The 60948-nt window shown below is 39.8% G+C and overlaps 4 protein-coding genes across 4 annotated transcripts; 3 read left to right on the top strand and 1 right to left on the bottom strand.

Annotated features, from left to right (window-relative positions):
• Positions 1 to 1146: 1146 nt before the first annotated feature.
• On the bottom strand, positions 1147 to 3497 carry LOC135599186 (protein SPA1-RELATED 2-like). The gene is made up of 2 exons (XM_065094032.1): positions 3220 to 3497; positions 1147 to 2849 (listed from the first exon to the last, which is right to left on the bottom strand). The coding sequence occupies exon 2, from the start codon at positions 2728 to 2730 to the stop codon at positions 1162 to 1164; it is 1569 nt and encodes a 522-aa protein (XP_064950104.1). The 5' UTR covers positions 2731 to 2849; positions 3220 to 3497; the 3' UTR covers positions 1147 to 1161.
• A 6239-nt stretch (positions 3498 to 9736) lies between these two features.
• LOC135599185 (protein trichome birefringence-like 26) lies at positions 9737 to 12440 on the top strand. Its single transcript, XM_065094031.1, has 3 exons — positions 9737 to 9968; positions 10731 to 11008; positions 11437 to 12440. The coding sequence occupies exons 1-3, from the start codon at positions 9803 to 9805 to the stop codon at positions 12193 to 12195; spliced, it is 1203 nt and encodes a 400-aa protein (XP_064950103.1). The 5' UTR covers positions 9737 to 9802; the 3' UTR covers positions 12196 to 12440.
• Positions 12441 to 34834: 22394 nt separating this feature from the next.
• Positions 34835 to 36763, top strand: LOC104000717 (uncharacterized). Its single transcript, XM_009422831.2, has 3 exons — positions 34835 to 35089; positions 35192 to 36266; positions 36354 to 36763. Exons 1-3 carry the CDS (start codon positions 34835 to 34837, stop codon positions 36761 to 36763), a joined length of 1740 nt encoding a protein of 579 aa, XP_009421106.2.
• Positions 36764 to 40981: 4218 nt separating this feature from the next.
• Positions 40982 to 42755, top strand: LOC104000707 (protein trichome birefringence-like 26). The gene is made up of 3 exons (XM_009422820.3): positions 40982 to 41325; positions 41418 to 41695; positions 41761 to 42755. The coding sequence occupies exons 1-3, from the start codon at positions 41133 to 41135 to the stop codon at positions 42517 to 42519; spliced, it is 1230 nt and encodes a 409-aa protein (XP_009421095.2). The 5' UTR covers positions 40982 to 41132; the 3' UTR covers positions 42520 to 42755.
• Positions 42756 to 60948: the final 18193 nt, after the last annotated feature.

The raw sequence follows: 60948 nt of genomic DNA, 5'->3' as shown, positions 1-60948 counted from the left end.
CTCCAATGCAGGGTGCGGAAAGGTTAATGTATGCAGACTTACCTCTAAATATAGGGAGGGCTATTTTCAGGACTCGAACCATGATCTCCTATGTGATTTAGAGGCTGTTTTCATGACTTGAACTTTGGTCTCCTAGGTTGCAAAGGCTCACCCTCCATGAATATACTTAAGTTGCTTTAAAGAAAATGAATAACGATCTCATCAAATCATTGTACTCGTGCCTGAAAAAGCTTCACAGCCTTCCAAATAGCACCCATGTATATGGCCTTCCTTCGATGACATTAAGGTATCATGCTCCAAACTACTTGGAAATAACTGATAGGTAAAATAATAAACTAGGTACCAAAGAATGCAAATAACAATCATCATTTTACCAAAATCATCATTTACAGAATCACAAATCTTTTTCAAGTCTTTGGAAGGATTGAACTTGACCTGAACCAGACCAAAGCTTATTGAGAATACATTCAGCATCAGAGAGCTCATTTTCTTTAAACAGGCTGTTGATTTCTGGTCCATGGTTTCTGAAACAAAATTAGTTTTTGACAGGTCGGCTAAAACACTACCACGATGGAAGGGGCCCATTGGAAAAGGTGACAACTTCTTTATGAGAAATGGCATACGTTCTTCGAGAGAAGCCTCTTGCTCTTTTTTTTTTTCTAGATTGCCACCACCCCACCACAAGGAAAAAAGAAAGAGAAAATTTTGTTATTGTGATTGAAATTTTGTGAATGATAAACTCAGGATTAATTACCTCTAAAAATTTTCTTTTGTAAAGCTTCCTAAACTTTGATATTCTTATGTATCTCAAAACTTTTGGCTTCTCACTTACTGTATGCGGCTCAATATACTTCTATGAATGCCAATGATTGAGACTTGAAATCTGTGAGCCAAAAAATGCAAAAAAATGCTAAGGGCTTTTTCTCTAACATTATGGCGTATGAAGCAAACTTGTCAAAAGAAGCAGATAATCAAACAAGAGAAATATTTGAAGACAAGAAAACCAAAGGTACCAAAGAGTGGTAATCATATGTTGCATAGAAAACAACTATGTACATCTCAGGTAGTAAATTGCAGATCACAGTGGAAGCAACATAATAATATAAGGAACAAAGAGCCACCACATAGGTAAAAAGCCTGATTCAGTAGCAAAGTCTCATACTAGATAAAAATGATTACTAAATACTTTTTAACATAGTCTCCTCTCACCTCAAAAAGAAAAACCCCAAGACTGTAGATATTTGATGCAGAGGAGCACACATAATCATTTATCTCCTCAGGGCTAGCATACCACTTCTCCTCCAATTTCACCAGCTCAGATATGGATTGCTGGCTGATAGAACTAGATATACCTGGACTGCAATTCACGTTATGACCTTTATGCCATTTCTCCAATTTCACTGCCCTGAAAGCACTGCCAGTAGTTCCTGCTCTAAAACTATCAGCTTCCTTTTCTTCACCTTGATCATCTCCTACAGAACCACCCGTAAAAGGATATGTGTGATGCTCATTACTGTCACTATTATGATCACGAAATTTCTGAAGCTTCAGCACCGAAACTTCATGAGTCTCCTTGTCCTGGTCTGTACACCTCTTTCTTTTTGACTGATGATCCAGATGGTGAATATCTTGCATTACTAAATCTGGTAACTCCATCTGGCTCTGAGGAACAAAGGACCCAATGTACTTAACCTGATTGGAGGGATATTTGATAAAGTATGATGGTCGTAAATACTGCAAAACAAGAAGTTGGGAGTGACAGATGTCAACAAAATCCAGGATCTGCTCAAATATATGCATGCGCTCAGCCTTATTTATCTTGTGGCGCTTAGGTTTAAGCCATTCCCTCAAGGTAATTCCTTCGCTATAGGGATTTGAAGTTCCTAAATGTTTGAAAGATATAGAATCCACTTTACAACTAGGACTATGTGAAGATTTAAAAGTCACGTTCAGATTGGCATTAGGCTTTTCAATATTTTGACGAGAGATCACAACACCAGGCTCATCACGATTTTCTTGATGGTTATATACAACTCCCTTACCCTTCAATGTAGTCTTGACCAAATATTGTTGAAATCCAGATGCGGAGAGAACCTTAGTCCGGATTGCAGCAGGAGATTTTGTTGTAGTAGTACTTGGGATGATATGCTTGTCAATCTTAGACACATGCTCAGGGAACCTAGAATCTTTTGGCTCTGACTGTGTGGCTAGACTAGGCCTCTGTGTGCCCGACGGAGGCAGAAACCTGTTATCCACATCATCATTATGACCCATTGACAAGGACTTCCTGGTTGCTGTGTCCCTCGATTTTCCTGCATGTCTTGTGAAATTCTGCCATAGGCCCATCCGGACTGATGTTTTCTCCCCACTACTTGTGCTACTGCCCAGAGACAAATTAGGATTCTTATAGTTATTCAGAGTCAGCTCTTCCACCATTTCTCCTTGGTTGCTCAAAGAGTGAGCGTCTGAGCTATGTGGTTCAGGCCCAGAATGTGCATGTGGATCGCAATTTAAGCTCCCTCCAGCCATACGTTCAAGAAACATCTCTGGTGTCTGCAGCCAGGTGAAGTGCTCGGCCCATTCTGCATCCTGTGAGACAAGTGGGGCGTGTGTTTCTGCGGCATTGTCGGGGCTTGGCTGCTCCGGTGGTTGATCATTCTCTGTTTTTTTAATATGAGGAGCATCGACCGAGCTCTCAAATGTCTCATTTACTTCAGCTGGCCCTTCCATGACTAGCGAAAGCGTTCCTCAACATCAGGGACGAGGCAAATTTTGTGAACCGATCAATCTGATAACTACCGCCAAAAGATCCACATCTGTATCAAAAACTCAGAGCTCCACTGAAATCCCTGCATCAATTTTTGTAATGCAGGTAGATCGTAAGTCTAACGGTGCTAACTCCATCAAAACGGAATCGAAAAGAAATCGCAAATCCCTTCAAACCATTAGGTAAGGTAGAGACTATTGACACAAAAAGGCGACTCTAGGGCTCAATCAGGAGCGAAAAATTCCAATTTTCCCCTATAAGAAGAGAAAAAAATCCCATTCTGTAGAAGATCCAACGGAAACCAATGGGATAAAAACGATTGAGTACCGAAAGTTCCACGTAATAACCAATTACGCAAGCAAAGATTGGTCTTGACGGAGCCAATCGCGAGGAAACTCGATTAGAATAAGAGTAAAAGGGGATCACAGAGGGAAAGGTAAAAACAAACAAACCAAAGAGAAAGCAGGTGCGGCGCGCCGGCTACGAGTCGATCGAGGGCGGAAATCCACGGAGAGGACCGGGTAGCAGGAGATGGGCAAGTGGTTGGTCGTGAGAACCGAGGGAAAGGAAGGAATCAGAGCGGAGCAAGTGGCCGATGGGAGAACCCTAAAACTTCCGAAAGCGGAAAGAAGCAGAGGTAGGCATCATTGTCGAGAAGCCACTTGGAACGGGATCTGCGGCTCTCCCTGGCTTCCGACGAAAGGCTTTTGTGGGTAGGAATGGGAGGAGTCAATGTTGTCGTCCTCTACCCACTCGAATACTTTAATATCTCCAAAATTAATGAGATCGACCCATCCGAACGCATTAATTTGAGGTTAATTTTCGAAAAAAAATATATTTTTTTGTTTTATAATTTCTCATTTAGCATCCTAACAAATTTTTCCTTAATTTTTAATAAATTTAAAAATTATATATATATATATATATATATATATATATATATATATATATATATATATATATTTGGACCTATCTTCGTCTCGCACACAACCTTCGCACGAAGGTTTGTCATCACCTCAACCTTACACCATCGTATATAGGCGGCCTATTTCGCTTCATGACTTGTCACCCTTTCTCGCTTACAACTCTCGTGCTAGGGTCTGTTATCGTCACTTGTTATAAATGATGTTAGTTTGAGAATATACTTTTCTTTTGGTTCAGTTTATAAGTTGGAAAACTAATAGTTTTTTAAATTCATAAGTTTATCTTTCTAATTGTGTTGTTAAGATATCTAAACATCTATGTTGATTGGGGCATCCAGATCAATAAGCTGGGTTCACCATGTACCATTGCTTTTATTCTTATTGAAGCTTGATGACGCTGACAGCAAATTGTAATAGACTAATATGTTAAAATGGAAGAAGAGCTTCCAGCTGCTGTACTCTAAACTTTCTTGAAGGTTGTTGTTGGGAGGCCTTTTTGTAAGACAATGATTATGTTGAACCATCTAAAGTGATCGAAATTTAGCTCAAACTCAGTGTCACTCGGAAAACTCTTGGCATGCTCTTTCTTGAAGGTTGTTGTTGGGAGGCCTTTTTGTAAGACAGTGATTATGTTGGACCATCTCAAGTAGTCAAAATTTGGCTCAAACTCAGTGTCACTTAAAAAACTCTTGGCATGCTCTTTCTTGAAGGTTGTTGTTGGGAGGCCTTTTTGTAAGACAGTGATTATGTTGGACCATCTTAAGTAGTCGAAATTTGGCTCAAACTTAGTGTCACTCGGAAAACTCTTGGCATGCTCTTTCTTGAAGGTTGTTGTTGGGAGGCTTTTTTTAAGACAGTGATTATGTTGGACCATCTCAACTGATCGAAATTTAGCTCAAACTCAGTATCACTCAAAAACTCTTGACATGCTCTTTCTTGAAGGTTGTTGTTGGGAGGCCTTTTTGTAAGACAATGATTATGTTGGACCATATCAAGTAGTCGAAATTTGGCTCAAACTCAGTGTCACTCAAAAAACTCTTGGCATGCTCTTTCTTGAAGGTTGCTGTTGGGAGGTTTTTTTTAAGAGAGTAATTATGTTGGACCATCTCAAGTGATCGAAATTTAGCTCAAACTCAATATCACTCGGAAAACTCTTGGCATGCTCTTTATTGAAGGTTGTTGTTGGGAGGTCTTTTTGTAAGACAATGATTATGTTGGACCATTTCAAGTGATCGAAATTTAGCTCAAACTCAGTGTCACTTGGAAAACTCTTGGCATGCTCTTTCTTGAAGGTTGTTGTTGGGAGGCCTTTTTTAAGACAATGATTATGTTGGACCATCTCAAGTGATCGAAATTTAGCTCAAACTCAGTGTCACTCGGAAAACTCTTGACATGCTCTTTCTTGAAGGTTGTTGTTGGGAGGCCTTTTTTGTAAGACAATGATTATGTTGGACCATCTCAAGTAGTCAAAATTTGGCTCAAACTTAGTGTCACTCGAAAAACTCTTGGCATTCTCTTTCTTGAAGGTTGTTGTTGGGAGGCCTTTTTTTGTAAGACAATGATTATGTTGGACCATCTCAAGTAGTCGAAATTTGGCTCAAACTCAGTGTCACTCGAAAAACTCTTGGCATGCTCTTGCTTACTCTAGTAAAACTAATACTTAACACTAATCTACTCTAACAAATTAATCACATTGGTGCTCACCAAATTAATTGGTGGGCGGTTCCTCATGTATAGGGATCACAATTACAATAAAAAATCTTGACTCATCCACTCGATCCGACTCAACCTGATCTCCACACATGCGCTTGAGACTAACATCTTCTTTGCTCATTTCGACCCCTAAGAAAATGGCTATGATAATTTCTTATAAATATATATCCGATATTAGTAATATTATATACTTTTATAAGATCAACTAATCCAGATCAGAGTTGAGATGTTTTAGTAGGAGATGAGGACGATGGATGGGATAGAATCCATTTCGTGGGCTTTAGAGTGGGCCTTCCAGTTTGGGCTGTGCCCAATTAGCTTTATAAAGCACCGGATTCCAAGTTTGTATATTCTTCTGCATGTTACAGTCTAAAATTTGAATTCATATAAGAATTTCTTACAAACAATCATATAATGCAAGGAAAAGGAATTGTTATCTAACTATATATTTAGTTCCAGAAATTTATCTTCGTCATCGTCAAGAACAGCTCATGACTATGTTGGGCAAACAACCCATTCATTCAGCTCATAGTGGAGTTTAATAACTCACAGTCCACTTAATCATAACCCTCTTTTCTTATTTAACTCAAACCCTGACTCAAGAGGGCAGTAGTGGCTGTGAATAGGGCTAGAAACTTATAGCAACATGACTTAGAAAAAAAGAAGAAGGAAATAGCAGAAAAATAAAAAAAAAGGAAAGAGAAGAAGACAAGGACAACGCAGAGATTGTTCTCAATCATCTAGGCAATGTTATCATCTCAGGTTAGATCAGATTTACAGTGAACTCTTGCTATAATTACTTGAGGAAATTTTGGATATTGTGCACAATGATGTAATCTTTATATTCCAATTATTCTCTTGCGATTGTTGCTTGGATTTTTGGGCAAGAAACTGAGATTTATATATTCATTATTCTTATAGTGGATTTTCTCTAGTTTATCCCATGACTTTTGCCTTTTACGTTGAAGGGGTCTTTCGCATAAATCTTGATATTTTATTTGATTATAATTTCATTTAATTTTACTGTGTGTTATGACATACTTATATTTATTCATATACAAAGTTCTCTTTTTATTCCGTATTGTACTTATCTCACCCATTCATTCTTGTCGATCTATATCGAAATTAATCATATGTAGATTTCAATCGGCCATGGGGATGCCCTAATCAACTTATCCTTGAAAAGTAAATTTAGGTAGGCACAACTCAAATCAGCACAATCGACATCTGATAACTTTCATTCTAACTAGAAGATAAGTTAGAGCAGTAGTTTGAGCTTGGTGAATACCGTTTGAAGAGACTTGTCTCATCATTATTATAGAATCACTCTACAAACACATCATCATTAAATTAAAAATAGTATTAGTCCTTATCAAGACGAATTGAACATTTTATCAGTGACAGAAGGATCCTTTGGTTATTCTGAGACATGGAAATAAAAGAGGTTTAATGATCTCTCTAAGCTTACAAGTCTTCATTTTCCTTTCACCGAAGCTTTAGAGGAGTTTGTGTTAGGCACACCCCTACTGCTCTTTGATATGCAGATTCATCTTCGACGATATAACATAATCTATGGTACTAACAAATGATTTTGAATATAAACTCACTAATAAATAAATATAATATATTATAATGTTGAAGAACTTGGGATGCTACTGGTCTTTTCCTGTGTCACCTTGAGGAGGACAAGAAGAAGAAGAAGACGGATCTGAATCATAATGCATGTTTTCTTTGGCTGCGTATCCGAGTTGTCATCACATGTATCATGCACAAGCATTCGATGGATCCGAAGCTTGTCCATCGATGGAAGCTGATGCTGCAAATTAATTCATTTGTCCCATTCAATAATGTTGCGACCCTTATGGAATCATTATGCTCCAATAATTGCAGTAAAATAATATATAAAATCAGTCTTAATAAAAAAAAAAAAGGTTATACGAGAGGACTCGAACAGCGTCGAGTCTTACTCAACCAAAAAACAGCTAATAAAACTCTATGAAATTGTAATAAATCTTACCTAGCCACCTCTATCCTATAAAGAAGAGTAATATTTGGATCTTTGAGCTTCCTAATCGTCGCTCCTTTTTTATTGGGTTGGTTGATTAGGGTTGAAGGTAAAATGGATAACTCACTTAGGAAGCAGCTCGTAGGGCTAGGGTTTGGAGCCCTATATAAGCATATAGCTTTCATCTCTTTCGGAATAAGATCTATCTACAATTATAGTTATTTGACCGACTTCTAAGAGGGTGGAACCCCTAAAGCATTTCAAGAAATGATCTCTCTTAAAGATCAATCTACATAGAATTTCTTTAGGATTCTATCATTATATTAAGTAAAACAAGTTAACTATCGGAATATTTAATTGAATCAAAACGAGACTAAATCAATAACCAATGACATGTTAGAATTAAGAGGTGACATTGTGAGGTTTTACTCTTGTAGTTTTTCTAACAATAAGCACTCACATTTGATGTTCCTTTGCCTACTAGGCAGAGTTCATGCTCATCCTTTACATGAGATGATTTGAGAAACGATTAGATTTGTGGCAGAATCACACTCGAACTTTGGAACTTGAGAAACTGGAAGAGGCACCAAAAGTATTCATTTCCACAACAACATGAAACGTGTGGAAACTGTTCCTGTCAGATGAGTCTCATAAATAAATACAATCAGTAGATCATATGGAATGCAGATTAAGATTAGAAGCGTCAATCGCCTGTGAGATGATATAAGTGTGTCAATCAATAGATCAACTTGCTCATCTTTTGCTTTGCATAGGACAAAACACTTTACGGTGTCCAACTCAAAGAATAAATAATACAATAACAACAAGAAGAAAGACATCAAACATTAAAATTGATGTGCCAAAACAAAAGGCAAAAGCCAGAAACCACTGGGCATTAAGATTCCATGTCACGGTCATCAACATTGATGATCGATAGAGCACGGCAGCATCCAACTCTATCTTGTTTATTTTCTTTCATGACTTCTACGACACCTCTCTGACACTGAGGACTCTACTTAAGAAGTAGATCATGTATTCGGCTTGCTATGATGATTGATAGAACACCAGCAGTGATAACAGGATTAATGAAAGCATCCATATGGTTTGAGGAGTGATTAGATTAATAGGAAAGAGGAGTGGTGTCAATCCAAAGAGACATAAGTGAAATGTACAGCACTCAAATTTTTTGAACATGAATAAATTAATAATTGCAAACCATGTGAGGAAATATTAGAAAAAAAAGATTTTTATTTTTTTTTTATTTTTTGGTAAATAAAAGCATTATTAAAAACTAATTTGATCACAATTTTTCACAACGACAATGAAATTCTTTCCCGATTAAATTTTCTAACACCTTTCAAAAATTGTTAGGGTGAAAATTTAAATCTACAATATTAAGTAAGCGAGTCCGATGCACTATTTATTTTATATTTAAAATAATAAAATTTATGATAAAATAATAACATAGATAAAAATTAAAATTATGAATTCTAGAAAAAAAAAACTTAGGTTTCTTTTTGTAGAGCATCCTGACCGTATAAAAAGATTATTTTACCCCATAATTTTTTAAAAAATTATTGTTGTCTTAGCCTTAAACGTGTCTCCACTCGCACTTCGCTCCTCGGCTCGTTGGCCTTCATTATGGTTGGCCACGACCCTTGTACAGAGGCACAGACAGCTAGGGGAGGCGAGAGGGTGGTCAACATTGCCATCCTACGTGCGGACGTGCAGGCGCCTAAAGGAGGGGTCGGTCGGCATTGCTTGCTAGCGAGGCTAGCCCATGCAAGGAGGTGCAACTAATGAGGGGAGGGGAGGTGGGCGGTCGATATTGCTAGCTTGCACATAGAGGAGTAGGTGGTTAGGGGGGCAACTAACGTTGCTTACTAGCTCGTGCGTAGAACGACAAACAATTAGGAGAGAGGAGACGCGATTGATGTTGTCTGCCAGCCTACGTGCAAAGGCACAATGATGGGTGAGAGTTACGATCGACCACGACGGGTGAGCGATGGGTGATGGGGTAGAGGCAGACGAAGGGTAGTGATCGATAAGGGCAAAATGATCATTTCTGAAAAAAAAAATATTCTATAAAAATTTTTCGGACTTGCTGTGGTCTGTGCAAAAACCCCAAACTTACATAATTTTGTTTTAGAATTTACCCAAAATAAAATAATTAATTCGTATTTCAGTCATTTTAGTCTTCACTTATGACAAAAAAAAAAAAAGAAAAAAAGAAAAAAAAAAGACACGAGCTGACAAGTGAAAGGAAGTCTTTTGGCTTCTTTCCCTCGCGCGTCCTTTTTAGGCATCAGCCCACCGACCCTCCTCCACAAGTCCCTCCTCTCTCTCTCTCTCTCTCTCTCTCTCTCTCTTCATCTGTCATCAGACCAGAGCGCCATGGCCAAGGCGAAGGAGCCGGAGACAGAAGAAGAACCAGGCGTTCCCACCAATAAGAGGCTGTACAACTTCCTCCTCGTTCTCTTGGGGTCGTCCCTCCTCTTCGCTTTCTGCTATGAGCTCCTCTTCCCCTATGGCTCCTCTGACAGCTCCCCTTCTAAGAAAGGTGTGAGTTCGAAATGAAATTTTGGGAACTCGAAGAAAGATATGGTGGTTTCTTAGCCATTCCTTTACTTCTCACTGATGCGTTATGTTCAATTGCAAAGAAAGTTATTTTCTTGCTACGTAATTGCTTATTTCCTATGTCTTTATTTCTGGTTGTGCTTTTTGCAAACTTTGTAATTCCCAGAATACATATTTATTTCTGTATTTCTGATTGTACTCCAAGATTTTGGTATACTGTTTGCTTGCTACCCTTTTCACATCTTGGGATTCTTAATAATTAAGTAAATTGTTGCCCTTTTTAGTATTTAATGCAGCACTTCTTTGTATCTTGAATTCATAAACTTAAGCATATCCTTTTTTTTTTGAGGAAAACTTAGTATCTTCTTGAGCATCTTGCTTGGTTGCAAACGAAAGTGATAAATTTAAATTTAACTATGTTCTCTGATAAAAGGAAATATTGCTTCCTTATCCAAAGGTTTGAATTCAATTTTCTAACTAGTTTCAGTCACTCAGCCGCTAATAACTTTATCCACTATTTGAACTTGATTGTTCTGTTCCCTTCCCTTCTTTTGTCCCTTTCCATAATTTTGTGTTTTGGTAGCTCTTCTGAACTAATTTTATATTAAATGAATGGTGATGGTGATGCAGAAGCACGTGATCTTTTTTCTGGGAATTGGATCCCCCCTTATTTTATCTCTTTCCATAGTTTTGTATTTTGATAGCACACATGAACTAATCTTATATTAAATGAATGGTGATGCAGAAGCATGTGATATTTTTTCTGGGAAATGGATCCAGGATAGTTCTGATCCACCATACACTAATTCAAGCTGCAGTTTCATATCTAATCCTCAAAATTGCTTAACGAATGGTCGGCCTGATACTGGCTACCTTCACTGGAGATGGAAACCATACGATTGTGAAGTGCCTCCGATGGATACAAACAAGTTCTTGAATAAAATGAGAAGCAAATCTTTAGCATTTATCGGTGACTCAATCTTCCGCAACCAGATGGAGTCATTGCTTTGTCTTCTCTCAAAGGTGCTTTTCTTGCTTAGTGCCAAACATTACTGTTTTCAACATTTGTGTCTAACAATCTTATCATAATATAGCATAGTGGCTAAATTTTTTTGAGGCCTCTCATGGTAATACTTAGTTTATAACAAGTAATGCCAAATATCACTGCTTTCAATTTCTAATGAAAGAAAAGGCATAAACATCATTCAGCATGCTTCTTTATGCATGTACTTTAAACAAGCCTCCATCTCATAAAGCAATAAATGCCGATTTTACTGAAATATGAAAACTTAATTATTTGTGCGTAAAATGATGTCTTAGTCGGTGTCCTGTGAACCTAATATCAAAATTTCACTTTGGATCCTTTTTTTCTTCATAATAATGCCTTTTGTGCATACTCTTATTCAACTTCATGGAATCTATCTCTTATGAATCTGATTTCTGATCATCAGGTCGAAGAAGCTATTTTGGTCTATCATGACGAAAAATTTCAATCCAAAACATGGTACCTTCCTTCGCACAACATCACACTTGGACTAATTTGGGCTCCTTTCCTAATCAAATCTACTGAAGCAAGGTCCAAGAACAATATTCAGCTTTATCTTGATGTGCTCGATTATGCTTGGACAAGCCAATATCACAAATACGACTATGTAATGTTGTCTGGTGGGCAATGGTTCCTCAAAGAAACCATATTTTGGGAGAACAACACAGTCATTGGCTGCCACGACTGCATGGGGAAGAAGCTAACGGAACTCGGAATGGACTACTCTTACCATAAAGCACTTCGATTAGTCTTCCAATTCATGAGCACCTCAGAACACAAGCCACTTGTGGTTTTGAAAACCTGGACTCCGAGCCACTTTGAGCATGGGAAGTGGAACACCGGGGGGATTTGCAACAGAACAGAACCTTTCAAAGAAGGGGAATATACTGCTGATCCAGTGGATGCGACAATGAGAAATGTGGAGCTAGAGACTTTCCAGGAAGGATCGAACAATGGGTTGCGTGTGAAACTCCTCGATACGTATCATCTTTCACTGCTGAGACCTGATGGTCATCCAGGACCCTACAGAAGATTCCACCCCGATATCAGTAAGAAACTACAGAATGACTGTCTTCATTGGTGCTTGCCTGGGCCAATCGATACCTGGAATGAGATGCTCATGGAGATTCTGATGAATGAGGCGGAACTGAGATCTGCTTTCTAAAAATAACCTAATGTGCCTCTTCCAAGAGCCCAAGGCATCCATGAACTAGTTTGCTGGATCAGGGGAGAGCTCATGATCCCATGTGTTGTGGTTTATTGGTGGATTACAATGATGCCAATAGAAAAGCTTCTGTGCTCATGCTTTTAAGATTAATTCTTTTTTGGATATTGGACAAAGTCATTGTGTTGAATTGCCTATTGTCATCTAATTAATGGAATAAAATAGATCAATGTCCTGCGTTGTCATTATTGGCTTCAAACAAATAAAGGTCTTCATCACCTTATCTTTCTCATGCTCCACTTGGTGTCTGTCTGAAAATTAGCAATCTGAGCCCTCATCAAGAAAGTTGCATGTGAATTTGGATGTTGTTGTTTAAGCTACCTCAGGTTAATCTCCTTTTATGTATCAGAATGTTCTAGGGAATTAAATCTTTCCCGAGCCATCCCTCATCTAAATATTTGAAATAGCTTCCACAGATATTATTTTCATGCCCCCTCATCTAAGGATCAATGTTGAAGATATCAACATTTTCATGCCCCCTCATGCTCTATGTGATGCTTTCTTTGTGTTAGGTCTTATTAATGCTGTAGTGGTAACAGGATCAACCAACTAATGGTCTTTGCCAAAGCAATCATGCAACATATAAGAAATGTGATCATGTAAATAATTACTTTGATAATCATGCAAGCAATCCATTTTATGATGCATCAAAATAAGAAAGGCAATCATTCAAATATAAGTGAAAAATATAATCATGCATCAAATTTTGTTCTTTAAATTTGATGCATCAAATAGCAATGAATAAATCCCTAAATAGTTCTTTAAATCATATAATTATCCTACAATATATTAGACACTTTGTACATCCACATCAATGATTCTGAAAAATCAGGAGCTTCCACTCTAATATTTATCTAAATTCTCTGTCTTGAAGTCATGGTAAGTGCTACGATTAATCTGAGAAGTCATTTAAAATAGACATATGCAACTTCGAGTTCGGAAAAAAAAAGAAAAAAAGAAGGGAGGATGTTAAGGATGCAAAAATATCCTTTTTTACTTGATGTCTCAAAGTGATATATCATATGGATATGTTTGTTTCTTTCACAATTAGTTGGATGTTTGAATAATTTTAATGTCAAAAAATTATCATAAAATATTTTGGTTAGTATGTCTTGTAATCATTTTAGTATATTTTTGAATCAAATAGATTAGGAGGCACATATTGCTACTGCATTATTTTGATAAGAAACTATAGAAACAAGATAATATTTCATTAAACCTAAGTTAATCATGTCAAATTCCTTTTTCATAAAGGATTGAAACTCTTGAATCATGTCAGAATCATTACTAGTGTAAATTATGTCATCAACATATAATCAAATAATTAATATCCTTCCTTCCTCCTCTTCATATTTTGAAAATAAATTATGTCCATAAGGATATTTTTTAAATTTATGTATCTCAAAATATGCATCTATATGATTATACCATGTTCTATATGTTTGCTTTAAATCATATGGTGCCATTTTTAATTTATAGACTTTATTTTCAAATCCATTTAGTATAAATCCAAGAGGTTGGGAAACATAAATTTTTTTCTTGTAACTCAATATAAAAAAAAACTGATTTAAGATCTAACTGGTCTACCAATTAATTATTTTGAGCCATAATATTGTCTAACCTTTTGCAACTAACTTGACTTTATACTTTTCAATAGTATCATCATTTTGTCTCATTTTTGTTATGTAGATCTACTTTATGCTAATAGAATTTTGTTCAAGGGGATAAATCAATCAACTCCTAAGTTTCATTCTTTTTTAATCAAAGATAAAAAATACTATATTAATTCAGAAAATGGATAGAGCTTGTGCTTTAGAGATCACAACACAAAAAATGAGAGAGATCCAAAGGCTAGTCCATAATATAAACAAAATGCACCCTATTTTTAGCTTCTTCTGAACATGCAAAATCGATATGCAAAATCATAAAAATTAGTAATATAAAATTTCATCCAACTTGGTCTCCTAATTTTTTTTTTAAATTTATAGGAGTTTCTGTAGATGATGATATTGAAAATTCTTCTAAAATTGATGGACTTGGAAAATCTTTAGCTAGGGAAGAGGATCCTCTTGATGTAGTTGATTCCTGGGTGGTTGTTCATTTGCAACTTCACTTTGAATAAATTTATTTGTATCCATGGTTCACTTAATATTTTTTTAAACAAAAATAACATCTCTAATGATTATAATTTTTTCAGTCATGGGATTATAAATCTTGTATGTGTTTGAATTATATATATATATATATTTTATATATATATATATATATATATATATATATATATATATATATATATATATATATATATATATATATTATCATTAGTTTCTTTCTTTTTGTCATCTGAAACATGAGCATAAGGACCATAGAAAAAACTTTGAGATGACACAACTAGGGGCATATAACCTCTCTATACTTCAGATATCATATTTATGTTGGTTCTTTAATATGGATCAAAAATATTTTATAGAAGTAAAACCGAATTTTAGAATGTTTCCATAAAAACTTATTAGATCCACAATAATATATATGAAATTCTACAATAATTACGAAATATATTAACACGGAAGCATACCCGATGAATTCATCTGAGTATTTTAGTTTAATTGGTGAATTAGCCTTCCAATAACAGAGTATCTCTAAGAACCTTTTATTTCTCTTTTGATGGGTGAAGAGAAATATGATAAATTGATACTACAATCGGGGACCATAACCTTATTTATAGAAATGCTCTAGGAGTTTTATATTCCCAACTTATCTCATCATTAAGTCAGGATGTTTCATATTCCTAACTTATCTTGTCATTAAGTCAGGAATATAACTGATGGTATTCGCATAATTAATTTTCATAATAATTATATCCCTTAGCCAAATAACTTTACTTTAATTAGATCATTTTAATTTTGACTAATCAAAATAATGGCTTAACACATTTAACTATACATGTGTGACCCTTAAAATTCTAACAATCTCTCACTGAATCACATATGTATCCTTATAAATGTGCTATACTTTGTGAGCTCAAAATTGTTGTCATTATTAAACAGGATATATAAAACAATCTTGTCCATTGGCCATATTAGTATAGGACCAAAGCGGTCTTTGCTATATCAATCATAGTTAAACCCATCAATGATCACTAATATTAACATAACCAAATGACATAGATTAATTATGAAATATGTAGCGTAAAAATTACATGAATGTGATCTATACATGTCAATTTTTAACTAGTCCAACTTTATCTTTATGAGATCATTAATAACTTTAATAGCCGTAATGTACAAAGTATAACAAACTGAAGTTTTATTTCTGATCAGAAAATATCTATACAAATATAGAATTTGATATAGAACATACAACAAACATATGACAAGCTCCAATTAAACTGACGTTTCCTCAAATTTTAATATACCCATATGAGTAGTATGCTCATGAAAGGCCTTGGGTGACACACCTTTTGTGAGAGGATAAAGTTTGTTCCTAAATGTTTTATAGAAATTTATTTACTTTGTACCTTTTCTTTCATGACTAGGAACTTGATGTCAATGTGCTTTGACTTAGTTGAGCTCCCATTGTTGTTGGAGTATAAAATAGTTGATTTATTGTCACAGTATATCTTTAGTGGTTTTTCAATCCCTTGTACTATTTGTAGCTCTGTGACAAAATTCCTTAGCTAAATTTCATGATTGGATGCCTCAAAACATGCTACAAATTTTGCTTCCATGGTGGAAGAAATAATAAGAGATTGCTTGGCACTACGCCAAGAAATTGCCCTACTAGCCAACATATAAATGTAGTCCGAAGTGGATTTCCTACTGCCTTGGCATCTTGCAAAATCGAAGTCAGAATACCTAATGATTTCCAAATGATCTGATCTCCTATATGTGAACATATGATCTTTTATCCTCTTTAGATATCTCATGACTCTTTTAGCTACATTCCAATGATCCATTCTAGGATTACTTAAGTATCTACCTAACACTCTAACAATGTACACTATATCCGGATGTATACAAACCTGTGCATATATTAGACTCCCTATAGTTGATGTATAGGGAGTCTTCTACATTTCTTGACTTTCCAGATTTCCTTTAGGGCAGTGATTGAGACTGAACTTATCTCCCTTTACGACAGGGGTGTCTCCTGATTTGCAATCCTGCATGTCAAACTTTTTGAGTACCTTATCGATATAGCTCCTTTGTGATAATCCTAAAATACCACGAGATCTATCTCGGTGTATCTAGATTCCTAATACAAAAGAGGCATCACCAAGATCTTTCATCTCAAAATTTTTGGATAGAAATCTCTTGGTTTCGTATAATATGCCTATATCATTTGTGGCAAGTAGAATATCATCCATATACAATATCAAGAAAATAAATTTGCTTCCACTAAATTTGTGATATATGTAATCATCAATAGCATTCACCTTAAAACCTAATGAGATAATTACTTGATGAAATTTGTGATACCATTGACAGGATGCCTGTTTTAGCCCATAGAGAGATTTTATCAATTTACAAACCATTTTCTTTGGGTCTCCTGACATAAAGTATTTTGGTTGTACCATATAAATTATTTCCTCAATGTTTCTATTGAGAAACACTGTTTTAACATCTATCTGATGAAGCTCTAAATAAAAATGTATGGCTAGAGCCATAATTGTCCTAAAAGAGTCATTCGTTGAAACATGATAGGTCTCTTTAAAGTTAATTCCTTCCTTTTGAGTATAGCCCTTTGCCACAAGACGTGCTTTATACATCTCCACATTACCATTAGAATCCCTTTTGGTTTAAAAATCCATTTACAACCAATAGGTTTCACACCTTCTAGTAACGGGACAAGTTCCTAAACTTTATTGTCTTGCATGGATTTATACTCCTGATTTATTGCTTCAATCTACTTATCCGAATTAGAATCCTCCATGGCTTGATGGAAGTTGATTGGATCATCTTCCATTATACCACTACTTACTTTATATTCTTGGTGAAATACCATATAATCATTCGAAATGACACCCTTTTCCTTAGTGGATCATCGCAAAGGTGCTGGCTCTAGTGGCATGGGTTCTTGAGGATATTGAGTTTATTCCTCATGAATAATTTTCTCATATTGTATGAGAGTTGAAATGACTATATCCTTTTGAGGTATTGAATTTGCCATATTAGTGGCAACTGTATGAATTGAATCAAACTGAACCAATTCTTCCTCAAAGGTAAAGTCTTTAACCTTATTTCTCCCTCCAAACTCAATATCCTCAAAGAATGTAGCAATACCCATCTTAAAAATATTTCTTGATTTGGGATCATAAAATTTATACCCCTTAGATCGCTCAGAATAACTAATAAAGTAACTACTCATTGTTCGGGGTTCCAATTTCTTTTCATTAGGCCTGTAAGGCCTTACCTCAATTGGACAATCCCATATACGAAAGTGTTTTAGACTAGGTTTTCTTCTAGTCCAAAGCTCATAAGGTATTTTTGTAGTTGCTTTAGTTGGTATTCTATTAAGAATGTAAGCTATACTCTTTATTGCTTCTCCCCAGAGTGACTCTAGCAAAGTAGATTAAAGAATCATACTTCTTACCATATATTTAAGTGTGCAGTTTCGTCTTTCGGCTACACCATTCATACTAGGTGACCATGACATTGTATATTGAGGGATAATTCCATACTCTAGGTATAAAGCAAACGGTTCTAGACGTTGTTCACTTGAGTTGTCATTTCTGTCATAATATTCCCCTCCAAGGTCAAATCCGACGCTTTTTATCCTTTTGCTAAGTTGATTTTCAACTTCAGCTTTAAATGATTTGAACATATCCAAAGATTAAATTTTTTTATATATTAGATATAGGTATCCATATCTAGAGTAATCGTCTATGAATGATATAAAGTATTGTTGACCATTTCACAAAGGTGTAGGAAATTACCCAAATATCCGTATGTATCAATTCTAAGACGTCCGTAGCTCTATATGTACATGATCTCTTAGGTTTAGTTTGTTTACCTTTAATGCATTCAACACAAACGTCTAAACTTTAAGTCAATGGGATCAAGAATATATTTTAACATAAGTCTTTCAACTATATTTCTAAAGATATGACCCCAACGTTTGTGCTAGAATACACTCGAATTTTTAATTTTATGTTTAGTACCTCATAATTCTACATTCAGGGATTCATGATAGGATGCTATAGTATTAAACAAATATAGATTGTCATAAGCCATAAGTGAACCAGTTCCAATCATATTTGAATTTAAAGACAAAGTAAACTGATTATTTTTAAATGAACAAGAATAACTAGATTTGTCCAAATAAGAAACAAAAATTAAATTTTATCTAAATAATAGTACAACAAAAGTATATTTCAAATCCAAATAATATCTAATACACAATAATAATCATATGTGCTTATAGCTTCCATATATACCGATTTTTTGTCCCCCACATAAATGCATCTCTCAATATCATTGGGCCTTTGGTAGCTTAGACAACCCTGCATTGAAACACTGATATTAGTAGTTGCATCGGAGTCTAACTACCAAGTGTTTCTTGATACTATAGTTAAATTGACTTCAAAATAAACCAAAGTAAGGAACGTACCCTTTTTAGCACGCTAAGCATGATATTTGACACAATCCTTCTTCAAATGCCTAGATTTCTTGCAAAAGAAACAAGTAAGTCTAAGATAAATGAGTTCACTTATTTGAAGAATTAGAAGGACATCTAAGTTGGCAAACCATTGAATTGGTTCTAAATTACTCATTTCTTTTAGATCTACATATTTTTCTTTATGAACACTTCTAGACTCAAAGGTTGGGAATTTAAGGGCATGTTGAGGGGAATCAAATAGTATGATATCATATATTTCATCTAATCTCCTCTTTCCTTTGACCCTTTAGGATCTTCTAGATGTCATGGAGACTACATATATCACAAAGAATAATAACAAGTAATCAATGGAGAATGAGAGAACCAATTGGGTTTAGGAATTACCTTTGTAGTTTAATCTTCTTGTGATCATCAAAGGGGTGGTTTGAGATTGATCATTAATTTTGCAAAGGATAAGGGTTTTCTAAAAGGAATGAGGGGTGTGGAGAGGTTTAGAGGGGTGTAGAGAGAGTTGGGGGTGATTCTATTGTCGACCCTAACTTGAGTTTTTATAGGGTAGGGTTGCGGGTGGTGGTACCGCTAGTTAAGCCCATGCTACTGCCTACAACTAGTGCATACTGGTGGTGCTACCGCCAGCCTAGCGGTGCCACCGTCAGTGCGTTGTTTTGCTCAAGTTATCGTTGTTTGTTTTCTTTGTTTAACATTATTACTTTTATTTTGAGATGCAGCAAGCAAGTACTCTTGCCTCCTTTTCTTTTGAGATAAGCAAGATCACAATCATTATATGGTACAAGCACTCATTTGCATAAATATTCATTTCCTCGAACGAAGTTCTACTTTCATGAATAGGAGGAAGGATTCTTATAGAAATGATCAGTTCATAAAAGATCAAACATACCAATTATCTATGATTCAGATCTCTTCTTTTGTGAATTGTAAAGAGAAGGAATAAAAGTGAACGATATAAAAAAAGAAGACTCAATTTTAAAAGTCAAGAAATTCAAAAAATATAAAAAAGGAACTCATGTATAAGAATTCTCAAGTTTTAAATATTATGAAAGCAAGATCATGATTAGGATAAAAACTTATTTAAATTTAAATTATCAAATCATCAAAATAGATTCAAAGTGACATAGTTAGATTCATTAATTTATTATTGAAATCTTGATAAGATTTTAGGGATAGAGACATTTTCTAGAATAATGCAGTCCCCTTTTTTTTATGAGTTTGTGATTCATTTAATACAAGCATGCCTTTATCTTTTATGTCAAATAAAAACATGCATCATCGTTTAAAACCGAAAAATAAGATTTATCAATATAAAATGTGTAACACATAATTCCAAAACATAAGACTTCAAATAATCATTACATCATTAAATCATCAAGCATGATTTCATTGAATATAAAACATCTTCAATTAAAATCATTTTGTTACCGATAGTTCTAATTCTAATGATATTTTCTTTGTTATTTTGGCTAGAGAGCTTTATGAAGCATCCACTATCAAAATATCATTTTTGCTCCTAGCTTATGATTGTAAATATATCTACAAAAAAGGGGGTTTTCTTTTAGGTACCTATTTAACTTTGGGTATCTTATCATTTTGCATTGAATTATTTAAGGTTCCTTTAGGGATCCAAATGATCTTAAGTGAACTATACCTTTTAAATGGACATTTATAAGCATAATATCCAAATTTACAATAAAAATTACATTTGTTTTGGGGTGAAACATGCAAAGTTGGGCCTTTGACAAAGATGGTTGGCTTTTGGTGAATGTTACTCACAAAGTCGATTCCATCTCTTCTACGAACATGATCCCTTTTTGTAAGGATCATGTTTAAGGATTTGCTCTCTATTTCAAAATTTTTTAAGGTTTCATGTAATAGCAAAATTTCCTTTTTAAGCATATCTAATTCTTCACATTTTGTATAAGGAGGCAATATTTTATTATCATGCTTAATATTTAATCTATTGAATTCACTAATAAGAGAAGTAAGCTTCTTTTTTTAATAATTTATACTTTTTATTAACTATTTTACATTAATCAAATAAATCATGAAAAGCATTGAACAATTCATCAAAGCATAAGTGGGCTTCGATTGAGTTACTTGCCTCATCGCCAAGTGCTATTAAAGCGTAGTTAGCAACTTCTTTGTTGGTTGGCTCATCATCTTGCTCGAATCGTCTCAAGTAGCTTTTAGCGCTTTCTTTTTCTTCGGTTGCTTCTTCTTCACTTAGGGATATTCACTTATGAAGTGCCCCGGCTTCTTGCATTTATAGCAAATCATTTGGTCATTTTTATGTTTATTTTTGTATTTAATGTCATGTTTAGTTTTGTTCCTTTTTATGAATTTTTTAAATTTTCTTGTTAGAAGTGCCAAATCATCATCATCATCATCATCACTTTAGTTTTCTCTCAAGTTGTCTTCTTGAGTTCTAAGTGCCAAATCCATCCTATTCTTTAGAAGGTTATTCTTAAGTTCTTCATGTACATTGTATGTCATTTCGTAGGTCATCAAAGACCCGATAAGTTCTTGGAGTGGAAAGTTATTTAAGTCCTTAGCTTCTTGAATTGCGGTTACTTTAGGATCTCAACTCTTTGGAAGGGATCTTAATATTTTGTTAACAAGTTTAAAATTTTAAAAAACTTTTATCAAGTGCTTTCAAACCATTGATGATATTCATAAACCGGGTGTACATGTCTCCAATGATCTCGTTTGGTTTCATGCAAAATAATTCATAACCACGAACTAAAAGATTGATTTTTGACTCCTTTACTCTACTCGTGCTTTCGTGTGTGATTTCAAGTGTATGCCAAATGTCATAAGCCATTTCACAAATAGAAACTCAATTAAATTCATTTTTATCCAAAGCATAAAATAAAGCATTCATAGCTTTGGTGTTTAAAGAGAAAGTTTTCTTCTCCAAATCATTCCAATCGTTCATTAGAAGAGAAGACTTTTGAAATCCGTTTTCAACAATATTCCATAACTCGAAATCCATATAAATAAAAAAATCCTCATTCTAGTTTTCCAATAAGTATAGTCCGTTTCATTGAACATGAGAGGACGTGTGATAGAATGACCCTCATGATTGCTAGCACAAGCCATATGTCTTAGGTTTTAAAACAAATCGAAAGTAACCTTGCTCTGATACCAATTGTTAGGATCAAGGCATTAACTAAGCAATCTTTGTCCGGTATGTCAATCGTTCTTCTAGCGAATTCTCGACGAACTTCCGGTTAACTTTTAGCATGCTTTTGGTGAACTCCCGATGAACTCTTAGTGAACTCTCAGCGAGCTCCCGATGAAATCTCGGCAAGCCTTTGGCGAACTCCTAACAAATTCTTGGTGAACTCCCGATGACTTCTCAGTGAGCTCTCGACGAACTCTCGGCGTGCTCTCGACGAACCCTCGATGAGCTTCCGACACATCATCCGAATCTTTGTCATATCATTCGGTCTTTAACTCCGGCTCAACATCTGCTTTATATCTTATTCATTATCGAAGTTAAACATATAATACTTATCTCAATATATGGATTATATCAGTAATTTATCAATTAATTTCATCATCAAAATCCAAGATTCAATAGTGATTTCAAATTGACAAAACCAATAAATATATGATATAATGGTTATAAAATATGATTATGGCAAACCGATTATGAAATAAAAAGAAAAAAATTTCAAGAGCATACCGAGTAGAATAAAATTCATGATCGTATCAAATAAATCGATTCCATCAAAGGAATCTTTTAGATTTGGACTTTATAATATGAACAATATGGATAAAGCATGGCTTTGATATAACTAATGTTAGCAAAAATAATCTATAAATTAAATATATGATAAAAAATTAAAATTAGCTCCTGCCATAGAACAAGTTTGTAGCCATATTACTCAAGAACAATTCGTGTTTTCTAGTCTATGCCTTATCAAGGATGTATAAATCTTGATGGTAGCCATGGGCCTACATATAGGCTAGATAAGAGATCGTAATTTATCGTAATTCATGAAATACTTAATGTATTATCCTTAATGCTTTCATTATTTATGAAAGTAATTTAAAATATTTTGACATAATCTCTCCTTTATAACTAATAAAGTTATTTTATTTAGCTTACATCATTATGATAACAATGATAATAATATAATTGAAATCATAATGTAATATGTGGATCATCTATCTTGAGAGATTCTAATGAAATTTGAAATTCTCAACATCCTATGCATTTATTCTTTGCCCATATTTTTATACAAGGGATTGATGTCTTTTTCTTTTCTATTGTTTGATATTTATCTGTTTCGAAAAAGAAAAGTAATTATAAGTATGCTATACTCCAAACCCTTTTAATCAACTTGATTTATATGATTCGGTTGAGTTACCTACATACGTTGGAACTTTCTTCATCTTGTCATTGTTGGGGATGGAGGAGCAAGGAAAAAACAGAATACTATGATACGAGTAAAAAGAATCCTTTCGATTTAAGAAAACTAATATAGTATTTAAAACAAGAGGATTGTCAAGAACACTTACAAGATATTCTCAAGTGTACACACTCTCTATATTCCTTGCTTCATGAACTATGGTCCTATTTATAGGACCTAGTTGTAACCACCCTATAACTACTAGATCATGATTGTCGTAGTTATTGAAATTACCCTATAACTACTAGATCATGATTGAAGTAATTATTGAAACCACTCTATAACTACCTAGATAACTATGAATCAAATCTCAACACTCCCCCTTGATTCATAGTTGCATACATCGATTTGCGACATGAAATAAACATGCTTTTGAACTGGAAGCGATTTGGTGAGGATATCCGCAACTTGTTCATTTGTTCTGCAATAATGGCTCCACTTGCTATAAGATCTCGGATGAAATGATAGCATATCTCTATATGCTTTGTTCTTCTATGAAATGTTAGATTTTTCGTCATTCCAATTGTGGCTTTTTTGTCACAAAATATTTTCGTTACTTCTTTTTGTTCTTGATGAAGATCTTCAAGAAGTCTTCTAAGCCATATTGCTTGACAAGCTGCTAATGTTGCGGCTACATATTCTGCTTCAGATGTCGACAATGCAGTTGTTGCTTGCTTTTTAGAACCCCAAGATATAACTCCCGATCCGAGGCAAGTACTCTTTCTATCATCTAAAGCTCCTTGTTGCTGTGAATATCCTTTTGCTACAAGCCGAGACTTATGCTTTTGGATAATTCTATCTGCATTAAACTTTGTTTTGAACACCCATTTTAATCCAATAGCTTTCTTTTCTTTCGGTAGATCCATTAACTCCCAAGTTTTATTCTTCTCAATTGACTTGATTGACTTGATTTCCTCTTTCATTACTTTTCTCCATTCCTCTTTTTCAACTGCTTCCTTAAAAGTTGTTGGATCTGAAATAAACAAAGCAAATTTCGAGTCATCAATTTTTGTTAGTGATCTGAAATTTCTTGGAGGGGTTTCATTTGAGGAATCAAAATTTGAAGTGCTATTGGGTGAGGTTGACGATGAACTTGTTGGAGTAGGATCTGTCACTTGATTCTACCGAGTGTCTAGTTCTATTGGAATCTGCATTTGTGTTTCACTTTTATTGGTCTCCCAATTCTAACTTGCCCTTTCATCAAACATAACATTTCTGTTAATAATAACTTTGTCACTAACAGGGTTATATAATCGATATGCTTTCGATTGTAAGGAATAACCAATTAAGATGCATTTTTCAGATTTTTCATCAAGCTTATGATGATTTTGTGAATTCACCAAAGCATAAACAATACAACAAAAAATTCTTAGATGTCTAACACTTGGTTTCATACCATACCAAGCCTCAAAAGGAGTTCGATTCATAACAGCTTTTGTTGGTGAAATATTCAACAAATAAACCGTTGTTGCAACTGCTTCTACCCAAAACTAATTTGGAATTTGGTTTCCTTTAAGCAAACTTCTTGCTATTTCAACGACAGTTCAATTTTTACGTTCAACTACATCATTTTGCTCCGGTGTGTATGGTGCTATCAATTCTCTATGAATATCATTTTCTTCACAAAAAGAATTAAACTCATTAGATAAAAATTCACCACCTCTATCTGTCCGAAGTATCTTTATGTGTCTACCATTTTGCCTTTCTACAAGTGTCTTGAATTTCGAAAATTATCAAATGTTTCATATTTCAGTTTCAAAAAATATACCCAACTCATGCGATTATAATCATCCGTAAACAATAAAAAATATTGACTTCCACCAAATGATTTTATATTCATAGGTCCACATAAGTCAGCATGAATTAATTCAAGACAATTAGATGCTCTCCATGCTTTTCCAATAGGAAATGATTTTTTCCTTTGTTTGCCATAAATGCATCCTTCACATACATCAAGTGTATTAATCTTGGGTAATCCGAAAACCATTCCTTTTTTATTTAACAACCTTAAACCCTTAATGTTAAGGTATCCATATCTTAAATGCCATAAACTAGACTCATTCTTTTGAGTTGCGACAAGCACATGCCTTTCAATATTTGACACATCAAGTGGAAACATCTTGTTTTACGTCATGCAAACATTTATTATAATCAAACTAGATTTTTGATTTTTAATAGTGCATGAACCATTATCAAATATTACTGAATATCCATCTATCAATTGTCCAACACTCAACAAATTATGTGATAAAGTAGGAACAAAAAAAATATTATCAAGGTATTTTACCTTTCTTTGATTTGTCTTCACATCAATTGTTCCTTTCCCTTCCACTTGGATTTGCTTGCTAAGTCTAACTAACTTTTAACTTGTGAGTTTCATCAATATATCTAAATATTAATTTTATGCTTGACATATGATTAGAACACCCACTATCCAGAAACCAAATATCATTTGAGATATCATGAACTTGTGAATGAGTCATAAACAACTTACTATTTTCTTCATTTTCCTCCACATAGCTTGCTTGCTTTTCTCTTTTCTAGCAATCTGTCTTCCTGTGACTAAACTTTTTATAATAGTGACATTGAATTCCACTCTTGTAATTTTTTTGATCATAATTTGATTGCCCTTGTTCATATGCTCATCAAAGTGTCCTCTTCCTCTTCCATTTCCTCTACTACGAAATCCTCCTCTACCACGTCCTCTTCCTGCTGATCTTTTGTCTTCTTTTGAAGTAGAAGACTCCCCCTTAACCTGAAATGCTTTTTCTTCACTTTTTTCAAATGACCTATTCAACCTTGCTTCATGTGCTTGCAAGGAACCCATTAGTTCATCAAATGAATATGTAGATAAATCTTTTGACTCCTCAATTACGGCAACAACATGATCAAATTTTGAAGTTAAACTTCTCAAAACTTTTGCAACAATTATATGATCAGAAAGATGTTCACCATAAGATTTCATTTGACTAACAATTTCAGTCACTCGAGAAAGAAAATCTTACACCGATTCATTGTTTTTCATGAACAAAATTTCAAACTCACGACGGAGGGTTTAAAGTTTTACCGTAATCACCCTTGATGAGCCTTTAAATTCATTTTGAAGTATTAACCAAGCTTGCTTTGAGGTTGTCGCTACTACAATTCTTGAGAAGATTGTCTCATGTACAGCTTGTTGAATGAAGAACAATGCCTTTGAGTCCTTCTTTCTATTCTCCCTCAGCCTGATTTCCTCATCCGGATCTGCATATCCATTCTCTATTAACTCCCAAAGATCTTGAGACTTGAACAGAGTCTTCATCTTGATACTCCAAAATTCATAATTTTTTCCCAAGAAGATAGGAATAAGGGGTTGAGACATGGAATTGCCATTAAAAGCTATAATGCCCAGTTCAGATTGAAATTAGGCTCTGATACCACTAATGTTGGGAATGGAGGAGCAAGGAAAAAACAGAATACTATGATACGAGTAAAAAGAATCCCTTCGATTCAAGAAAACTAATGTAGTATTTAAAACACAAGGATTGTCAAGAACACTTACAAGATATTCTCAAGTGCACACTCTCTATATTCCTTGCTTTATGAACTATGATCCTATTTATAAGACCTAGTTGTAACCACCCTATAACTACTAGATCATGATTGTGGTAGTTATTGAAATCACCATATAACTACTAGATCATGATTGAGGTAGTTATTGAAATCACTCTGTAACTACCTAGATAACTATGAATCAAATCTCAACAGTCATCCTTTGTAGCATGCATACACTATTAGATTCATGGAAGCTGAGATTGCTAGCTCCAAATTATCTATATGTACTTCGTTCCTCACTAGTTAGCTGGCTCATGTGTCCATCATCACTTTTATTTGTTGCGGAACGTGGAAAGAAAAAATAATGTTGCACTCGATGCAAGAACATCGCAGATGCATTGGCCATTTTGATGGCTTGCATGGGACAACGATGTTTCAGATATTGGAGACCCTAAATAAAAGAAAAGGATTAAGAAAACACTCACAGGTAAGGTGAGGTCTTATGATAATTCAAAAATTCATTTCTTATTCTATCGGACGCTATTATATCACCCAGAGTTGGTTCTACTGCTGCTATGACTGACATAAACTAGAGATATCTAAAGGACTAACAACTTTAATGGGTATATCTCATTGTTTTACATTATTTGTTGATTGTTATATCTCCCAAACTTCACGTAGGTGATCTTATGTTGGTGTTTTCATTAAGTCAGATACACAAAACTTAATTTCTATGATAGTCTTTTAAGAACAAATGACAATTAAAAGCTTCATAATAGGAAGCAAAAACCAAGGTGCATTCATTTAAATGATGTCTATATTAAGCACAATTTTTGACCTTATGGGGTATATATGTATATATGTGTATATATATATATATATATTTATTTATATGCTAGTAGTATAAAATTGGGAGTGCATTCCATTATTTTTAGTCAATTCCAAGCATGATTACTGTCTCTTCTTTTGCAAAGACATTTTAATATGATTGCAAAGACAAAGAAAAGAGCAGAAAATGTAATCCCAGTGCATTGGACATTTATTTATACCTTTAAGCTTCTTATCGTGGAAGCAACTTAAAATGTATAATTAGTATACTGTGTGCCTTTTATAATCTTAGAAATATCGAGTAAATACATGAAAATGATGATATTTGTTTTTTTTTTTATCAGTATACGTATTAAGATAATGTTCATGATATATATATTTATCAGTATATGCATTAAGATTATTCATTATCAATTGTCTTTTCGTAAAGGCATAAACCAAAATGACTATTATTCTTATTCTAGAGGGCCTTTATGGACTTTGTAATCGTAGGAACTCCACCTTTGCGATAAGAGTGAGATTTAATATAATAATAACAAATTGATTGATTAGCTACGAAACACAGATGACATATTACTACAATAATATAAGAAGGAGTTTCACCATAAACTCATCTTTGTGATAAATAGTACTCATATGTAGAAGGATAAAAGAGTAGATGATTCGAAGTAATACGATCCATAAGATATGACTATTTAAATTCGTGAGAAGAGCTCTCTTATAAGAGAATGTCCATCTAAAAGCATGGCAAAAGAATTGAACGATCTCTAGAAATTCTCATAAATAATTAATGTGTTACAGCATAACGTAGATATCAATAATATGTGTGACAATATTCTTCGAGACTTGGAAGTGTGAAGAAGTTGAAGTATCTAAAACACTTTACCTATTGCACAATATGAACAATTTTGATAAATTTATTAAAAATTTTGAGCATTGTGGGGATTATTAGATATTTTAATGGAAACCACAAAAAAAAAGCACTTATCTTTTATTTTATTTACTTATTCCTTTCCTTTCTAATTTTTATTTACTTCTGTTAGATGTAATTTCGATATTTCAATTGGATTTATTGGTTATGATTACACATAACCATTTGGATTATCATTTTTCTGAGTAGCTACAGATAAAACTGTTCTACATAAAGAGGATCTACTGCTTAGTTTACGCAATGAAAAATATTCTCTTCTCACATCTAAGATTCTTCTATAAATCACTTTTAAGATTTTCTACAAAAAAAAATCTTCCTTGATGCTACTCTTTTTCATGTACCTGTCAATCACCTTATGGTCTGCAATAAGAAAATATCGATTTATAGATTCCATAACTAAGAACATAAGAAATGGGACGAATACTGTAACATCTTCTCCGGAAGCAAAGGTGCAAAATGGGCAACATCAGATCTATTCAAATAAACAACAAAGGTGCTCCTATATATATATATTGTGTTGGGTATCCATGTTTGCGTCAAGTTGCAGAAATTGATGGTATTTCCTATCACAATGTTCTAATCACTGTGTTCTATCTGGAACTTGTACTACCAATATAATTGTACCTGACCTCATCATTATGCATGCAAACAAAGTCCAGCCTTGCTAACTGACCATGGGAACTTGTGGGGAGCCGTATCCATGTAAGAAGTCATTTGTCCCAGAGAAGATTACCTGAGATGAGATAAGATAGACAGGTTTGGAGATATATATATATCTATATATATATATGTTATGGTGGCCTCCATTAAGACCACTACCTTCTCTACCATTTTCTTCTTTACCTTCTCTATCATTACCACACTTCACATAGGTTACAACAGTCTTAGCAATGTGACAATGTCGATGGTATCATCTATGAAGAAATTAGGGGGTACTGGAATTTTCTGATAAGTTACTGTGAGCTCAAGGTGAAACGAAAGAGAGACTATTGTTAATATGGTGCTCTCTATTTAAACATGTAAGTGATAGCAGATAAGATTTTCCTAATTATATGAAGAAATCTCTCTATTCTGTTGAGGGAAATCATCTATTTTGTTGAAGAAAATCCTTTAGAGAGGAACATGTTAATGCATTCAAGCTTCTTCAATAATGTTTTTTCAATAAAGCTTCTTCAATAATTCATTTTATCTTATATTCTTTTCAATATAGTATCAGAGCAGGTGTCTCATCGGACTCCCCTCTTCGTCCGTTGTATGGCCATCTGCTATATGGCGTGTGACGCCTTCACTGCTTCAGCTTCCTCCTTTGCTGTAGCTTTCTCCTCTATTACAGCTTTCTCCTCTACTGCAACTACCTCCTTTGCTGCACCTCTGTTGCAACTTTCTCCTTTATTACAGCTTTCTCCTCTACTGTAGCTTTCTCCTCTATTGCAACTACCTCCTTTGCTGCACCTCTGTTGCAACTTTCTCCTCTATTACAGCTTTCTCCTCTACTGTAGCACAGTTTTCTCCTCTATTGTAGCTTTCTCCTCTACTGTAGCTACCTCCTCTGCTGCATCTCTGTTGCAGCTTTCTCCTCTACTATAGCTTTCTCCTTTGCTGTACCTTTCTCCTCTACTGTAGTATCGTTGTAGCTTTCTCCTCTACTGCACCTCTACTACAGCTTCCTCCTCTACTGCAGCTTTCTCCTTTGCTGCACCTCTACCGCAGCTTCTTCCTCTACTATAGCTACATCCTCTGCTGTAGCTACCTCCTCTACTGCATCTCTACTGTAGCTTTCTCCTCTACTGTAGCATCGCTGCAACTTCCTCCTCTACTGTAGCATCACTGCAACTTCCTCCTCTACTACGGCTTCTTCCTCTGCTATAGCATTGCTATAGCTTTCTCCATTGCTGCAGCTTTGTCCTCTGCTGCAGCTGTCGCCGTCGTTGTCGCAGTCGCAACAGTAGCAGTAGCGATATGCTCTTGCCCTACCCAAAAACCTCTCTCGTAAACTATTTGCTTTGCATCGATCCAAGATTGGTGCACCATCTTGCATGGAAATACATTCTAGCTTCTTCAACAATGTTTCTTCTTCTTCAATAATTCATTTTCCTCAATAGAACAACAATATTTCCTCATGTAGTTGGGAAATCTCGACTGCTATAATGGGAAATCTTAATGGGTGATGATCAAAGTGAGATTCTCGACAATGCTTATCGCCCAAAGTTATTTCTTTCACTCAAAGGCAAGTACATATGAAGCTAAAGTTCCTCTCGACAATGTTAATCTCCCGAAGTTATTTCTCATTCAATCAAAGGGAACTAACTACATATGAAGCTAAAGTTCGTCTCACCAACATCTTACCTTTGCATTAGCTTAACCGTGGCGTGTGTAACTTACAGTCATCTCACCACCTCCAGCGGCAGGCTCCGTTTCTTAGACATTTTGCCCTCACGCTTTGCGCATGCAGATTTTTATATGCCAACCAACCAATCCTTTGTTAACGCATTCTTCCCTTCCTCTGCACTCGGAACAAAGCATTACAGCTGATAGGGGAAATAATGGCGACATGACGTGTCACGACGACGGCCCCACGTGGGTGCCACTCTGCCCGATGTGGAAGGCAATAATGCTGACTCGACTCGCGTTGACGTCACCCGCTATCAAGCAACGACTTCCGACCCCGCACGCTTGACCGCGGCAGTGCAGGACGACTACCGACCCTTGCCCATACCCTGCGATGATCCGGTTCTCCACGCAAAGCCAGTAACGACGTCAGACGCCATCAGAGGTGCGACCCCGCCTCACACAGGCGGGTACATCAGGTGACAGTAAGCTTCCCTATAAATACCCTGGCACCCTAAATAGGTGAGGGGGGGACACAACTCACACATAAGCACTCCCTCTTCCACCATCCTCTCCACGCCGCTAACTTGGTCGTCGGAGGGGTCGGGTCGAGCCTCCGACCCGACCAGTGTGCAGGTGCGAGACGAGGTTGCCTCTTCCCCGACGCTGCGGCAGAGCTCTCCCCCTGACGGGACATCCAGATCACCGCGGTCGGCCACCAGAAGGACCCGAGGCACGCCACGCAAGATCCCCGCCATTCGGACCCCTGAACAAGCTGCGACGGCCCCGAGGCCACGGCTAAAAAAGTTATTTACCATAACAGATTGGCGCTAGAAGGAGGGCCCGAATGTCGACCGATCAGCAGACCCACTTTGGCGAACCCGCAGCTACGGGGTCGCGCCCAGTCAGGACCCCAGGGGATCATCCCTCGCGGGAGGAGCTCCGAGACGAACGCCCCGCCACGACTTCGGAGCGATACTGGCAGCTGTTCAATGACTCGGGCTTGTCGCCGCCCGACGCCCCCGTCGGCCCACCACCTGTTTCGCCCGAAGCCTTCCATGATCTCGCCCACCAAGTGCGGGCACTAGCGGGCGTGGTGCAGACTATCATCCAGCTTGCCTCCCAGCCAACGCCCCCACATGCAACCAGGCCTCTGCAACAACGAGAACCCGCCCCCCGGATGCACACGTCGCTCCCCGAGCCCCCTCTGTCGCCTCGAAACCAAACGGCCCAGCTCGGGGACCGGGAGGCGGAAGGCACGTCGAGTCGCCCGGAGCCCGAACGGCCGTCTGCGAACCCGACGAACGCCCTGCAAGCCCAGTTGCATCTCTTCAATCAACGCCTCAACGAAGTGCAACAAGAGATTCGCAGGTCGAAAGGGGAGCCCGGAGCGGACGGATACCAAGGGTCCCCGTTCGTACCCGAAATACAAGATCAAGCCATCCCACCACACTTTCGACTCCCATCCCTGGACGCCTATGACGGCGCCACTGACCCCGCGGATCACGTAGCCACGTTTCGCGCCCAAATGGCGCTATATGGGACTTCCAACGCCTTGATGTGCAGGGCATTCCCAACGACTTTGAGGGGACCGGCCCGCGCATGGTACGACGGCCTCAAGGCCGGGACCATCTCTTCCTTTGACCAGCTCGCCCGGGACTTTGAGCTCAACTTCCTCGCCTACGCCCGCCCGAAGCCGTCCGTGGCATTGCTCCTCGGGCTCAACCAAAGGGAGGATGAGTCCCTCTCCCACTTCCTGAACCATTTTACGACACAGATCCGAGGGCTCTCGGATGCTCACCCTTCTCTATTGATGCAGGCTTTCATGATAGGCTTGTGGCCCTCCAGGTTATTTTGGTCCCTAGTAGAGCGACCTCCCACGACGATACCCGAGATGCTCCAACGTGCGAGCCAGTTCGTCGCCGCGGAAGCATGGATGGCCGGGAGACCCGGGGGACACAAAGGGACCAAGCCAGAGCCGCCTCGGCAGCAGCAACCCGCGGCATCTCGGCGTAGGTTGGACCGATCCGACCCGTCGACTTTGAGGCCCCCTCTCCTAGCCTTGAACTCGTCCCGAACGGAAATATTCCTTCACATAAGGGAGAAGGGGCTGCTCAAAGAACCTTACCCGATGAGAAGTCCGTGGGCGTTGGCAGACCAATCGAAGTACTATCGCTTCCACCGGAAACGTGGGCACGACACTAAACAGTGTCGGGAGCTAAAGAGACAGATCGAGGAGCTCATCCGTAGGGGGCACCTCGGCCAGTACCTCCGCCCAGACAAGGAACCTTAGCCACGCCCAAAGGGTCCCATCGAGTGACACAACGACGTAATAACAGGCGGCCCCACGTCTGGTGGGGATTCCATGACTAGAAAGAAGGCGTACGCCAGAGCTGCCTCAGCCGAAGCTCCCAGACGCGCGCCCGGGCCTGACGTCACCTTCCTGGTCTGGACATCCGAACTGGCCGAGCACGATGACGCGCTCGTAATATCAGCCAGAATCGCCAATGCACAGGTAAGAAGAATCATGGTCGATACCGGGAGCTCGGCCGACATACTCTACTTCGACGCCTTCCAGAAACTCGGCCTATCCAGAGACAACATGAAGCCGATATCCTCGGCGCTCACCGGATTCACCGGTGATTCAATCTCACCACTAGGGGCGGTCACTTTGCCCTTAACCCTGGGAACCCCGCCGAGGTCGAAGACAGTAATGACCACCTTCTTGGTGATCGACCTCCCCGTCGCGTACAATGCCATTCTCGGTCGGCTGGCCCTCAACAAAATCAGAGCCGTCATCTCGACCTACTACCAAACTGTGAAGTTCCCGACCCACGCCGGGACCGGAGAGATCACAGGAAGTCCTCGAGAATCCCGACGCTGCTACCTGACCGTCGTCTCGTTACACAAGAAGGCCAGGACCGAATCGCCGTTGGCAGACCCTCGGGAAACGCAGAAGCCGGCCCCCCATCTTGAGCCGAGGGGGTCCACCATCGCTATGCCGCTGCTAGAGGATCGGCCGGAGCAGACGGTTAGGATCGGGTCGGAGCTACCCAAGCAAGAACGAGGACAGCTCGTCGGCCTTCTACAGAAGAACGCTGATGTCTTCGCCTGGTCGCCCTCTGACATGACAGGCGTCGACCCGAAAGTCGCCCTACATCACCTCAGTATCTCACCTGACGCCCGCCCGGTAAAACAAAAGCTGAGAAGGCAGGCCCCAGAGCGGCAGGTAGCCGTGCGAGAAGAAGTAGCTCGACTCTTGGAGGCAGGCTTCATAAAAGAAGCCAGATACCCGCAATGGCTATCCAATGTAGTCCTCGTCAAAAAAGCTAATGGAAGCTGGAGGATGTGCGTTGATTACACCAGTCTCAACAATGCATGCCCGAAGGACTGTTATCCCCTTCCGAAGGTCGACCAGCTGGTCGACGCCACGGCAGGTCACGCCCGCCTCTCGTTTATGGACGCCTTCTCGGGATATAACCAGATCAGAATGGCGCCCGAAGATCAAGAGCACACGGCCTTTCTCACCGATCAAGGGGTTTACTTTTACACAGTCATGCCCTTCGGATTAAAGAACGCCGGGGCAACATACCAGAGAACGGTGAACAAAATGTTCGCCCACCAGATCGGGCGCAACATGGAGGTGTACGTCGACGACATGATCGTGAAAATCCAAGAGGCCGGAGCCCACCTAGCCGATCTGACCGAGGCATTCGCCATGTTGCGCAAGTTCGGCATGCGACTCAACCCCGCGAAGTGCGCCTTCGGCATCACGTCGGGGAAGTTCCTCGAGTTCATTATACACGAAAGAGGAATTGATGCCAACCCGGAGAAGGTCCAGGCGATCATCAATATGTAATCACCTCGGACGATCAAAGACCTGCAGCGCCTCAACGGGAAGCTCATCGCCATGTCCCGCTTCCTTGCCCGATTAGGCGATCGCTGCCTCCCCTTCTTCAGGGCGCTGAAGAACCCGAAAGGTTTCCAATGGACGACAGAATGCGAGGAAGCCCTCAAGCAAGTGAAACAACACTTGGCCAACCTCCCTCGGCTTGCCTCAGTCTCTCCCGGGGAGAAGTTGAGCATCTACCTAGCTGCCTCCCCGCACGCAGTAAGCTCCGTCCTGGTTAAGGAAAATTCTGGTGAGCAGCTCCCGGTCTACTATGTCAGCCACGTCCTCAACGGTCCTGAGGAGCGATACCCACCGATCGAGAAGCTAGCGCTCACGCTCATATTGTTCGCCCGGAAGCTACGCCCCTATTTCTAGGCTCACCCGGTGGAGGTCATTACGGACCAGCCGCTTCGTCAGGTCTTGTCTAAGTTCGATGTTGCTGGACGGCTTCTCAAATGGGCGGTGGAGCTCGGCAAGCACGACATTCAATACGTGCCCAGGACAGCTATCAAAGCCCAGTCCGTGGCCGACTTCATCGCGGAATTAACCCAGATCGGGGACGAGAGCCTCGGACAGCTTCCCGAGGCCTGGGTCCTGCACGTCGACGGATCAGCCAACTCAAAAGGTGCCGGCGCGGGGCTGGTGTTGCAGGCTCCCGACGGGCGGTCGTTCGAGCGCTCCCTCCGCTTCGGGTTCCGGGCCACCAACAATGAGGCGGAATACGAGGCGCTTCTGGCAGGACTCAGGTTGGCCCTCGAGATGCAGGTGGTCGCCATCCGCGTCCTCACCGACTCCCAGCTGGTGGCCGAGCAACTCAACGGGGGATACGAGGCCCGCGACCCGACCATGGCGAAATACCTGGCACAGGTAAAGAACCTGACCGCCAAGTTCCTTCATTTTACATTATTTAACGTCCCGAGGGGAGAAAACGAGCATGCCGACACACTAGCTAAGCTGGCATCAAAACCAGCCCCCGAAGTCAGGCCCGGGGTCGAGGAGCTACCCGCCCGCGCAATCGAAATCGCAGCCGCAGCCTCGGGTAGTGCGCCTACCATCTGGGTACAAGAACTGCTCCGCTTCAAACGGGACGGGACTCTCCCGCCCGACAAAGCCACATCTCGGTGCCTACGTCGCGCACATGCATGGTACACCGAGGTGGGTGGACGTCTCTACAAGCGGTCCTTCTCATACCCCCTCCTACGGTGCTTAGAGCCCGACGAAGCCCGGACCGTCCTGGTTGAGGTCCATGAAGGGGTCTGCGGGGAACACATCGGCGGGCGAACCCTGGCACATAAGATACTCCACCAAGGTTACTACTGGCCGACCATGTGTCAGGATGCAAAGGCCCACGTGCAACGGTGTAGCTCATTCCAAGAACACGCCCGCACACCCCGGCTGCCCGCAGTCCCGTTAACCCCCATGGACTGCGCGTGGCCATTCGCGCAATGGGGTTTGGACCTCCTCGGTCCCTTCTCCCCAGCCTCGGGATAGCAGAGATACATCGTCGTAGGCGTAGATTATTTCACAAAATGGGTAGAGGCCGAGCCGTTGGCGACAATCACGGAACGACAAATAGAAAAGTTCGTGTGGAAGAACTTGGTGACTCGGTTCGGCCTGCCGAACACCATCATCACAGATAATGGGCCCCAGTTCGCTGGTCGGAAGTTTCGGGAGTTCTGCGCGAACCACGGAATCCAGCTAAGGTTCAGCTCGGTGGCTCACCCGCAGACAAACGGGCTGGCGGAGGTGACCAACCGGTCCATCCTAGACGGGCTCAAAAGAAGAGTGTCCGCGGCTCGATCAGCTTGGACGGATGAACTCCCAAGCGTGCTATGGGCGCTACGCACCACTCCCACAACCGCGACTAGAGAGTCCCCTTACAGCCTCGCGTTCGGAACTGAAGCTGTCCTCCCACCCGAGGTAGCCATCGCCACCCTTCGAACATGAAGCTATGACGAGGAAGCCTCAGAAGAAGGACTTCGAGCCGCCCTCGATCTGCTGGAGGAGCGGCGTGCCGACGCACACGTAAGAGCCCTCTCTTACAAAAGAGCGGTCGCGAGGGTTTACAACCGAAAGGTACGACCTCGACCCATCAAACTAGGCGACCTAGTCCTACGAAGGACCGAGGTCAGCGATTCGACCTGGGCACGAGGCAAGTTGGCTCCCAGCTGGGAAGGCCCTTACCGGGTGACCGAAGTCATCTGAACCGGGACATTCCGACTCACCACGGTGATGGGTCACTCCCTGCCAAGAACTTGGAACACCCAAAACCTCAAAAGGTTCTTTCCGTAAGCAAGAGACTTGGCCAAAGACAGAGCCATACCAAAACGCAGACAGTCAATTGAGAAGAAGAGAGAGACCATGTTTATTCAAAAAAGCGCGTTACAAAACAAAGCAAAAAGTACAGAGGTCTTCATTCCTCAGGGGCATCTGGGCTGTCGTCAAAAGGAACCTCAGCTGGCATGTTGACACCCAGATCCTCGGGGAAGGAACCAAAGGGATCCTCTACGACCTCCGAGTCAGGATTGCGCGCCTTGAAACGAGCAAGGGCAACCCGATACCCATACTCGTACGAGACCCGCCCGGTCCGAACAAGGCCGAGCTGGAAGCCCGAGGAACCCTTGTAGTCCTCGATCAGCTTCTTCTCCTTCCCTGGCCTTTGGCGGATCTCAGCATCAAGGGCCACGGAGGCCCTCTACGCCTCGGCCCGCGACTCTTTGAGGCGCCGGATCAGTTCGAGAGAGTCCGTCCTCGCTGAGCGAGCCTCGGCCACCGACGCCCTCAAATGCATCTGGAGCTCCGTATTACGCTCCTCGGACGTCTCCAGCCGCGCCTGGAACTCCACGAGCCGCTCCGCGGACGACTGGAGCTCAGATCGAAGGCGCGTCACCTCCGCCTCCAAATCCGAGGCGCGCTGCTCGACCGCCGCGACCGCCTCGGGACCCGCTCCAGCCCGAGCCTCATCCGCCTGCCTCCGGAGCTCGGCATTGCGGCTGCTCAGGGCGGCGATAACTCGTCCCGCGTCACAAACGCGGTCCATCAGCGCGACAACATAGTGGTTGCCCTGGGGAAAGGGCAAAGTCAAAACAAAGCCTATCCAAAAGCATACAAACAGGAGGACGAAACAACACTCACCCACAACAGTGACTTAGCGGATTTGCTAAGCAAGACCTCGGAGGACAGGGTATACAAATCCCGAGCTATGTCGGGATGAAGCCCTCCGCGGACGAATCTGGCCGCACAATCCCCGTCGGCCCACACCCGACTGCCCCGGGTGAGATCGTCCCACCGGCCCGTTAACGGATCGGTGGTCACGCCGCGCGGGAGAGCGCCCACCTCCCACGCCAAGTAAGGCTCGTCCTCTCTCCCGGGCGGAAGATGGAGGAGCTCGCGTATCGAAGGCTGGCGAGGCGCCTCCACCGCCGCGTTCCCACTCGTGCTGGCCTCGCCCTCTCCGAGGCTCCCCGCGGCGTTAGCCGCCGGGGCCACGACGGCTTCCACCGCCAGTGCTACGGTGCTTTCCGCCGCCGAAGTTGCGACCGCCTCAGGACCCTCGCCCGGAAGCACCCGCGCCCTCTTCCGAGGTCGACCGGCCTCGACATCCACGGGGGCCTCCCTCGTACCTGCCCTGGCGACGGAAGGCGAACGGCCCGACGCGGCCGAAGAAGTTTTTCCTCCACACAGGGCTTCGAGAAGCACCATCTCTGCGAAGAAAGACCAAAACAACGGTCAGTTAAGAGAATAGTCCACGAGGAAAAAGAGAAAAACCCCTAAAGAACCGCCCCTTGAAGCATACCTAGAGGCACCGGGCTAAGACCCGCCTCCACCAACCACCGCTCAGACATACTCCGGATGGCGCTGGAGGCCGGGAGGATCTCTCTAAGCCTCCGGAGCTCTCGACACCCCTCGTCGTCCAAAACCGGGGCGGTGTTGTCTATCGTATGTGCCCCCCAGCGGACCCCGAATCCCCAATCCCTCGAGCGGCTGACAAAAAAGAAGCTCTCCTTCCACCCCTTATTACTGGAAGGGGCCCCACTCACTCGGAAACCCGCTCGGGCGGACAGATGGTAGCCCCCCGACCCCTTACAAAGACGGAAGCAGGAAAGGAAGAGGGCACGGGTCGGGGTTATGTTGGCATAATGGCACTCCCCCAGAAACGCCACCAGATAGCGCCATGAGTTTGGCGCCATCTGGGACGGGGAGATACGCCACCAGGAAAGACAGGAGACTATGACGGCGTGCAAGGGGAGGCGTAGCCCGGCCTCGAAAGCATCAAGGGTGAGGGCGAAGCCCCTAGGAATCGGGTCATACGCCCATTGACCGGGCTCAGGAGCAAGAAGGACAAACTCCTTCGGGATGCCATAGCGATCTCGGAGGAGGCTTAGCGACGACTCGCCCACGGTGGAGTCATGGTTGTGCGGCCACATCAGGGCCTCAAGGGCCCGGGCCGTCTTCTCGTCGGATGACGAGGTGGGATTCGACGAAGTCGCCGTCTCCCCGGCTTTCGACAAAGAAGAAGACGAATGGGAAGAGGGAGACACCATTCTTACTGACCTTTAGCAAGAAAAGAAGGAACGATTGGTGTGAGTAAAACGACGGAGTACGAAGTAGCACGACGAAAAGAGATGAAGAGACCCCCCAGCGGCTAGCCTCATGCTACTTATAAGCAGGCTGCATCCCGCCAAAACGGCAACCCTTCCCCTCCCAAAGTGCGCTGCGAAGACCAAGAGCGTCACCTCGCCATAAATACAGCCTGACGTGGCAACCAGCTGCAGTGCGGTGCAAAGTACGGAGGCGCTAATCATACCAGCCTCGGAAGCGCTAACCGCGCCCGCTTTAAAGATGCTAATCATGTCGGCCTCGAAACCCGACGACCCCGGGAGAGGGCGGCCCCTTGATCTTCCCCAGGAAAAAGAGAACCTAGCCGCCCGCGCACGCTTGAGCGATCAATCGTCAGCCAGAATAAAGTACCTCCTCGGCTACCTGTCGCCTCAGGCCCCTCCTCGGACGCATAATGCCCGAGACACACCAGCGCGGTCGGCCCGCCTGTGTCATGCTCCTCGGACGCATAATGCCCGAGACACACCAGTGCGGTCAGCCCGCCTGCGTCATGCTCCTCGGACGCATAATGCCCGAGACACACCAGCGCGGTCAGTTCGCCTGCGTCATGCTCCTCGGACGCATAATGCCCGAGACACGCCAGCGCGGTCGGCCCGCCTGCGTCATGCTCCTCGGACGCATAATGCCCGAGTCACACCAGCGTGGTCAGCCCGCCTACGTCACGCTCCTCGGCCGCATACTGCCCGAAGACCCCGCCTGCGTAAAACAAGCTCGGCCTCATGCCGCCTGAGACCGCTGCGACACCAGGAGTCGAAGCCATGCCTCAGACTCCCTCCCCCGACTGCCACAACCGACGCATAGCTTCTTCCGGGGGGGGAATATGATAGGGGAAATAATGGCGACATGATGTGTCACGACGACGGCCCCACGTGGGTGCCACTCTGCCCGATGTGGAAGGCAATAATGCTGACTCGACTCGTGCTGACGTCACCCGCTATCAAGCAACGACTTCCGACCCCGCACGCTTGACCGCGGCAGTGCAGGACGACTACCGACCCTCGCCCATACCCTGCGACGATCCGGTTCTCCACGCAACGCCAGTAACGGCGTTAGACGCCATCAGAGGTGCGACCCCGCCTCACACAGGCGGGTACATCAGGTGACAGTAAGCTTCCCTATAAATACTCTGGCACCCTAAACAGGTGAGGGGGGGACACAACTCACACAGAAGCACTCCCTCTTCCACCATCCTCTCCACGCCGCTAACTTGGTTGTCGGAGGGGTCGGGTCGAGCCTCCGACCCGACCAGTGTGCAGGTGCGAGAAGAGGTTGCCTCTTCCCCGACGCTGCGGCAGAGCTCTCCCCCTGACGGGACATCCAGATCACCGCGGTCGGCCAGAAGGACCCGAGGCAAGCCACGCAAGATCCCCGTCATTCGGACCCCTGAACAAGCCACGACGGCCCCGAGGCCACGGCTAAAAAAGTTATTTACCATAACAACAGCCATGAAAGTAATAGCATCGCTGGGCGAACTGTAAGAAATAGAACGCAAATTGCTCACGCTTTGCGCATGCAGATTTTTGGATAGTCAGTTGTTCACGTTAAATCTACAACCAAAACAACAGTGGTAGATCCTCCCCTGTCTCTTGCTCCCTTTTCCTTCCCTCTTCCTTTTGATATATGCCAGCCAACCAGCCCTCAGTTACGTATCCCTGCTCTCTTCCTCTGTACTTGGAACACAACGCTACAGCCAGCCATGGGGAAGGAAGTCGAGCCTGAAGCAGAGCCATGCATTGGCTTCCGTGATGGTGTGTGCAAGTTCCTGGTTATTCTCTTGGGGTCTTCGCTCATCATGGCTTTGTCCTACCAACGGTTCTTGTACTCAGCTACAGCTGACACCTCCTCCTCCTCCGAGAATGCTGAGATTCTGGCCATGAACGCTTCGAAAGGTACCTACCATATTTCGCGAAGCAATGCTTTTTCGTTAGATCAAGTCCATCGAGGTCGTCGAATGCAATTCTTGAAACGGTGATGCATGCAGGACAATGTGATCTTTCTTCCGGAGAATGGATCCCTGACGCTCGAGATCCAGCTTACAGCAACTCAACCTGCAGCTTCATATCTTCTTTCCAAGACTGCTTGACGAACGGCCGGCCTGATACCGGCTATCTTCACTGGAGGTGGAAGCCATATGGCTGTGAGTTGCCTCGATTCGACGCAAACAAGTTCTTGAATCGTATGAGGAACAAATCCTTGGGATTTGTGGGTGATTCAGTCTTCCGCAACCAGATGGAGTCATTGCTTTGCCTTCTCTCCGAGGTACTCCTACTGTAGATACTCCTTTGTTTTAGCTTTCGAGACTTCAATCTCTGCTCCTTTCTCAGGTGGAAGAAGCCGTGCTGGTCTACCATGACGAAACATTTCAGACCAAAACATGGCACCTGCCTTCTCACAACGCCACACTGGGGCTGATTTGGGCTCCTTTCCTGATCAAATCTACGCAAGCCATCTCCAAAAACCACATCCAACTTTATCTCGACGTCCTCGACGATACCTGGACGAGCCAATACCACAAGTACGACTACGTGATGATTTCTGGTGGACAGTGGTTCCTCAAAGAAACCATATTCTGGGAGAACAACACAGTCGTCGGTTGCCACTTTTGCACGGGGATGAATCTGATGGAACTCGGCATGGACTACTCTTATCGGAGAGCACTCCGATCTGTGTTCGACTTCGTGAGCAGCTCAGAGCACAAGCCCCTGGTGGTTCTCAGGACCTGGACTCCCACCCACTTCGAGCATGGGATGTGGTACAATGGGGGGATCTGCAACAGAACGAAGCCTTACAAGGAGAGTGAGTCCACTGCTGACCCAGTGGATGTTGTGATGAGGGATGTGGAAGAGGAGGGGTTCAAGGAAGGGGTGAGGAATGGGCTGAGGCTGAGACTGCTTGACACTTACCATCTCTCTGCTCTGAGGCCAGATGGGCATCCAGGACCCTACAGGAGATTCCACCCGGACATCAGCAAGAAGCCACAGAACGACTGCCTTCACTGGTGCTTGCCTGGGATAGTTGATACCTGGAATGACATGCTCATGGAGATTCTGATGGGCGAGGAAGAACTGATATCTGCTCTCTGATCGTACCAAGTGCGCACTGATGTTGTGAAGATGATTCTCTGAGGTTTGGATAGTGGAATAAGATAATATGTGATTTTTATGTGCCAACTGGTGTTGTGTTCCTTCTTCTTCTTCTTCTTCTTCTTCTTCTTCTTCTTCTTCACCTCTTTGGTTCTTTAGAATGATGTCAATGGAATAGCTTATGCATTCTAATGTTGCCAATAAGATTTCAGTGCCATTTTGGATATTGGAGTCAAGACTTTTTGTGTAGTAATGAATGCTCTTTCTTCTCATTCATGCTCCATCAGACGTCTAACCACTGAAGGACACTCTTCTGAGAACATGGAACTTGTAGGCCCACAAATTAAAGCTTTTGTTTGATCTGCTTTAATTATTTAATTTACCTCTTTTTTTCCTGAAAAATATAAAACCTATTACAAAATCATCACGCATAGCATAAACACTCAAAAAAGTAGTTCGAATGATTCAGCCAAAATTACCTTTCCACCTTCTCTTAGTTAACTAATCACTCCTCAAAATAATAATATGAAGAGTCCAACCTTTAGATCCATACTAAATCTTATTATTCCTATGCCTACTGCTTTTTGTCTTTTATTCCTGGATGCAACAAACTTTATATCAATGCGTCAATTCTCGTGACTCTGAGTTTGATAGACTAATTGGCTTGGTCTATTAACTTTGTTTGGCCTAAACTACTACAGCACGTGAGACATAACTCAATAGTGGCTTTCTCGATGAGATGAGTCTCTGACTTCATCTACGGATAGTCATTTTCTATACTCGATTAGCTCTATTACCAAATGTTATGACTCGGGTCTAATGTGTTAACTAATTTATCAACTTCGTTTGACCTAAATCATTGGCCAAAATGCTTATGCTACCTTAAGCTCATCGACCAAACACTATATATATATATATATAATTTTATATATTAATATGGATAATCAATAATTCAATTAAAATTGAGAACAGTAGTTTGATTACACTCTCCTAAATCGGATGATTGTCAATTAATAGATCTTGCTCGTCCATTCACAGTTTCAAGACGAAAAGACAATAATCAAATATACGGACTGGATGTTAGGACTCTAGCTAGGAGAGTCCTAATAGAGAGGGACATTCATGTAAAACCTACCTAAGCCGACCCCTATTAAAGAAGTGAAGTGGCCGACTAGGGTTAGGAGGTTATTTCTTAGAGAAGAATAAGGAGTTGTAAAGGAATAGGAGTCTTGAGTAGGAGTCCTATTAGGAGTTGATTAGAAGTAGGAGTCTTGAGTAGGAGTCCTATTAGGAGTTGGTTAGAAGTAGGAGTCTTAAGTAAGAGTCCTATTAGGAGTTAGGGTTTAGAAGCCCTATAAATAGTCATGTATTTCACCTCTTTTCATAAGCAATAGATGAATCTTTTCTGCAGCCTTTGAGCAGCAACTTGGAGGAAGGAACCCCTATAGAGTTTCAAGGAGGCCGATCCCCTAAAGAGATCAACCCCAAATTTAGAATCTGCAAGGGTTCTATCACTGGATGGCACTGAGTTTAAATCATTCCAATTGGTCGAAGTTTCAGGTGTTGGGTTTGAATCAGTCTGTCTCCAAAGACACAGGGATTCATGTCGACCCTCCCCCATTGTTGGCTGGAAACTCTCCCTTCCATTTTAGATAACAAGCAATGTGCAGCCACCGTGACATACTGTTTCGCAGGTGAATCATATGGTGTCCATCTCTCACCTTCATCTCAAGCCCTCATCGTTGGTGGGAGGCTTGGAGCTTTGCCATGCATAATGCTGCCTCAATAATTGTACTCTCAAAAGGGTGGGTCCTCTTGCTTGTCTTTGGGAGGCTGCTGCTCCGCATTTGGCCATGAGCTTCAAGTTGGCAATAGCTCCTTCCTTTGACATTATATGAGCTGAAACGACTGATTCGAACTTTAACTTTCCTAGACAGACAAAATTGTCTGAAGAATAATCATGTGTAAAACCTCAAAATATAACTCTACAAGAGTTAAACCTCAAAATTTCACCTCTTAATTCTACCATGTCATTCATTATTGATTTAGTTTTGTTTTGATTCAATTAAATATTCTGATAGTTAACCAATAATTATTTTTTCATAAGGCTGATTTTATATATTATTTTACGGCTCAAGAGCTAAAGGATACCTCATTGATTTCATAAGGATCACTGATGTATTACTATTATTATCCAAAATCCTCTATGGATTAATATAATCTATCAGTGATTTAATTTCAGATTTAATAATTTTATATAATTGTCCTGACACTTATGATTAGAATTGACCTGTGGAGAATTATAGTGAGTGCAATTATTGGAGCATAATGCTTCCAAGGGTCGGAACATTATTGAATGGGACAAATGAATTAATTTGCAGCATCAGCTTCCATCGATGGACAGGCTTCGGATCCATCGAATGCTCGTGCATGATACATGTGATGACAACTCGGATACGCAGCCAAAGAAAACATGCATTATGATTCAGATCCATCTTCTTCTTCTTCTTCTGGTCCTCCTCAAGGTGACACAGGAAAAGACCAGTAACATCCCAAGTTCTTCAACATTATATTATATTATATTTATTTATTTATTAGTGAGTTTATATTTAAAATCGTTCGTCGAAGATAAAAAGGATTGTGAGTGTTAGTACCATAGATTATATTATATCGTCGAAGATGTATTTGCATGTCAAAGAGCACTAGGGGTTTGCCTAACACAAACTCCTCTAAAGCTTCGGTCCAAGGAAAATGAAGACTTGTAAGCATAGAGAGATCATTAAACCTCTTTTATGTCCATGTCTTAGAATAACCAAAGGATCCTTCTCTCACTGATAAAATGTTCAATTCGTCTTGATAAGGACTAATACTATTTTTTATTTAATGATGATGATTCTATAATAATGATGAGATAGTCTCTTCAAACAGTAGTCACAAGGCTCATGGTTGGACTACGGCTCTAACCTAGCTTCTAGTCGAATGAAAGTTGTCGACGTCGATTCTGTTGATTTGAGTTGCATCATCCCAATCTAAATTTACTTCCCAAGGATAAGTTGATTAGGGCATCCCCATGATCGATTGAAATCTACGTATTATTAATTTTGTTATACATCGACAAGAAAGAATGGGTGAGGGAAGCAAAGTTTGATGGGATAAAAAGAGTTTTGTATACGAACAAATACAAGCAGACCGTAATACGCAGCAGAATCAAACGAAGTCACAATCAAACAAAACATCAAGATTTATGTGGAAATCCTCTCTAACGTGAAAAGCAAAAGTCACGGGACAAACTAAAGAAAATTCACTATAAGAATAATGAATATACAAATCTCATAGTCTCTTGCCCAAAATCACAAATAACTCTCACAAGAGAATAATTGTGATACAAGGATTACGTCACTATGTACAGTATCCAAAATCTCCTCTAATAATCACAGCAAGAGTTTACTATAAATCTAATCTAACCTGAGGTGATTACACTACTTGAATTATTGAGAACAGTCTCTATATTGTCCTTGTCTCGTTCCATTTCCTTTTTCTCTTATTTTTCTATCATTTCGTTCTCTTTTTCTGAACCACGTTGTTATAGTTTTCAACCCTATTCGTAGCTACCACTGCCCTCTTTTTTCTACCATAACTGTCACACCTATTTGTTAAAAGAGTTATGGTCTAGGTTAAATGAGAAGATAAGATTACGACTAAATGGACTGTGAATTATTAAAGCCCACTATGAGCTGAACTAATGAACTGTCTATCCAACACAACCATGAGCTATTCGTGGATATGGTTGGCTCTCACCAATATCTCGATATAGAAGAAATGGTACTTCATATAGAAGTCGGAGGATGATGATGACGAAGTTGAATTCCTGGAATTAATTTGTGGAACTAAATATATAGTTAGATAACAATTCCTTTTCCTTGCATTATATGATTGTTTCTAAGAAATTCTTATATGAATTCAAATTTTAGACTGTAACATGCAGAAGAATGTACAAACTCAACTCTGATTTGGATTCTATCCCATCCATCGTCCTCAGCTCCCACTAAAACATCTCAACTCTGATCTGGATTAGTTGATCTTATAAAATTATATAATATTATTAATATCGGAAATATATTTATAAGAAATTATCATAGCCATTTTCTTAGGGGTCGGAATGAGCAAAGAAGGTGTTAGTCTCAAGCACATGTGTGGAGATCAGGTTGGGTCGGATCGAGTGGATGCGTCAAGATTTTGGATTGTAATTGTGATCCCTGTGCATGAGGAGCCGCCCACCAATTAATATGGTGAGCACCAATGTGATTAATTTGTTAGAGTAGATAAGTGTTAAGTATTAGTTTTACTACCGTAAGCAAGAGATTATGCATTCTAATGTTAAGTATTGTGTTCTTCTTCTTCTTCTTCTTCTTCTTCTTCTTCACCTCTTTGGCTCTTTAGAATTGATGTCAATGGAATAGCTTATGCATTCTAATGTTGTCAATAAGATTTCAGTGCCATTTGATAGGGATATAATGAGGAATAACCTTTGTATATGAACAAATACTAGTAGACCATAATATGTAGCGAAATTAAATGAAATCACAATAAAAAAGAATACCAAGATATATGTGGAAAACCCCTCTAATGTGAAAGGTAAAAACCATGGGGTAAACTAGAGATAATTCACTATGAGAATAATTAATATACAAATCTCAATCTCTTGCCCTAAACCCTGGCAACAATCTCAAGAGAATAACTAGGATATAAAAATCATGTCACTGTCCACAATATCTAAAACATCCCCAAGTAATCACAGCAAGAGTCTTGATTACTGTAGATTTGATCTAACCTGAGATGAGAACACTGTTAGATGATTGGGAACAGTGTCTCTACGTTATCCTTGTTTTCTTCCCTTTTTTTCTCTTGTTTTTCTACCTTTTTCTTCTCCTCTTTTCTACTGCGAAGATCCCTACATTGCTGCCCTCGTTGCTGCCCTTTTATAACCTTTTTCTGCCTCTAAAACGTAGCCACCCATACCCCCCTAATGTTAATTAGGGTTAGGTTAAGAGGGGGTGAGATGTGGGCTGATAAAGCCCATATTGGGCTAAATATGGGCTGTCAGCCCAACAACCTCCCCCTTCAGCCCATAAGGGAGGCTATCCCATGACTCCTCAATGTGAAGTCATGCCGACCAGTTGTCGGCATATCTCCTATCTTTCTTTTGGTATAGTTTTTGTCAACATGTCTGCTCCGTTATTATCTGTATGAATTTTCTGAAGCTGCAACTACTTCGCTTCAAATACATTTCGAATCCAATGGTATCTGATATCTATATGCTTTGACTTGGAATGAAACATTGGGTTCTTACACAAATGGATGACACTCTGGCTGTCATAATACACAACATAATTTTCCTATTTTAGCCCCAATTCTTGTAAGAATTCTTTCATCCATAACATTTATTTGCATACCTCTGTAGCAGCAATATATTCTGCTTTTGTGGTGGAGAGAGCAATACACCTTTACAACCTGGATTGTCATAACATAGCTCCCCTTGCAAAAGTAAGTACATAACCTAAAGTGGACTTTCTCGTATCTATATCTCTTGTCATATTAGCATCTGTGTAACCTGTCAACACAGGTGGTCCACCTCCAAAGCTTATACAAGCCTTAGAGCTCCCTTTGAGATATCTAAAAATCCACTTCACTACTACCCAATGTTCTTTGCTTGGATTTACAAGAAATCTACTAGTAACACCCACTACATATGCGATGTCTGACCTCGTACATACCATTGCATACATTAAACTTCCAACTACTGAAGCATAAGGGACCTTTTGAATTTTCTCCTTCTCCTTATTACTTGACAGACTCTGTTCTGAGCACAACTTGAAGTGACCTGCAAGAGGAGGACCAACTGGTTTTGCATTGCTTATACTAAATCTTTCTAATACCTTCTCGATGTATTTCTCCTATGACAACCAAATCTTCTTGTTTTTCTTATCACGGGAAATCTGCATGCCTAGTATTTGATTTGCTAGCCCTATGTCCTTCATTGCAAAAGACTCACTCAGTTCCTTCTTCAACTTGTCAATTTTAGATATATCTTTCCCAAGAATAAGCATGTCATCAATATAAAGTAAGAGAATAATAAAATCATCACCAAACCATTTGATGTACACACAATGATCTGAAGCTATTCTTTTGTATCCATTTTCTATCATAAACGAATCGAACTTTCTGTACCATTGTCTTGGAGCTTGCTTTAACCCATACAAGCTCTTCTTCAATTTGTAGACAAAATTCTTTTTACCTTTGACTTTGAAACCTTCTGGTTGCTCTATATAAATTTTCTCCTCTAAATCCCCATGAAGGAAAGCTGTCTTCACATCTAACTGCTTAATCTCCAAGTCCTGGCTAGCAGCAATACCAAGAGCAACACGAATAGAAGATATTTTAACAATAGGAGAAAAAATCTTTTCAAAGTCAATACCTTTCTTTTGACCAAAGTCTTTCATAACCAATCTAGCTTTGTACTTTAGTTGAGAACAATATTCTTGAGTATTTAACCTGAATGCCCACTTGTTCTTCAAGGCCTTCATTCCATTTGGTAATAGCACCAAATCATAAGTATGATTCTTCTGAAGAGCATCCATCTCTTCTTGCATAGCAACTATCCACTTCTTTTTCTGCTCATTTTCAACTGCTTTCTGGTAACTCTCTAGTTCACATGCATCAGTAAGCATCACATACTCATATGTAGAGTATCTTCTGGAAGGTTGACGTTGTCTAAAAGATCTTCTCAACTGAGGTTCTGCGGGAAGTTGCTCTCCAACTTCTTCTTGCTCAACATGTCCTGCAGGTAGATCAACATCAGGCTCTACAACATCTTCCTATACATCTCCCCCATCACCCTGATATATTGGAGGAGTAATTGGGTCACAATCTGCTACCTCAATGAAGACTGCATCTTTTCTTCGAAACACCTTCTGCTTTTTTGGATCTCAAAACCTGTAACTAAAATGATCATGTGAGTAGCTAAGAAAAATACATTCTTTAGTCTTACCATCCAGCTTGGACCTCTCATTGTTTGGAATATGTGCAAATGCACGACAACCAAATACTCTCAAATGCCTGTAGGAAACATCTTTCCCTGACCATACATGCTCTGCAACATCATCATTTAGGGTTGTACATGGTGATAAGTTGATCATATCGACTGCAGTCCTCAAAGCCTCATCCCAAAACCTTTTGAGTAGCTTGGCCTGTGAAAGCATACATCTAATCTTTTCCACGATGGTGCGGTTCATCCTCTCTGCAATTGCATTATGTTGAGGTGTACCAGGAACTGTCATCTCATGTTGGATTCCATGTGACATGTAATAATCATTAAACAATCCTGTATACTCACCACCATTATCTGATCTTATGCATTTTAATTGCATTTCTATCTCCCTTTCAACCCTGGCATGAAACTCTTTGAAGACATTAATAACCCGATCTTTGGTCTTCAAAGCATAGGCCTAAACTTTCCTTGAAAAATTATTTATAAAAGTGATAAAATAAAGTGCACAACTTATGCCAGAAACATCAACAGATCCACTATGAGTTTTTGTCCTCAAAGGACCATATACATCTGTATAAACATGGTCTAAGACATGTATTTTTCTAGACAAAGTAGAACTAGCAAATAAAACTTTATGTTGTTTACTAGCCAAACAATCAATACAAGGGTTCATATGTATACTTGTGAGATATGGTAATACCTCTATCTTAAATCCGAAATCCATTCCTTTTTGACTTAACAACCTTAAACCCTTAATGTTAAGGTGTCTATATCTTAAATGCCATAAATTAAACTCATTCTTTTGAGTTGTGACAAGCGCATGCCTCTCAATATTTGACACATCAAGTGGAAACATCTTATTTTACGTCATTCAAATATTTATTGTAATCAAACCAGATTTTTTATCTTTAATAGTATATGAACCATCATCAAATATGACTGAATATCCATCATCTATTAATCGTCAAACACTCAACAAGTTATGTGATAAAGTAGGAACAAAGTGTTGAATCTCGTATTTTGATGATGAAACTACTTGATATATGTTTATGATTTAATCAATATTTTGAGTGACGTAGGATGCTTCGATCAGGATGAGATAATTAAAGTAGGAAAATCATGTTGTGCCGGAGGAACATGTCAGAAGATTGGACATTGAGTCAGTGGATCGATCGACGTATCGACAGAAGGCTTCGGGCCGTGGACTCGGGCATCGGGCTAAGAAGAGCAGGTATTGTGCCAAGGATATCAGAGTTGTGGAGTCAACTGACCAATTGGGCAATAGGCCGCAGGAGAGGACGATGCGCCAAAGAATCGGACGAAGCGTCGAGGGACCAATGACATGCCGGACAACTTGGTTAATTGCTTAGGATTAATTGTCTCGATCAAAGTTTTGTTTTATGCAGGATTAACTACGATGGAAGTAAGACATGCAGTAGGAGTTGTGCCGGAGTCAAGACTATGATCACGTTGGGAGTTTGAGAGTTCGATGGTAGTCCGGACGGTCGTTGGAGATTCTACGGGAACAAATTCGAGAAGTCCAAGAGCTTGCCAAAGAAGCTCATCGGAACTCGCCAAGTGGATCATCGCAAGTCCAGAAGTTTGCCGGAAGTCCGCTGGAGCATCGCCAAAGGTTCGTCGGATGTTTGCCGGAAGTTCACCGGAAGAAGCGATTGACGCACCGGAGCAAGTTGTAGTAAATGTCTTAAGAAATATCATAGTTAGCACGATGATTAAGTTAGAAATGGGAGGTGATCCCATTAACTTAATATTGGGGCAATTGGGCCCTTGACAAACCTAAATTGGGCCGAATGGATCAACCCATTCGGACTAGAATTCCTGCCAGGCGGTGGCACCGCTAGGGTTGGCGGTGGCACCGCCTAGGAGATGGTCTCCCAGGAAAGCTAGGTAGTGCAACCGCCCTAGTCAGGCGGTGGAACCGCCTTGGCTCAGTCTCCGAGCGAGACTAGGCGGTGCACCACCTAGAGGCTTAGTCTCCGAGCTACCAGACGGTTGTATCGTCCCAGTCAGGAGGTAGTACCGCCAAGACCCCGAGAATCCGGGAGGTGACATTTTTGAGCTCCAAATTCAAACCAGTTTGGAGCTTATATATACCCCACCCTTTCCTGCATGAAAGGGCATCGAAAGCTTGATCTTACTCTATGATTTTAGAGCTCAAAAGTGTTGTAAAGTCTAGAGGTTCTCCTCCCTCTTTTCTTCCAAGTTTTGATCTTTCAAGAGAGGAGAGAAAAGTTTGTAAGGGTTGTCTCCTAAGCTCGTCAAAAGGAGTGAAACTGTAAAAGGGTGGTTGGCCATCGCCTATTGAAGGAAGGCCTCTAGTGGACGTCGGTGACCTCGTTGGTGGAGGAAGCCAAAAGTGGATGTAGGTCAAGATTGACCGAACCACTCTAAATCTCGGTTTACATTTACTTTGAGCATCTTATCTTTACTGTAAACCTCCTCAGTAGCTTACTACCTTCTGCTCATTTACGAACGTGTTTTATAGTTAAGTATTTTCCGAATCGGCATTAAGATGGAAATCAGTTTTATCGTATAAACATCATATTTCAGTTTGCGCTTACATTCTGATTTCCATCGTAACTGCAAACTGCCTTTATATATTTGCTTTAACTGCATCTCGCTTGATCACATTTTAAAGTAATTTACGAATCGGCTTTCTTACCAAAATCGCTTTTATCGTACGAACGCAGTTTTAATCGTCGAAAGTTTTCCACTGCACTAATTCACCCCCCCCCCCCCCCCTCTTAGTACTCTTAATCCTAACAATTGATATCTGAGCTCGGTATTTCTCATTTCGAATTTACACCCAAGAGAAATGACTCTTTATGACTTTCAAAAGGGTTTATCGGTTGTTCGTCCACCGTTGTTTAACGGATTGTACTACACTTATTGGAAAACTCGAATGAGAGTTTTCTTGATTTCTATGAATTTGGATTTCTATAAAATATTCCTAAGTGTTCACCCATACTCTATCTTACTTTATGAACTATAGTTCTATTTATAGGATCTAGTGATAACTATCTTTACATAACTACCGTGAATCAATTATCAACAAAATTAATTAATCCTTTTAAGTTTATTTGAAGACAAAATGAGGATTACTCCAAGAAATTGTTCTGTATTTCTAATAGATTCTAACCAAACAAAGGAAAAAGAATCTGACTTGAGAGCACATAATGATACAACATCAGCAGCACCTACTAAAAAAACAAGAAAAGACTAACTCATTGCACATGTTCAAATGAGAAACAAGATGCGAAATCTAAAACGAAAACAAAATACTCACAGCTCCATCATCATTATGAAAAGGGAAACAAAAAGGGTCACCGTGGGAGTGACTGAATAAGTGACGGTATCAACAGAGGAAGGTAAAATATGATTGAGAACGATTTTTTTTTTTATTTTCTTCTCTTTCTTTCTTTTATTTTTCTGTCTTTTTCTTCTCCTTTTTTCTACTGTGAAGATCTCTACGTTGCTGCTCATTTATAACCTTTTTTTTGCCTCTAAAATGCAGTCACCCATACCCCTCTAATGTTAATTAGGATTAGATTAAGAGAGAATGAGATGTGGGCTGATAAAATTTATATTTGGTTAAATATGAACTGTCAGCCCAAAACCATTTTGGATATTGGAGTCAGACTTTTTGTTTAATGTAGAAATGAATGCTCTTTCTTCTCATTCATGCTCCATCAGACGTCTAACCACCGAAGGACACTCTTTTGAGAACATAGAACCAATAGGCCCACAAATTAAAGCTTATGTTTGATCTGCTTTAATTATTTAATTTACTTCATTTTTTTCCTTAAAAAAAACCTATTACAAAATCATTGGAGAACAACCATTTCTAATAGCATAATGCTGCCTCAATAATTGTACTCTCAAAAGGGTGGGTCCTCCTGCTTGTCTTTGGCAGGCTGCTGCTCCGCATTTGCCCATGAGCTTCAAGTTGGCAATAGCTCCTTTGACACGTACTGTTGCATTATATGAGCTGAAACGACTGATTCAACCTTTAACTTTACTAGGCAGACAAAATTGTCTGAAGAATAATCATGTGTGCAAATCTTAGTTGCACTGATAATGATTGGTGTCGGCGGATGTCCAGAGTGACGGAAACATAAGCATTAATTTAATGTCGCTAGTGAATTTAATTGTTTGAGACTTCAAAAATTATGGTCTTTTGCCGATATGCTTTCTCTGTAAAGCTTGACATCTCCTAACAGGATATATTTATTTCAGATCAAATATTATCATTTTAATCCTATATATTAAGTTATTGCTTCCTGTTAGGATCGGAGCGGCACTCAGAGGGGGGGGGTGAATTAGTGCAGCGGATTAAAACTTCGGTTTTAGAAAATCTTTCGTACGATAAAAATAATGTTTCGTTTGAAACCGTTTCAATTGCGTTGAAAGCGTACGTAATAAGATGAGGGCAGTGAACTTAGCAAAGTAAAGGTTTGCAGAAAGATAAATGCATAAACATAAACGCAAACCGGAGATTACGCCGATTTTGAAGTGGTTCGGTCAAATGACCTACATCAACTTGCGAGGCCCCTCTTCGATGAGGCTCCCACCTTCCACTAGCAAATCTCTTGAAAGGGAAGGGTAAATACCCCTCTTACAACTTTTTACAAGCGATTCACTCTCTTACAAATTTTCAGCAAGAAAGAAGGAGGTGAACACTAGCAAAATGAAAACAAGATTAGCTAGGACTTTTCTAAGACCTTTCTCTCAAACACTTGCTGCTCAAAAAGTTGTATTCTCAGCTGAGACTTGAGGGGTATTTATAGGCCTCAAGAGGATTCAAATTTGGGCTCCAAATTTGAATTCTCGTATGTTCCCGATGCTGGCGGTGCCACCGCCCAGCGCTTGGGTGCTGGACGGTGCAACCGCCCAGCCCAAGAGGTGTCACCGCCCAGCTCTCGGGTGCTAGGCGGTGCCACCGCCTAGGCCAAATCAGCTCACTGGTTGGGCTCCAAACTTGGCCCAAACCAGTCCGAACTCGGGCCCAATTGACCCCTACTTGGGTTATAGGATTAACACATAATCCTAACCCTAATTAACGTGCTAACTATAAATTTAAAGACATTTTCTAAGCTATTACAAAGTCCGTAAGTCAAGACTTCTTCCGGCGAGCTTTCGGCGAACTTCCGACGGTCTTCCGATAAACTCTCGAAAACCATTTTGCGGACTCCCGGCAAGCTCCTAGACTTCACGATTTGATCTTGGCGAGTTCCAATGAGCTTCTTCGGCAAGCTCCGATCTTTCTCGGTGAGCTCCACGAACTTCCAACGAACCTTCCGGCGAGCTTCCGAAAAACCCTTCGGCAAGCTCCCTACTCATTCTCGGTTAGTTCCGACAGCATTCCCTACGAACCTTCGGACTTCCATCGAACTCTCGAACTCGCAACAAATCCTTCGCACTTGACTCCAGTACTTTGTTTCGCTTTATGTCTTCATCGTTATCGTAGTTAATCTTGCACACACAAACCAAAACTCAACTCTGATCTAGACAATTATTACAACGCGAATTGACATTCTGTTGCCCGGCATGTCATTGGTTGGCGCTTCGTCCGATTCTTCAGTGCATCGTCCTCTCTTGCGGCTTGTTGCCCAATCGGCGGTTGACCTCCGCAACCCCGATATCCTTGGCGTAATTTCGCTCTCCTTGGCCCGATGCCCGACGTTCGAAGCATTCAGCCATCCAATATCCTGACGTGATCTCTTCCGGCGCAACGTCAATTCCTCCTGCGTCAACTATCTAAACCTGATCGAGTAGACCTGCATCGCTCAAAATGCAGTTTAAATCATAAACACATATCAAGTGGTTTCATCATCAAAATATGAGATTCAACAATCTCCCCCTTTTTGATGATGACAACCACTTGATGACGGAGTTAACCTTAACTCCGGGAGTTTAAACAAACTACCCCTATCAATATGCCATATTGATAGAACCTTGAATTCAAACTGAATTCAAATCATTGCAATATTCATCATGAATACTTGCAACACATCATCATGAACATATGCATAAACTTATGCATATCATGTCATCAACATACTTCTCCCCCTTTGTCATCAACAAAAAGGAAAAGTACAACTATTCTTTGTGTTTTTAATATAAGTTCAACTCATTGCATGAAAAACATAATATCAAGTTTTATCATCATGCAGTTTTGAAGCTAGAAAATTTAGCAAGTATTGCATCATGCTTATGACATTCAAGCTATCAAGTTTTAGATATGCAAGTTTTATAGCATACAAGATAGCACTTTTGGTAATGTTCAAGATAGCAAGTTCTACATCATGCAAGCAAGCAAAATGTTTGAAAAAGTGATCAAGTTTTGCAACATACAAGCTAGCAAAAATGTCAAACTAGCAAGAGATAATGTTTTACATGAGGCAAGCAAACAATTTGGCAAATGTTACATTTGCATCTTCTGTTTTGAGAAGTACAATATTTGCTTTCATCTTGAATTGTGCAAGCTAGTTAGTTTGCCTCTTTTCATGATGTCCACGCTAGAAATTCTTGCTCCCCTTTGTCATTGTCAAAAAGAAGGGAAGACCCTTATATCAATTTTCATATTATGACAAAGGTAAGTATCATTCTTATTTGTGCATCATTATATATTCAAATTAAAACATACACAATTTCAATAACCTTATTTTTCATGCACGATACTGAAAAATAAATCAATCATCATTAATAAGCATATCATACATGATACTCAAACATTAAAATTTTCAAGCATTTATCAACATGTTGATCATGTTACCAAACATTCATCATTTAAAGCATTCATGATACATATCATATGCAATACATCACATAAAAAGCATAAGTGTTGCATGCATCATTTTAGCAACAATTCGTAGCATTTCATCATATGACAAGATATCAGCAAGTAAAATTACAATGCTAGTTCTTGATATCTTAATATGATGCAAACATGGCATATGGCAATCATAGCATTTTGATTATCAATTTATCATATATTTCGATGCAAGCTTCTTTTGATATCTCAACATAATTCAAATTTAAATATGGCACTTATAGTATCAATTCATATATTTCTCCCCCTTTGTCATTACCGAAAAGAAGGGAGAAATCGATGGCCAAAAGATTTTAATCATTATACAAGCCAACTTACAAAATCATGTCATGATATCAAGAAAATTCAAGAAGTATATGATTCATTCAATAAATCCTTTTAATAGAGCAAAAGGATTATACAACCAAGGATCATGATTAAAATATATCAATATCATAGATCAAGTCATGATTCGTGATTCATCATAAAGCAAATTAATTTTCAATCATCTCATAAGGCTTTTAAGGAATTTTTGAAACATAGGAGAATGATTAATTTAAGAATGCAATGTTTCAATTAAATTCAAGTCATGAATACCAATACTTTCATATTGTGAGTATCAATTCATGAATATCAAAAGATATTATTTGTGATTCCAATTTTACAAGATTAAGATTATGATTTAAATAAAACTTATTCGAATCAAATCGGTAACTTGAAACTCATAATCAAGTCATCAAAATCAATTTCGAGATTCACAAAATATCATGAAATCATTAATCTTGATCCGATGGGAAAAGCATTTTTGAAGTGATTCTTTTTTATCTAAGCATGCCTTAGTCATTATATGCCAAATCAAGATAAGCATGAATGTTCAAGACATAAAGGCAAAATCTTATAAAACAGCTAATCAAGCAAGATTTTAAACATCTATTTTCAAGCTAGAGTAAGTCAAGGATTCAATTATCTTATGTCATGAATTCCAATAGGCATCTCAAATTATCAACATCACATTAAAAAGATATTTCAAAAAGACATATCAATAAGTGATTCATTTGCATCATTTTATTTTTGAAAGATTCTCCTTTTTCGTAAATAAATCTAGGAGAACAAAATGAATTAAGGGAGATATAATATGATTGAAGCATTGAACATGATTCATATTTAAAATGTGTCTCATGTCATAAGTATGAATCAAGCATTTGTGAAATCTGAAATCATCCTCAAAATCACATTCAATAAATTCATACATGACAAGCATAGATTTATTGAAGAATCGATAAGATAGAGGATCGTATTTCGTTTTTATAAATTTCTATTCATGTGATTTGCTTCTTATAAGCATTCCTTTACCTTTAATAAAACAAGTGTCAATATTTAAGACGGAAAGGTAAATTTCATAGAACAAATCATCAAGTATGATTCCATGATAACATCCTTTTAATGTCTTGATATTCATCATCAAGTATGATTTCAAAAAAATATGTTTAAGAGAAATCATTAAGACCAAATACATGATACACTCATTTATTTTTAAAATATTCATCATGTTTATTTTCATGAGATTCACAAGATTGGTAAACTAAATTCATTAATCTCAATAGGATATAAAATTTATTTCCATTTCATATAATTGATTTCATGTGAAGGTGTTCAAATCTTTTTGTGAAAACATGTATCATCATTTAAAATCAAAACAAAAGTTTCGTCATAAAACCGTCAAGACCAAACACATCAAAAATAAAACATCATGATATCACATCTATCATCAAAAGACTATTAAGAAATTCATACATAGATGTACATACACTTTGTCATCTTAATATGTCATGAGAATGTCATCTTAATTCATCATAAAAATGATTAAACCAAAAACATGTTAATCCAAAATGAGAGTATCAAATCAATATTCACTTCAAAAACTCATGCATGACATAAAATCATCAAAATACACATGCATGAATTAATCCTAAGCATTATATATAACTATCATCCATAATGTTGCATACATCATTCAAAATTTCAAAACATAACATGTATGAAAACTTAGCAATATACTTTTCATGATCAAATTTTTAATTTTTTCAAAGATGCTAAAAAGAAAAACATGATATAATTTTTGAAAAATAATTTTTTTTTATTTCCTATTCCTACTATCTAAATTAAGAACTCATTAAAAACTTTAAGTAATTTCAAAATAATTCAAGAGAGTTGAGTTACTTACCTTGTAGTTGAAGCTCGTCAAAGCCCTCGTCGTTTCACCTTTGGAAGTTCTTGATTCATCCCTGGTTGCATTCCTCTTCTTTGGCCTCTTCCTCCGTTCAAGTTCATTGTTTATTTTAGATTTTTGTTTAATGAACTTATTAAGAGTTAGTGTTCGAAGTTCAAGTTCATCATTGTTCTCATCACTTGAGTCATCGCTCAAGTGGTATTTATTTGTTCAGAGTTCCAAATCCTTCCTGTTCTTTGGAAGGTGGTCCAAGTGTTCATTGTGTTCATCATGTGCATTGCGCACCATTTCATATGTCATCAATGAGCCGATAAGTTCTTCAAGTGGAAAAATATTTAAATCTTTTGTTTCTGGTGCAGAATTACTAAGGGAAAGCACCCGAGCGCTGGGCGGTGGCACCGCCTGGCTGGGCGGTGGAACCTCCAGCACCGGGAACCCTAAGAGAATTCAAATTTTGAAACCCAAAATTTGAATCCTCTTGAGGCCTATAAATACCCCTCAAATCTCAGCTGAGGTTACAACTTTTGAGAAGCATTTTTGATTGAGAGAAAAGTCTTAGAAAGTCTTAGCAAGTCTTGTTTTCAATTTGCTAGAGAGTTCTCCTCCTCCTTTCTTATTGAAAATTTGTAAGAGGTTGAGCTGCTTGTAAAAGGTTGTAAGAGGGGTGTTTACCCTTCCATTTCAAGAGACTTGCTAGTGGAAGGTGGGAGCCTCATCGAAGAGGGGCCTCGCAAGTGGAGTAGGTCATTTGACCGAACCACTCTAAAAATCGGCGTAATCTCTGGTTTGCTTTTTATTATTGTCATTTACATTACTGCAAATCTTCTTACTGCTTTAGTTCCTCATTACTCTTGCTGCGCAACTTTAAGAATACACCTTCAAGTTAAATTTCTCAAGTTTCGTTCTTAACGTACGAAAGATTTTGATTAAAATTGAAGTTTTAATCCGTTGCACTAATTCACCCCCCCCTCTTAGTGCCGCTCCGATCCTAACAAGTGGTATCAGAGCAAGGTTATCTCTCATATTTGGTTTAATACCCAAGAGAGATGGCTTACTCCGGCATGCAAGAGGGTCATTCTATTGCACGACCACCTTTGTTTAATGGGTCGGATTACACATATTGGAAGACTCGCATGAGAATCTTCCTCATTTCTATGGACTTTGAGCTTTGGTCTATTGTCGAGAATGGATTTCAAAAATCTTCTCTTCCGATGAGCGAATGGGATGAATCGGAGAAGAAGGTTTTTGCTTTAAATGCAAAGGCTATGAATGCCTTGTTTTGTGCACTAGACAAAAACGAATTTAATCGTGTTTCAATGTATGATTCGGCTTTTGATATTTGGAGAACTCTTGAGGTCACTCATGAAGGCACTAGCCGAGTGAAAGAGTCCAAAATCAACATCCTTGTGCACTCTTACGAACTTTTCCGAATGAAACCAAGTGAGTCCATCGGAGACATGTACACCCGGTTTACGGATGTCATCAATGGACTCAAAGCTCTTGGTAAAGATTTTACTAACTTTGAACTAGTAACTAAAATCTTAAGATCCCTCCCTAAAAGTTGGGATCCAAAAGTTACGGCCATTCAAGAGGCCAAAGACCTTAAAGCATTCCCTCTTGAAGAACTCATTGGGTCTCTAATGACCTACGAAATGACATGTCAAGCTCATGACGAGTTCGAGAACCCCCTTCCAAAGAACAGGAAGGATATGGCACTCAAATCACAAGAAGACCACTTGAAAGGAACATCAAGTGATGAGGACAGTGACAATGACATTGCACTTTTGACTCAAAAATTTAAAAAATATTTAAGAAAGAACAGATTTAAAAATAATACAAAAAATAAATTTGAACAAAAGAAGGACCAAGTGATTTGCTATGAATGCAAAAAACCGGGACACTATAAGAACGATTGTCCTCAAGCCAAAAAGAGAACATCAAAGAAGAAGGCATTCAAGGCAACGTGGGATGATTCAAGCGCATCCGAAGAAGAGGAGTCCAACACCGAGCAAGTTGCTCATTACGCGCTAATGGCGTTAGGAGAAGAGGTATGTGATTTATTTAATGAAGATTTATCTTTTGAAGAACTATCTATCGCTTTTCATGAATTATTTGATGAATGTAGAACTGTTAGCAAGAAGTTAAGTATCTTAAAGAAAGAGCATGCTTTGCTACAAGATAAGTTTGATAGTCTTCAAACTCCTCCATGCTCTAAGTGTGAGCACTTAGAAGCAATAAAAAATGAAAATTTGCTTCTTAAGGAAACCTTAAACAAGTTTAAGGTTAGTAGCAAAGGATTAGATATGATCCTTGCACACA

The sequence above is a fragment of the Musa acuminata genome, chromosome BXJ2-1, assembly GCF_036884655.1.
Source record: "Musa acuminata AAA Group cultivar baxijiao chromosome BXJ2-1, Cavendish_Baxijiao_AAA, whole genome shotgun sequence".
Lineage (NCBI taxonomy): Eukaryota > Viridiplantae > Streptophyta > Magnoliopsida > Zingiberales > Musaceae > Musa > Musa acuminata.
The sequence above is the reverse complement of the archived record's forward strand: the minus strand, read 5'-3'. Positions and strand labels throughout refer to the sequence as shown.

Coding starts and splice junctions, on each gene's coding strand:
- LOC135599186 (XM_065094032.1), bottom strand. CDS start 2,730: ATGGAAGGGCCAGCTGAAGTAAATGAGACATTTGAGAGCTCGGTCGAT.
- LOC104000707 (XM_009422820.3), top strand. CDS start 41,133: ATGGGGAAGGAAGTCGAGCCTGAAGCAGAGCCATGCATTGGCTTCCGT. Junction 41,326..41,417: donor GGCCATGAACGCTTCGAAAG/GTACCTACCATA, acceptor TGATGCATGCAG/GACAATGTGATCTTTCTTCC. Junction 41,696..41,760: donor TGCTTTGCCTTCTCTCCGAG/GTACTCCTACTG, acceptor CTCCTTTCTCAG/GTGGAAGAAGCCGTGCTGGT.
- LOC135599185 (XM_065094031.1), top strand. CDS start 9,803: ATGGCCAAGGCGAAGGAGCCGGAGACAGAAGAAGAACCAGGCGTTCCC. Junction 9,969..10,730: donor CAGCTCCCCTTCTAAGAAAG/GTGTGAGTTCGA, acceptor ATGGTGATGCAG/AAGCATGTGATATTTTTTCT. Junction 11,009..11,436: donor TGCTTTGTCTTCTCTCAAAG/GTGCTTTTCTTG, acceptor TCTGATCATCAG/GTCGAAGAAGCTATTTTGGT.
- LOC104000717 (XM_009422831.2), top strand. CDS start 34,835: ATGTCCCGCTTCCTTGCCCGATTAGGCGATCGCTGCCTCCCCTTCTTC. Junction 35,090..35,191: donor AGCAGCTCCCGGTCTACTAT/GTCAGCCACGTC, acceptor CCCTATTTCTAG/GCTCACCCGGTGGAGGTCAT. Junction 36,267..36,353: donor GTGGCCATTCGCGCAATGGG/GTTTGGACCTCC, acceptor CAAAATGGGTAG/AGGCCGAGCCGTTGGCGACA.